General features: G+C 43.5%; 1 protein-coding gene across 3 annotated transcripts; it reads left to right on the forward strand.

The window, feature by feature from the left end:
* The first annotated feature begins 5,012 nt into the window (after nucleotides 1–5,012).
* LOC122052358 (ABC transporter C family member 3-like) lies at nucleotides 5,013–53,060 on the forward strand. Of its 3 annotated transcripts, XM_042613841.1 has the most exons (13): nucleotides 5,013–7,531; nucleotides 9,005–9,091; nucleotides 9,164–9,802; nucleotides 9,886–9,901; nucleotides 9,980–10,050; nucleotides 29,586–29,880; nucleotides 29,979–30,193; nucleotides 30,266–30,571; nucleotides 51,980–52,043; nucleotides 52,132–52,371; nucleotides 52,457–52,544; nucleotides 52,626–52,673; nucleotides 52,760–53,059. In XM_042613841.1, exons 1-12 carry the CDS (start codon nucleotides 5,189–5,191, stop codon nucleotides 52,645–52,647), a joined length of 4,386 nt encoding a protein of 1,461 aa, XP_042469775.1. In that variant the 5' UTR covers nucleotides 5,013–5,188; the 3' UTR covers nucleotides 52,648–52,673; nucleotides 52,760–53,059. The 3 variants fall into 3 exon arrangements, with proteins under 3 accessions (XP_042469775.1, XP_042469774.1, XP_042469773.1); XM_042613840.1 differs by having other exon boundaries at nucleotides 9,886–10,050; XM_042613839.1 differs by having other exon boundaries at nucleotides 9,886–10,050; nucleotides 29,979–30,571; nucleotides 52,760–53,060.
* The last annotated feature ends 19,029 nt before the right edge of the window (nucleotides 53,061–72,089 follow it).

The raw sequence follows: 72,089 nt of genomic DNA on the forward strand, positions 1-72,089 counted from the left end.
GTGGACGGTGGATAAAATTGGCTAGGGTTGAATAGGTTGTGTGTTCTTGCTCTGGTTTGTTTCATGAAGATTGTCGTTGAAACATTGGTAAAATTTTTGGTGGATTTGAATGGTATCATTTTTGGGTGAATCGAGATTCATAGTTGGATTAGGGTTTTTCCCTAATTAGGTTGGGTTGGGTTGGGTTTAGCTAGTTGTTGTTTATAAAATTAGCTAAATTATACAGTATATGACTTGCAGGACGTTATTTCGAGAAGAGCACTTCGACGCGGAGATTCTTTGACATGATCTTCTATTAAAGGCGGGTACTTCTTACTTTATTTCTTTAGTTCTCTGAACTTAGTGCATGAGCTATTTTTTGATAAGGACTATTTTACCTTGACTCCACTCTTATTTACTTGCGCTTGATACTTCCACTCAAACCTTTGAGTTATTCGTTTCTATATCCATACAGTCTCTTATTGTCATCTATGATATTTAGCAGATACTAGATACCATGTTTGTATATTTTGATTGTTGTTAGTTATGTTTTGTATTAAACATGCTGGTTTCCTGTATCATACCTGATTATTGTTTATATAGATATAGATGATGACTGCTGCATTTGGTGCATCATATCATGTCAACGACCAATTCTCTCTTGCGGTCGAGAGAGTCGTTGACCAGGGCCGCATCCTCAGCCACTCGACAGAGTGGTAGCTGGAGTTGATGTCGCTTGTCCTGTTGTGCTGCACTCGGACACTTGCAGTTGGTGGTAGCTGGAGTTGCGAGCAGCAGGGACCCCCTTCACTTTGTAGCTAGTTAGCTACTTAGCACCTGTCCACTCGGTCACTTGATAGGAGTGGCGACCTTTGAGTGGTACAGTTGTCATCGATCCGGCCTCTCGACCATACAGGGGTCGTAGTGCAGTGAGGTGGGCGGGGTGACCATCCGTGCATATGCTGTTATTATATTTGCTTTGGCTGCTGCTGTTTACATATGCTGTTATTGCTTACTTATGTTGCTGTGGTATATTTATGCTGTCGTTGCTTATTGTTGTTGTTCACTTATGCTGATATGCTGCCTTATGTTGAGGTATACTCTCATTGTAGATGGTTAGACCTTGGGTTATTTATTGGAAATGTTTATATACCTTACGCATTACCTCTGTAGTTATGAGCAGTACTGTAGCAGATTAGTTCTACTCCTGACCTTCTATTACCTAACCTAGGATATGGTTTCAGGTATGAGCATTGATTATGGTTTTATTTTGTATCTGCTACTTCCCTTATGAGACTATTCCTTTTGGCATTCTTTATTTGTTTATATATGTTCATGCACTATCTTTTCTTACCCGCTGAGTTCCAATACTCACCACCTCACAAATTGGTTTTCTTTCGCTAGGTAGCAGTAGATGATTCATGGATGCTTGGAGAGATGTCGACTGCCAGTCCTGGGTCTTGCGTTATATCAGTTTTACTTTCGCTTTACTTGTATTTTTAGTATATTGGTCTGTGTTTGGAGTTTGATTCGTAGTGTTTTGTTTTCGTGATCTTGTAGTTGTATAAGCCTAATTGGCTAGTAAACTTTAGTTGTGGATTGTGAGTTTTCTCTTCATTTTTTTTCCATTGTGCTTATTTCCAGCCGTGTGGGCTGTTATTTAACTATGTGGTTGTGTTTACTTTATTGTTGTCCAGCCGGGTAGGCTGAGTATATTAAATTACGTGGTTATGTTGTTTTTATTGTGTATATATTTCAGCCGAGTGTGACTGATGTATATTTTGTATGTAGTAATGCTTTAGATTGTCATCTGTACAGGGGAGATGTTGTCGGATTTTTGTCTAGCGGGGACTTCTCTGGGGCGTGACAGGTAGCATCCTGTTACGTATTGTGGCAAAAAGGCTAATATGCTCGCCCCCAGCGCCCCCGCCAATCTGTTCCAAGGCCAACACGTAGGAGGTAAATCACGGACGGCTACTAGCCTTTGGAATAGTGACTAGCACATAAGGGAGGTATTTACCTCGGCTTTGCTAAGATTCGAACCCCATACCTCATTGTGGCAACACCTCATGCGCTAGCCACTAGATCCATCTGAGGGGAAGCATCCTGTTATGTATGTTCGTACAATAAATGGTTTAGCTGAATCATTTATTAAATGCCTCCAGTTAATAGCTAGACTATTGATTATAAGAATTAAAATTCTTATATCCAGACTATTGATTATAAGAATTAAAATTCTTATCCATTTGGGGACATGCTATTTTGCATGCAACAACACTTATATGTATCAGTCCAACTAGTTATCATATATTCTCCCCTTTACAATTGACTTTTGGTCAAGAACTTAATGTTGGTGTAGTTTGCACTAACGGTCCAACTCAAGTTTTGATGAATGACAAATAAGTTAAGTTAGTTTTTGTTGTGATTTAACTACTTGATTAAGTGTACAGGAGAAGTCCAGATAGGTCGACGGGCTGACTGGATATTTGACAAGAAATTTGGCTAGGTCAACGGACTGATCGGATAGCTGGTACGAAGTCCAAATAGGTCAACAGGCTGATCAGATATTTGGTTAGAAGTCCAGCTAGGTCAACGGGCCGACTGGATAGCTGGCATGAAGTCCAGACAGGTTGACGGGCTGACCGAATGTCTGACAAAGTAGTAAGTAAAGGTAAGTCACTGGAGGAGAGTGACTAAGTGAGGACGCTGTTGGTGTAGCGGGGCCGGCAAGAAGGGAGGGGTGAATTGCCTGCAAAATAAGAACTACCTTCCTCGTACTTTCAACTCTAAAATAGCAACAACAAAAAATAACAGAAAGGAAAGAAAGAAGACTCAGAGATTTGACTTGGTTGCAACCTAGGTGGTTGTTAATCCAAGGCAGTTGAACAACACTACTAGAAACGTCTCATTCACTGTAGGCGGAGAAACCTTTTTACACACTAAGAAAATTTAGATGTTGGTAGGATTTGAATACAGAGTTGAATTAATAATTTCCTAACTTTAGGGGCCTTTATATAGCTCATGAAAATCCTATCTCGAGTCTTGAGGGTGCCTACAAAGGGGTTGCACTAGGGATGATAATTTTCCCCGCGGATTTGGGACCCCGCGGGGAAAACTCGAAATGGGGATGGGGATCCCCGATTTTTCGGGGATGGGGCGGGTTCGGGGCGGGTATGGGAATATTATCCCCATCCCCGAACCCGCCCGAATATTATTATTATTAATATTAATAAATAATAATAATATGATTTTTTTTAAAATATTAATAATAGTGTTAATATTAATATTAAAATTTTTTGAAAATATTAATAATAATAATATTATTATTATTAATATTAATATTAATATTATCATTAATAATAATTATTAAATAATAATAATAATAATATAAATTAAATTTGGGAATGAGGCGGGGATGGGGGTGGGGATGGGGATGGGGATTTGATCCCCGTGGGTTCAGGTTCGGGGAATCCCCGAATCCGAAAAAATGAGAACGGGGCGGGGATGTGAATGACAAATCCGCCCCCACCCCGCCCCATTGTCATCCCTAGGTTGCACGACCGGTGTTAAGTGGTCTTCTGCTTTTGCTCCGATGCGTCGACAATCACCATTTTCACTCCAAAAGTTATTCCCTGTCAACACAAAATCAAACAAAGAGCATATCTCCGACAAAAGAGTAATTAATACTGAATAAATAATAGGAGAGATGATAGTGCGAAGAATATATACAAATAAAGTAAGTGAATGCGCGTTAAAACATGCATAAACGATCATAATATCTATGCACATCACCAAGTAAATGCTATGCCGACCGGAGCGCATATACGGTTGGGCGAGAAATAATCTATTGACCTGAGGGACTGCGAAGAAGAGCAATTGAGATCGACCGGGCTGGGAATCCCGGCCGAGCGGCTCCCCTGCTTAGCTAAATAGTGAGACCCCTCCTATATCCTGTAATACCCCTCTAGGAGATGATGCCGTTGACAATAGGGCATGGTCAACAGGTAAATTATACGATAGAAGCTTCTACTGCCATGTCAGAGATTTGCACGCCTTATAAAGGTATGGTGTCAGAGATACTTTTTTGACATATTTTTTCATAAGACAGTTGGGAAAACGTGCCCGCGCCTTGAGAAGCATGCATGTCGCCCACTGGAGCACTATATAAAGGGGGTCCATGCACCGGTAGAGATATGTGTTATATGTTATAAGTGCTTGTGCTCTCATTGCTGCTACGTTGTTCTATCGTCCTCATATTATTCTGGTGACTGACTTAAGTGTCGGAGGACCAACGCCGGGGACCTCTTTCCTGACCCGGCACTGACGTTCTTTGTGTTGCAGAGCGGAACAGAGTTTTCACGCGGTCAACCGAGGAGTCACATCCCAGCCAACCATCTTCATCATTTTCGGATAGGATCACTAAAGTATTGTTAAGTTTTAATCAAAAATCAACAACATTCAAAGCAAAAGAACCCAACTCTATTTTATTAAAAAGTGGTTACATTCATTTCTGACATCCCTCAGAGTCCATTCTCAATTTATATAAAGAGCGGTAAATCACGAATTCAGCTTGAGTTGACTAGGAGGTGGAAGGAGTTTTTTTATCCGAGAGCATACGCTCATTAGAAATTGATCTCTTATCTCATTGTAATAAGTGCTACTCTCTAGTCAACTGGCATCCATGGAGACTAAAAAAACCCAACTCCAAACTAAATAAAAGTGAGAATGATGTACACCTTAAACTGCCATTGAAACATAGATGAAAGATACTTAATGTTTGTTTAAGCTTTCTTACCTCTTCTGGTTTGCAAATTGCAATTAAGCACAGGTCATTTATCATTAAAAAAGGAACAAGTCAACAGACCTATGAAACAAAGATATGGATTGTTTTTTGTAATCTCATTTGGTATTTTCTATTAATTTTTCACGGACTACATCAACTGAGATGAAATAATTCTAGTTTATTTGTTCAATCCAGTATAATATTAAGTACACCGACCTGATGTCACGAATGACACAAATGTGTTGCTTGCATTTTCTTTATGGTTTTTTCTAGCCTGCCGGGAAACTTCACGGTTGACTTGACTTCAACCGATTGGAGCACTAGTCAATCTTCTTCCATTCCACTGTGACATTAAACCAATTGACTGACATCCCATAAACCTTAAAAGAATTAAAACTTCCAAGTTTTTCATCAGAAGCTGAGTAAATGGATTTCTTTCTGGAAGAAACCACCGGTATGCCATCCAGCTTCCCAGGCAATCATCTGCTAATTTTCCATGGTATCTCTGCTTTATCCCACCTCTGTTTCTTGCTTGGCCTATCTGTTGTGTGGTATTTGGGGCATTTTATGAGTAGCAGAGATTCTGAGAGGCAGTTGGAGGCCAGTGGATTCTTGTTCTATAGATTAAGCATTTTCACTTCTATGAGCTTGGGTTTGCTTCATCTGCCTTTGAGTGTTTTAATATACTTATGGTATCGGCATGATTACATACTTTTCACCATCGAAGCGAGTTTGACAATCAGATCACTTGCATGGTTTGCTGCAACTGCCTACTTACTCGTTGAATTTGGTATCTCAAATGAGGAACGCTTTCCAACCTTCCTTAGGATTTGGTGGGGTCTCTTCTTACCAATGTCGTGTTCTTGTCTTGTGGTAGACATGCTTTATTTGAAGAGGCATGAAGCCATAAGGGCTTATCAATTGGTTTTTGATTCTAGTTCAATTATTGCTGGATTGATCCTTAATTATTCTGGATTCTTTGGTCAGAGGGTTTGGAGGACCAATCATGGGGAACCTCTTTTGGATGGAAGTAATAGAAATAGATCATCCACTGAGATTGGTTCTGGCCATTCTGCCAACTCACTATTCGAAAATGCTAGTATACTAAGCATTCTTTCTTTCTCTTGGATTGGCCCTTTGCTTTCTGTTGGTCATAAGAAGACATTAGAGCTTAATGACATTCCACAATTGGCTAGTAATGACAGTGTCCATACTGTTTTCCCAATTTTCAAAAGCATCCTTCAGTCTTATGCTCGTGCCACTGCACATTGCAGAATTACCTCATTCATGTTGGTTAAAGCATTAATCTTAACAGTTTGGGCCCAATACTTATTGGTAATATTCTATGCACTTTTATCTTCTGTGGCTTCATTCGTCGGTCCCTATCTACTAGATTACCTTGTTAGATATCTTAGTAGTGATCACAAATTGGCAAATCAAGGCTACATTATGGTTATGACATTCATTATGTCGAAGATCGTTGAGAGTCTTTGTGATAGGCATTTCTATTTCAGAATACTACAAATGAGAATCAGGGTCAGGAGCTCCCTTGTAGCTTTGATCTACCAAAAGGGTCTTATGCTTTCCAGTCACTCAAGACAGAGCGTTACTAGTGGGGAAATCTTAACCTACATGAGTACTGATGCTTCAAGGGTCGGTGATCTTAGTTGGTTCATTCTAGATCTGTTGTCAGTGCCAGTGCAAATTTTTCTATCATTGTTAATTTTGTATCCTAGAATTGGCGGTGCTTCACTAGTTTCCTTAATGGCCACCTTCTTGGTAATGTTACTTAATATTCCCTTAACTAAGTGCGAACAGAATTACACAGAAAAGCTTATGAAATCGAAAGATAATAGAATAAAAGCCACTACGGAGATCTTAAAGAATATGAGGATTCTAAAACTTCAAGCTTGGGAAATGAAGTTCTTATCCAAAGTAATGGAGCTGAGGAAAACTGAAACTAAATGGTTATGGAAATATGCGTGCACATCCGCTGCTGCAACATTTCTCTTCTCCTGCTCATCCATTTTTGTTGCAGTGGTGGCATTTGGGACTTGCATGCTTATGGGAATACCACTGGAGACAGGAAAAGTACTATCGGCACTAGCAACATTTAGATTGCTGCAAGACCCCATTTTTTCACTTCCAGATGTCATTTCAGGGCTAGTTCAGACCAAAGTTTCTGCCGACAGAATATCAACATTTCTCAATCTCGAGGACTTGCAGCACGTCGTGCAGAAACTACCAAGAGATAGTTGTGAACTTTCTATCGAAGTTAGTAATGGAAACTTCGCCTGGGATCCGTCCTCTCAAAATCTTACTCTCAAAGAGGTAAATTTGCAAGTGCTGAAAGGAAGGAAAGTTGCAGTTTGCGGTAGTGTCGGTTCTGGTAAGACCAGCTTACTCCATTGCATATTAGGAGAGGTACCAAAAATTTCTGGAGATGTTAAGTTGTATGGAACGACGTCTTATGTTTCTCAATCACCCTGGATACTGAGCGGTAGCATTCAGGACAACATACTATTCGGCAAGCAAATGGATAATGTCATTAAGTATGAAAGAGTGCTGGAAGCATGTTCTCTGAAGAAGGATTTGGAAATCATGCCTTTGGGTGATCAAACCATCATAGGAGAGAGAGGCATCAATTTGAGCGGAGGACAGAAACAGCGGGTCCAAATTGCGCGCGCATTATACCATGAGGCTGACATATATCTGTTTGACGACCCATTCAGTGCCGTTGATGCTCACACTGCATCCCATCTCTTCAAGGTAATACCTTCCTTCCACTTTGTTTATGAAAACAAGCTACGGATGGCTCATCGCTACTATTAAATATTAAATTAGAAGATACACTGTTCATCGGGTCGCAATTCAGGTCATCCAAATGCATAAATAGAGGTGTAAATAACAATATAACAAAGAAAACTACTAATTAATTAATATATAAAAATATTAATAGTTGTAATTTAGTTAGTTAGGATACCATCTTGCCAAACAATGCATACGCAATCTTTTTTTATCTCACCTATACCACAAAAAGCTTCTTCTCAGCTCAACAGTTTGCATGAATAACCCAACATGGAAGGTGGTATTCTTGGCCTTATACAAAATTAGTATCTCTGGGTGTGATGCAGTAATAAAACATTTAGAGAGTAATCAAGAGGACCATGATTCAAATTTCAAATGCATAAGTTGTACTCTAAATTTATTCGGCAGACAAACTAGAGAAAAGAAGGCCTACCTATAACAATAATCGGGCACTTACATTATAAAGAAAAAAAAAGCTAAGTGACTTAGTACACTATTGATTTAGGTCAGTTTACCTCCAATAGAAAGGAAATTCTTTTGCCAAGGTCCTCATTTTGTAGCAATTATTTGGAAGACAGACCGCCTTCAATATTCCCGGTCAGGTTTCGTGACAACTCTCAAGTTGAATCCAAGGCCTTTTAGTGGTAGTTCTTGGAACGTACACCCAAATTCAGCCGCAAGATTCTCCCCATTTTTATCTCTTCAGCCAATTAGTAAAGTCGATTCTCAGACAACTCAATTGAGAAAAACAAGCCAGTCCAATCATTGCATGTAGCAGCTGTTAAGTGCTTGCCTCTACAAGGATTAGGGTATCTTCAGCATATTGTGCTATTTCCTCACTTTTTTCACATGCCTCAAATTAATATGAGCTTTTTTTAGCTTCTGTGAAGTTTCTGTGCAAGAGGTCACTGAGGAGAATGAACAACAGTAGGGAGAGTAGATTTTCTTGCCTCAGTCCACATATATTTGGACCAAGCACTTGGAGTACCATTCAATAAGATTGTTTTTTGCCACTTTGATAATGAGTTCTACCCGTCTAATCCATCTCGGAGGAAAACCATGAAATTTGAGCACCCAAACCAAGCTAGTCCAGTTGACTTTGCCAAGAACTTTCTCAAGATCCAGTTTGATCATACTGATTTCTTTTTTTCTTTTATGGAATCAGTTAGCTACCTCATTTGCTTCAGAAATACAAACTGATTTTGAGCTTGATTTTGGTACTTTCTTGCATAGTGGTTACAATGTCAAGTTTAACCAAAACAGTTGAACTTTCTTAACATGAATAGGGTTAAACCTTGTTCTCCATTTTAGCTTATTCAAAAATTTAAATTAATAAAAAAAATCACAAACCAAAGTGATGATTAATTGATTGTCATCTTGCACGCTTTGGATAGGGTGATTTTGCATTACTTGATGCCATCATTTTTGAAGCAGGAATGTTTGCTTGGACTCTTATCTTCAAAAACAGTGGTCTATGTCACTCACCAGGTGGAGTTTTTGCCTTCAGCTGACCTTATTTTGGTGAGCACTGCCTCATTTTCTCCTTTTCCCACCTGCTTTATCCTATCAAGTCTCAAATTACTTCTCAAACAGGTCATAAGAGATGGAAGAGTTGCAGAAGCAGGCACATACACTGAGTTAGTTGACTCAGGGACAGAGTTCATGCAACTTGTTAATGCTCATAACCATGCACTGGTGTCAAATGACTTGCTTGATCTTGATCCTCAGGCTTCCAGTAACTCTACTCAAGTTGGTCATTCAGATTCTATGGTCCCTAAAGAGAAGGAATCAGTATGTGAAGAGACCAATAGTACGTCCAATGAAGATAGTAAGAAGGGACAACTTGTCCAAGAAGAAGAGAGGGAGAAAGGGAAAGTCGGGTTTCAGGTCTATTGGAGGTATATTACGATGGCATATAAGGGAACTCTTGTTCCATTCATAATATTGTCCCTAATTTTCTATCAAGTCCTTGAGATTTGTGGCAATTACTGGATGGCTTTGGAAGTTCCTCTATCAGACGACACAGAGCCTCGTGTCAGTGGCTCGACACTTATATCTGTTTATGTAGCATTAGCAGTTGGGAGCTCTGCTTGTATCCTTGTGAGAACTATGCTCACTATGACTGCTGGATTGAAGACAGCAACACTGCTATTTAATAGCATGCATACATGCATTTTTCGTGCACCCATCTCGTTCTTTGATTCCACCCCAACTGGGCGTATACTGAGTAGAGTATGATCTCATGATATTGATTGATCTAACTAGTTAAATATTTTCTTGTAGTACTGTCTAATTTTCCTTTTTTTCCGTTGTAGGTATCATCTGAACAAGGTGGAGTAGATATACAAATACCTTTTCTATTTTCATCATTTGCATTCCTAATCATACGATGCCTGGGGACTATTACAGTTATGTCACAGGTTGCATGGCCTGTTTTCATCGTCTTTATACCTGTGTTTTTTACCAGCTTTTGGTATCAGGTAAATGTCCTTAAACATTTCTACTCTAACAATGCTATATTTCATAAGTCAATAAGTTTGCCCCGCTATTACTTAGATTTGTGTTCATTCCCATCTGGAGATGAAAATTCTGAAGTCGGCAAGTTCTTATTTATTTCTGATCATTCATACATGATTTATCTTATTTTGATTATTTTAAAAAATGAAAAAGAAAATTTTAAAAAATGAAAAAGAAAGCAGTGCTCTAGTATGTTAATGTTCATAGGAACAGGATAAAGGAGAAGAGAAACAGAGAGGGCATAATTATTTTTTATTAAACTTTAATATTCTTGAAGTAAACACTGCAGTATATAGTTCATTCTTTTAATTTTGATAGAGCGGCAAAACTCTAAATCATTCAAAGATATGTTATTAATAAAAAGAGGGATAACACTAGAGGATTGAGTCCCTTTTGAAGATTTCCAACTAGACAAATTTGCATAAACTGGAATAAATTTGTAACCTAAAACTCGAAATCACCTACAAAAATGTTTTTAGTAAGAAGATGAGTTTACAATGAAGGCCCTTTTAAAGATTTCTAACTAAATAAATTTGCATAAACTAAAATAAAATCATAAACTAAAACTCAAAGTCACCTAGAAAAATGTTATTAATAAGAAGATGAGCAATGGAGGATTGAGTCCCTTATAAAAATTTCTAACTACACAAATTTGCATAATATGAAGATGAACAACAGAGGATTGATATCTAATAAATGGATGACCACTTCTTATTCTATGATAATAGTTTTGGAATTAGGATTTTCAACGCTTGATCATTATTATATATAAAATTCAGAAAAAATAAGACAATTAACATAAAGAAAAATTATATAAATTTAATGATATATTGGCCTGCCCGAGTGAGATCTGTCCTAGAACATGGCTTGCACAAGTGAGATGCCTTGAAGAAAGGTACGTTGAGGATTACACAAGACTCCAACCGTGTACTCACTTTGAGAATATCCCCGATTGGAAACATCCCTATAACCAATTACACAAGACTCCGACCGTGCACTACTTTGAGAACATCCTCGATCGGGAACATCCCTATAATAGGTTATATAAGACTCTGTGCACTCAATTTGGGAACATTTCGACCGAGAACATCCTCGTAATAGATTATACATGACTCCAGACGTGCACTCACTTTGGGAACATCCTCGACCAAAAACATCCCGTAACATTATAGGGCTCCAACCATGCACTCACTTTGAGAATATTCTCAACCGAGAACATTCTCGTAATAGGTTATACTCTAGGAGCATCCCCAACCCAGAAGATCCCCATAACAAGTTATACACTGAGAGCATCCTCGATCGGGAATGCCCCCTTAACATGTTATACTTTGGGAGTATTCCCGATTGAGAATATCCCCACTATAGTTCGCTCACATCATGGGAATATGTCGACCTATCGTTGTCGAGTTGAACCCCTCCGATATGGATCCTTGACCATTCTTGATAATTATGTCTCTGACACAAAGTTGTCAGTAACTACCACTAACAAGATAGACGGTAATATATGGGACTTACAGCGATCGTCCGGACATTGTCAGACGTATAGTGTCAGCGCTATGCCTCTAACACAACTTCATCCCATGGACTGGTCATAGGCTAATGTGGTGGTCCACGTGGATAGTCATTAGTATAAAAGGGTAGGTGAAGGTGGGTGAAGGTAAGCGGAGATGCGCACACAAAAACGCTTTTTCTCTCTCATTCTCATCTTGTAGCCTAGCGCTGACTTGACCATCAGAGGGGTCATATTGATCATCACCGATGCCCGCTAACTTGTGTTTACACACAGATTCCGGACCAGCTCGAGTAAGGGGAGGTGAAGGCTCTACTGGTCCAAACCCATGTGGAGGGGCGACATCATTTTTGGTGTCGTCTATGGGAAGGAGAGTGAGGATGAGGATGGTGAGTACGAGTTTAAGTTTTGATGTTTGGATAAAGAGTTTAAGTTGGAATTTGATAGAATCATGTTGGACTTAGTGGATATACACATGCAGATGACTTGACGTAACTAAGGTCGATGGTTACCCAATAGATCAAGGTCTAAAGAGAATGGAGAAGCATGACATGGGATATTTGAGGGATTCCACATGGCCAAGTGTGTAGTACGCCTCCATTCTATGGCTCAGTGGAGGCACACTACATAGGTGAAGCATGAAGGAAGGTACATGGAGCAAGCTAAAGGCTCAGTGTATCTGAGGCAAGTAATTTGATGGGAGACAACCTAGTGGAAAAACGATGGTAAGCTTTTCTAAGTTGTGAGTGTTGAGAGACTTATTCTTTGGGCAAGGGTCAACTTAGGTGATACTTGATCATTAGAATGATCATAATCAGGTTCCAATCAACTAGAACTAAATTTAATCAAATGGAGAGTTAAGTTGACTAAAAAGTTGACTCAGATTGAGCAACCAATGAACATAATGATTTTATTCATGGTTGGGCAATCAACTGAGCTAGAGTTCTTCAACTGATGCTATAATAGGAAATTAGCTGAAAGGAGTTGTTGATTTGACAAACATGAGTTGAAATGGTCGGTGGTGTGTGCAAATTGCAAGTACATTATTGTCGTCAAGTAATAAACTACCATCACTAGGACTATTAAATCGAATACTAATCCAAATTGAGAAGCAGGCTATCTAAATTAGTCGAAATCGAGAAAATCGTATGAGAAAGAAAATGAACTAAGAAAGCAAAAAAGAATTTGTGGGGAGAATCGATTTGAGAAAGCAATTCTAAGATTTCAATTTCATTACGATGGTCGTTGACACCCTAATTATTTTTTCATTCTTTTACCTCTATGTTCTATAGTATGAAGGTGGTCTATCCCGGATACTGATATCTCATTTCGAATAATATTAGTGTATTTATCCAAACGCGGTGCATAATTTAAGGGTAACCTTACTAGAACGGCTGCTTTATTAGAGAAGCTCTCACGATGCCCCATGGTCCCCTAGATGTTATCTCGTACTTTGTGACGTCAAATCGGAGTAGACCCATTAAGTTCTATGATAGTCAATAGTGCCCTCATGAGGTTTTGAAATACTTCATGAACAACCCCTTAAGTCTCAAACTTTAGGGGTCTAAGAATTGAATTCACCTTTCGGTCCTTCCTCGCATCCCGTGGGATATGAAAATTCATTCTAGTGTCATAGTCATATATGCATGCTAAAGTCGGATCATAAATTAAATACGTCATGCGATAAAAAGAGTTGAATTAAACAAAACAAGTGTCAAGGATTACATTGAGCCACTCCCTAATTCTAGAATTAAGAGATTACTCCATGGAAATGGAGGTACAAAAACAACATGAAGAAAAGTGTTTTACAACTCAAATCAAGGAAAAAAGAGAGAGAAAACTTAGTTGTGGTTGTCTTCGACATGATCTTCCAGCTTCTTGATGGACAGAATCTGGATGGCTCCTTGGAAAAGGCTCTCTCCTAGGGTTCCTTGTCACAAGGAAACCCTTGATAGGGAAGGGGAGAACCCCTTGATCCCTAGATGCCTCCAATAGATGCACCCTTGGTTCTTTTATAGCCTCCAAAGATACCAAGAATTAACAAACTTTCCTTAAAAATTAAAGGTACTTCCTAAAATACCAAATTTCCTTAAAAAAAGGGGGTTGCCGCCACATGGTCCATGACCGTGTTGGGATGCATGCCTAGCCGCGTGCTATGCTGGATGTCTCCGGTAACAGAGAAAAGCATTCTGGAAGTCCTTTTGCTGCTTTGTTTGCTTGTCTTACTTCATAGGTGGTGCACAGTCATGTCAGGGGATGACTGCACCATGCTAGAATGCACGCTCTGAGGCTATTTTGACTTCAATTAAGCCCTGAATTCACTTCCTATCAATAAAAATGCACAAAAAATAGTTCTTCAAACTAAAAGAGTAAAAACAATGCCAAAGAGATGAAAACATGCAAAATATGCTCATGTGATGAAACAAAATGCATGCAAAATAATATCGACAACTATGCACGAAACACACACACATTAGTGGGATAACTAAGGGTTACATAGCTCATTCGAATGATGGTGGATTCTAGTTGACTCAGGTAGTGATTGTTAGACTTAGGTTGAAGCAATCATAGGTACCATTGTGGATCAAGTCGATTGATTGATGATAGATCAGCTAACAATAATTGAAAAATGAAGAGGTGATGAAGGCTATAAAAGGGACCAAAGCAGAGGCTTGAAGGTTGGCAAAATACAATTGGTTAAATTCTATTAGAGCTTCTCCCATGCACTCATAAGCTTTCTCTGGGAATTCATCTTGTAAACTTGAATGTTGCAAGAGGTTTCTCCACCTCCGGTACTTCACCATGAAAAAAAAATGATAGTGACTTTTCGAGAGTGACTCGTCGATGATTCATAGGTTGTGGAGTATGAACAAGGGTTTTGAATCATGTAAAGGTTCGTGTTAGCGATTACGATATGATTACATTTATGTTTTTTTTTTAATTCCATTGCCTAACTCATGTGTGACCTTCCCAAGCATTAGCAACAGTAGTAAGAATTTGTATTTGCTGGTGCAATCACTATTCAGCCCTCAAGTGTATTTATCCATTCAACATAACTAATTCCAATAACATTTCCTTCACTAATTTGCAATGTACCAATGACTAGTCTTTTTAGACAACTCAATAGTTATTCATTTGACTAAATCCATATTAGTCAATTGAATTGGATAAGACATATCTATGTTAGTTATGACAATAAATTCATTCACCAACGAATACTTTTTGAAGCAACTCAAGTCGTCTTTAGTTGACTCAAATAAAATAAAAGCAAATTTTTTCTAGAAGTCAACTATCTAGTCGGCACAAGTCACTTAAGTTGATTGACATTGCTTTCTCTCAAATTAAGCTAAAATAGAACCTTTCTATCTATTAGCGGAATGCTTGCAGCCAAGTACCTAGTTGATGCAATTGTTTAGTAGACAGAATCATACTTTAATCGATTGAATCTACTTGAGTATCTCAACTTTACTTAAGATATAGTTGATATACGAAATCCGCAAGTGTACAACCATTGTCCAGTAATAAAATATCGTCTACTAAGACTATAGATTGAGTACTTATGTGAATCGCAAAACATGTTATCTAAATTAATCAAGATTGAGAAAATCGAGTAAAAAATAAATCGAACTAAGAAAGCAAGAAGAATTCGTGGGGAAAATCGATTTGAGGAAGTAATTTTAGAACTTCAGTTTCGCCACGATAATCATTGAGACCCTAAATGTTATTCACTCTTTTACCTCTGTGTTTGATAATTATAAAGGTGGCCTATCCCGAGGTACCCTCTATCTTCTTTTGGAATACTATTGGTGTGCCTACCCAAACGCGATGCCTACTTTCAAAGTAATCTTAATAAAACGGCTGCTTTCTTAAAGAGGCTTCTTTCACGATGCTCCATGGTCCTTTAGGTGATATCTCCTACTTCATGACATCGAATTAGGGTAAACTCATTATGCTCTGTGATAGCCAACGATGCCCTCGTGAGGTTTTGAACTACTTTCATGAACAACCCCTCAAATCTCAGTCTCTATGGGTCGGAGAATTAGGTTCATCTCTCAGTCCTCCCTCTGGTATGAAAATGCGCGCTAGTGTTGTAGGCATGTATACATAATAAAGTTAGATCATAAATCAAACAAGTCATGTGATAAGAAGACATGAATAAATATAAAATAAGTGTCAACGATTCATCGGGCTACTCCCTCTTCTTAGAATTAATTAAGAAAACTACTCTATGGAGATGATGAAGTTACAACCAAAAGACATAATAGAAAGCATTATACAACTCAAATCAAAGAGAAAGAGATAGAAAACTTAGTTTTTGATGTTGTAGTTGTTTGGAAAAACTCCAAACTCTTGGGATGATGAAATTTTAATGGCTCCTTGGAAATAACTCTCTCCTAGGGTTCCTTGTCACAAGGAAACCCCTCTGATCCTTCAACATGAGCCCCTTGGATTCTTTTAAAGCCTCCAAAACCTTTCAAATTTGTTGAAGCCTTTTAAAAATGCCGGGGCTCTGCCACTGTACCACGACCATGTGGAAAACACTACGGAGTCATGTCAGCTGCGAGAAGTCTCCTTGACGAGCAATAGTGAGCCTGACATGGCATGCCTGTGTTTTCCTCTAGAAGTCTGATCGTTAATCTATTTCGTGCCTAATTTTTCAAATGATGCACAGTTGTGTTAGGGGACATGGTCAGACCCTGCAACATGCTGGAAAATCATGTTCTAAGGCTCTTTGTCTCTATTTTAGCTTTGAATTCACGTTCTATTAATAAAAACATGTAAAGAGTTGATCTTCGAACAAAAGGATGCAAACAATGCAAAAGTAATTAATGTACGCCAAATATGCTCATGCAATGGAACAAATGCATGTAAAATAGTATCAAAACATATGTATAAAACACACACATCAAATACCTCCAGACTTAAACTTTTGTTTATCCTCAAACAAAGCCTGCAATCTAAACTTGTGTGTAAATGATACATCAAAATCCCTAGCGAATTTATCAAATCCTATCAAATAGTTTCATTAATGAGCAGAAGCATACAAACCATTTTAATGTGGCCTAACATGTGTTCTATGTGCGCAGCGCAATGTGACTTGACTTTCAAATATCTATAAGTACCCCGGATTAGTTTTGATGTGATCAACCGGATTAAGTTAGGTCCTACGATTTTAATACCTTGTGTCTGAGTGTGCAGGAACTTAGAAACACAAGAAATCAAGCGGAAGACGTAGCTAGTAAGAAGGATGGTACGAGAAACGAGTCGACGGGTTCGGTGCATCCGCTAGTGGACGAGAAGGATGTGTGCGACGTTTGAGGGACGAGAAGTCGGGGAGGAAGTCTGCTCGAGGAGAAGACCGGAGTTGGGTTTGAGAGAGCTCAATTACGGATGACTGGAGTGAGAAGGATCAAAGAAGATCAACTTGAAAGTTGATCTTGAAGATTGGAGGTGCCCCACTTATATGGAGGCATCTCCTGCAAAGGTGCCTTAGGTTCATGTGTAGGCGCCTCGAATGAAAAGGTGCGAAGACACCTCGAGCTAGCTTGGAGGTGCCTCAAGCAGAGGCACAGAGGTGCTTCCAATGACATTGAAGGCGCCTATGATCAATTAGAGTCATTGGCTAATCGTTGGAACGTGGATAAAACTTTATCCATGTTCGAGGCACCCTGGATGGCTTTGGAGGCGCCTCCAAGTAATGATAACTTTTTTCAAGAGGCTATAAAAAGCCCCCTGGAGCTAGGAATTATTTAACAATCACTGTATCCATCTTTCTAGTAATTCCTGAGTTTTTAAAGTGTGTAAGAGGCTTCTCCGCCTTCAATGAAGAGGATTTTTATTGAGCTTTCAACCGCCTTGGATTAGCAATCTTTCTGATTGTAAACCAAGTAAAATTCCTGTGCCTCTTTATTTTATGTTATTTATTTTAATTATTTAATTAATTTGATTATCCTTGCTAAGCAAAAGAAAGAGATTTGGCTAAATTTTTTTCAGGCTATTCACCTCCCTCTAGCCGGCTAAACGCGGTCTAACAATATCAACTACTAATCCTAGTCATTTCATCATGTCACTGTGTTCTCAAAGTCTCCGGCGCATGTTACTACTTCCTCAAGGACCGTCCCCAAACGGTTTGTATTCTCTATACAAGGTCTCAAAGGAGCCCTCGGCGTTGAGAGAAACTGACCATTATTTTCACATTAACCTCGGGATCCTAAAGGGTCACCTAACTTGTTTTTTCCCAAATCACTGTCTCAATGGGGTACCATGTTGTTTCCACTCATGAACAAACTCAAGTCTTTTCACCAATATTCTCTTTTTTTCCATCACACTTTAAAAGCATAAATATCTCTTTTTTATCAACTCTGTTTTTTAATGAGATCATGACTCGAGTATTTCTCCAGTGGCCAAATGTAGTGGGGTCCTTTAGGAAACCAAGGTACTAGTCCAATTGTATAATTCATACTATTTTTAGATAAACAACTATCAAAATCAAGTATAAGTGAAAATAAGATGCTAGTAAGTAGACCAACACCAAAATTATCCGACTCAACAATACTCATGTCATGCTACCATGGATAGGAAAAAAACATAAATCGCTAAAGATACGAGCATGCTTTTCACAAAAACATAGAGTTAATCATGTTAATGTCGTACTGTAAAGAACAAACAAATAATGAATGATGGCATGGTACATGTGACAATGTAACAAACAAACATGATGATGAGATGAAAACATGATGAAATAAGCAAACAAAACACACTAACAAAACCCTAATCCTAACTAAACTAACTAAACCCCCAGACTTGAATAAAGCATTGCCCTCAATGATAACAAAATCTATTGTTAAGGAAATGGAAAAAGAGGGAATTTAGAGAGGTTACAAATGATGAGTGTTAGGTGTACAAGTCATTCATCTGTTGGCTTTGATCTTCTTCCTGTTGATAATGATGTCAAGGGATGTGCAGATCTCTGAAAAGGTGTCCCCTTCTAGATGATGTACTCTTCCCCTTCGGTCACAAGCTTGAGTCTTTTCTACGTTGTTGCTTTGAAAACATTATACCTTGATTATAAAGTATGATCCTTCAAAAAATTTTAAATGATGTTTTTTAGGCATAAGACTCGGTTGTTATGAGTTCCACATTGTAGATCTCTAAACGATCTTCTATTTGATAGGTTGTAAGCCCTGGGGTTTATCCCCAGTCAAAAGTTATGACCTCTTAAAGTTGACCTCATCAAGTCAACACGGGTGTGCTTTTCCACACGACCGTACTTTTTCACATGACTAGGCTATGTTTCTTGCCAAAGCCTTTGAATTGCCATGATTGTTATGGGGTACAACCGTACTTTTCCACATGACTAGGCTGTGTTTCATTCTGGAATTCCTGCCAAGCTCGTAGTAGTTGCCACAACCCTGAAATAAATCAAAACAAAAAATAAGATGAAGAAATAAATGAAAAAGAGCTTGGGTTGCTTCTGAAGAAACGCTTGTTTTAGGTCATTATCTCGAACTTTGTCAGTTTTAACTTGGAGCTTTTGGCTTGAGGGGCTGTGTATGCCCCTCCCTTATGGAAATCTTCATCTAGAAGCCCAAGTTTCATCCTTGCTCGTGCCGGAATGATGTACTTGTTCATTTTTCTCATATCATCATTTGGTTTTTTTCACATGATCGCTTGACTTCAAAAGATCATCTAACGGTCATCCATAGGTTTCTTTGTCCACCTTCAACAAACTATCAACCCTGTAATAGATATTCTCAACATACGATCGATTAATGACCTTAAATAAATCGACTTGGTGGTACGGGTACAATCAGAAATGTCACTACAAGGCTGAGTGCCCAAACACAAAGGAGGTTAAAAAACAAAGAAAGAAGAAAGCCCTAAAGGCGACATGGGATGAGTTTTCATTAGAAGAAGCGGATGAGGAGGAACAAGCTCAAAAGCTTCTTGGCGCTAATGGAAAAAGAACAAATGGGCGAATCCGAGTCCTAGCCCGAGTTTGAGTTAAGCCATGAATCTGTATCCGATCCAAACGAACCAAACCACAAGGTAAACTCTACCTTAGATGAAAAATTGTATGCCATGCATGATTTCTTATTTAACTAGAAAATTAGCTAAGTCGAAATTCCGGGCCAAGTCACTCCTTAAGGAGATAAAAGTCCTTGAGGAGAAGACTAATCCTAGTCCTTCAAATGACCAAGTTTAGGATGGAACCTCAACTCAAGTTCAAAAATTTGAGAAAGAATTCCCTTCTGAAAAGTAAGTTGAAGAACTTAAGGGATCGTTGGAACAATTCACATCAGGTTCCAAGTACATGAACATGATACTTAGAACTTGAAGAGTCGTATACAACATATCTGGACTTGGATTCAAAGCTAAGACTCTATACAAGTCATATATGCCTTTACTTAATCGAAATGCTAGAAAACGAGTCTAAGCATGAGTTCCAAAATAGTTTAATTAATCAAGTATGCCAAAATCAATATTGAATCCTCAAGGATCAAATTCATTATTTGGATAGACCTTATCAAAGTTGTGATTCAAGGGAGCCAATAGAAAAACCTGTTTTCTCTATTATATAAATTGCATGCTTGATTGAATTAATTAGTTTTTCTGTTCTATGCATGTTAATGCTTAATCTAGGAAGATTAGATAGGAAAAATGATTACTTGATTTTTGACAACGTAATATCAAGTCACAGTGAGATGATAGTACATTAGGGAGACTTAGTCTAAGTGTGTCCGGGTTAGATAAGGAGCATCTAACTTAGTTCACTCAGTTAAAAGAAACTAATTGAAGCTACCTCACTACATTCTTAACTAGTTAAACCAGAGTTTTTCATTAAATTGGCTAAGTGTACAATTCTGGAGCTGACTTTGTCTTAAGAAGTGGTCGTTGATCCAATTAAGAAGACCTCTGTGACTCGTCACGACCTGGAAGCCAACTTTAAAAATGTTCACTTAATTGACTTAAGGTTAAACTTGAATCTAACCCAAGATCAAATAATCTTCAAAATTCAAATTAATTTTAAATCAAGTAAAATTGAAAACCATCTCATAGAACTCATAGGACTAACTTGTTTGATAATTTAGAATGAGTGAGATGTTAAGTTAAAATCAACAAACTATTCATTACTTGCATGTGATTACTCAATTTATAGGAATAAGGATCTGGCTAGATAGATAGAATAGAAATATTTTATACTGTTATATTATTTTCATTTTTTTTGGGAACTAGTTGAGGTCTTACCTTAGAAATCATGAACTTATAAACTTAAGCAACCATCAACATCTCCCAAACACCTTAGGTTAGCTTGTTTGTGTACTAAGTCATATAGATCGGTGTGAGATGCATAGGTCCAAGTCCAGATTTCAGATGCTTATGTTAGTGCATCAATATAAATCATGGCTAAAAATATCAAATTGATCAAGTTAAGTGATCCCTCAAATTCACAATGGATATTTTAGTACTTAACTTGACTAACCTATTAAAGGTTTCTATCTTATGGATGGCCAAGCTAGAAACAAGGGGTTAGACATTCTTTTTAGGACAACTTTTAGATGAAATAATACTTTATTAGATTAAAATTTATTAACTTTTGGTCCACCAAAAAGTCATTTCGGGCTACCTATTAACCATATGAAGACCACCTAAAGACCACATGTCAAAAAAGACAAAACAAGACCTATCGATAGACTGATAACCCTTATCAGTAAACCGAACCTAGTTAAAAAGTTGACTGTCAAATTGCCAATTTGACCATTTGATTTAACCTATCGGTAAACTAATAACCTATAATTGGTAGACTGAACTGCATCGGTACCCTAAAAAGCTACAAGATGACCTTGACCATTCACCCATAGGTAGTCCAATCTACACGAATCGGTCGACCTAATGACCTCAAGAATCCAAAAAGTTTCATTGGAAATTGATCAGTTGACTAAACATTTATGCGTTCGATCTACTAAACCTCTCATCGGTAGACTGATCCCGCCCTATAAAAATAGTGGTCGGTTAAGGTCGACCTCATCCCAAAAACTCTTTCTTTCCTCGTTTCTTAAGTTGTCGACCCAAAACCTCAAGCCTCAAAGCTTCCGAATCTTCTGAATTTTTCACCTTGGTAACGATCCCTATACCTTCTCTTTCCAAGTTCAAGCGTATTTATTTCATTTAATATCTTATTGTAGCCAAAAATGCCGAGTTGACCAAGGCCCCGCTTACCCTAGCCAAGACCCCAAGTTTCTGTTTGAAGAACTTAGGTTGTCCTTCGAGTCTAGAACCCATACTGTCATTAACACATGGTACTTAGATAGTGCCTTTTCCATGCATATTGCCTCGACATAGATGAGATAATCAACTATTACGCCCTCACACAATTGGTTTGCTATAGCCATCATATCAACCTTGATGTGTGCGGAGTTTTACCACAACCTTGCTTCTATAGATGATCTGCACTATAGGACTAGGGTTGTTACCCAGGACATCTTTATTGATGTTGAGACCATTAGAAACTTTTTGAACCTTAGAGGGTACAACAACATGTTTCACTGTTTCCCCAACTACTCTAACCCTTCACCTGAACCATACTCATGTATCACGTTAGACATGATGCATCAGGAGTTCTTCCATGCCTCCTATCATAAACATGTATATGCAGTCAAGCTAAACATTCAGGACAACTTACTATACAAGTTTATTGTAAATTATGTCCTACCATTATCCACTAGAGACCCGCCAGTGATTCGACTCTTCCATTTGTTTCTTATGTATGCATTTAGAGCCATCATATATTACTCCGGATATAGCACCTTCTGAAGGGTGCATATGGCATCTTGACACATCATCATTAGGCTCATAGCATCCTTAGGAGTAAACACTGCATTAGGAAGAGTCAAGTATTTATCTGAAGACTTTGACAAAGTATGACTTAGGCAACTCTCCCTAGCTGGCATAGGACAAAGGAGTGATGAGACCTTCTATTATAAACCTTGACATCGACCTAGACAGCTAGAGGAGCTTGAGGAGGACAAGTTTGAAGGAGTTGAGCCAGATAGTTCCTTACTAGTGTTGCCTCCACCTGACTACACCAAGCTAGAGCCTTCATTTACTCATGCAAGCCCCTTAGCCCGACGATCCATATGCTTGCTTCCGAGAGGATGTCTATGTGGTTTTGATTCATTGAAGTAGCGAATTGATCAACGAACCAACCAACGATCACCCTCACTTGCTCACACTGCAGCGTCAACAGTAGCACGAGTAGATGATGGATATGATGCGAGCCTGACATTTCAGCCAGCAACCTCCTCCTTTTTCCGATTAGAGTTAGCTTAGTTGACTAGGTCTATTTTGTGATCATGCTTGACTTAATTAAATCTAAACTTACTTAGTAGTGTTGCTTAACTTAAGCTAGTACATGGCTTGTAGAACCTATGTTTGATTTCAAATTATCAGCATTTCACGTATCTTTTTAAATATGTTTGGTCAAAATGGGATGCATACTTGGACTCTAAGGACCCACTCAACCTTGCTTAGCTTAATTCTGTTCGTTTAATTGCTTAATTTCAATTACGTTTAGCTTGAAAGCACTGATATTTTTTATAAGTATTCAAGTTTCATGAGCTTTAATATTGTTTAGAATTTCAAAATATTTTTTAAAATCTTATTACTTGAAAAATCTTGTTTGGATTTGAAAATATTTTTTTTGAAAATCTTCTTACTTGAAAAATATTGTTTATAATTTCAAAATATTTTTTGAAAAATCTTTTTATTTGAAAAATCATGTTAAGAATTTCAAAATATTTTTGAAAATATTGTTTAGAATTTGAAAAATTTTGTTTTGAAATTTAAAATATTTTTGAAAAACTTATTTTCTAAACTTCAAAATATTTTTGAAAAATTTATTTTTAAAACTTCAAATATTTTTGAAAAACTTATTTTCTAAAACTTCAAAATATTTTTGAAAATCTTTTTTGAAAAACTTATTTTCTAAACTTCAAAATAGTTTTGAAAAATAGCATCTTTGTTAAAATCTTTAAGAACTTAGCAGAATTTTGAAAAATCTTTTGAGTACTTGAATAATACCAATTATTAAAACTTAATTGTGAAAATTTAAAAACATTTTGGAAACATTTTTAATGCCTTAAAAATATTCTAAATGTTTCCAAAGTTTTCTTTTAAGTATTAATTGCTTTAAAAAACTATTGCATAATGTGTCTTAAATCTTTCTTTCAAAAATTTTCATACACTTTATTGGTTATTTAATGAGGAATATATTTTTGAAATTTTTAAAAAAGTATTGATTTTTTAAGTCTATATAGTCTCACAATTATCTTTTATGTATGTCAAAGATAGAGAAAATGAGGTTAAAATTTAAAAAGTTTTTTAAGTGTTGAAAAAATTTAAGTATTTTCAAAATCTTAGGGATGTTAAATTCAAGGGGAGAGTTTAATTTGAGATAGAGTTTTTTGAAAATTAAGTTGAATTTTCATAACTTAGAATCAGATTGTCATAAATCAAAATGGGAAGATTGTTAGTGCAGGAAGCACCATATAATCGAACCTGAGTTTTGATGTTGACAAAAGTTTAAAGTTAAGTGTTATTGTAATCTCATGGCTATGCTAAGTGTGCAAGTAGCTTAATAAGAAAAGTCCTAGTAGGTCAAATTGACTGAATATTAGGCAAGTGAAAGTCCTAGTAGGTCAGGTGGACCTAATACTAGGCAGTGAAAGTCTTAGCAGATCAAAAACACTAGGCACGGAAGTCTAGATGGGTTAGACCGGACATCTAGCAAGATGGACTTGATGGGACAACGAGGATCGAACATCAAGTTAGAAGAAAGTCTTGACGGGTCAAGTGATTGGATGTTGAGCAAAGGAAGCTCAAACAAGTCTAGAGGAAGTTCAAAGTTACCAGCAGTGTTAATCGAAGGTTTTGCGATGCTTGATATTAGTCCTTTTACACTCGGTGCGATAGTCTTTTAGAGGTGTATTCTTAGTGTTGACTATGATTGAGGTTGATTGGTCTTGCTCTGCCACTATTTACCTTTGTAGGTTTATTCTTTTATGGTAAGTCCTTTCAATTTCGGAATATGCTAGAAGAAGAATCTATGCCTTATTAGACTTGTGAATAAAAGAAACCTGTTCACCTAGAAAAGGAAAGGTCAGAAAAGGCAATAAAGGAGAGAAAAAGGAAAAATAGCAAATAAAGAAAGAAATCTAGATTAACAAATCGCAATCGCACTAATATTGATTTGAAATCGTTCCCGACAACGACGCCAAAAACTTGATGTGCAAAATGCGTAAGTGTATGATTTTCGTCAAGTAATAAAATATCATCCACTGGCACCGTAAATCAAGTAATAATGTGAATTGCGAAGCATGCTATCTAAATAGATTGAGAAAATTGAGTGAGAAAGAAATCAAACTAAGAAAGTAAGAAGAATTCGTGGGGAAAATCGATTTGAGGAAGTAATCATAGGACTTCGGCTTTGCCATGATGATCATTAACACCTTAAATGCTCTTTTACCTCTATGTTTGATAATTATAAAGGTGATCTATCCCGAGGTACCCAATATCTTCTTTTGGAATAATACCGGTGTGCCTAGCCAAACACGACTTCTACTTTCAAGGTAACCTTACTAATGCAACCACTTTCTCTAGGAGGCTCCTGTCACGATGTCCCACAGTCCTCTAGGTGCTATCCTTTACTTCATGAATTCAAATTGAGGTAAACCTATTAAGCTCTGTGGTAGCCAATGGTGCCATCTTGGGGTTTTGAACTACTTTCGTGAACCACTCAAGTCTCAGCCTTTATGGGTCCAAGAATTAGGTTCACCTCTCGGTTCTTCCTCACATCCCTGTGGTATAAAAACACACACTAGTGTTGTAGTCATTATGCATAATAAAGTCAGATCATAAATCAAACATGTCATTCAATAAAAAGACATGAATAAATATAAAACAAGTGTCAACAATTCATCGGGATACTCCCTCATCCTAGAATTACGAGAACTACTCCATTGAGATGGAATTACAACCAAAAGATATAATAGAAAGCATTCTACAAATCAAATCAAGGAGAAAAAAGAGATAAAGATTAGTCTTCGATGTCGTAGTTATCTTTGGAAAAGCTCCATGCACTTGGGAGGACGAGAAACAACTCCCTCCTAGAGTTCTTTGTCACAAGGAAACCTCTTTGATCCTTTAACATGAGCCCCTTGGTCCTTTTAAAGTCTCCAAAGCCTTCCAAATTCGTTGAAGCCTTTCAAAAATATCGGGGCACCACCATCATACTACAGTCGTGTGGAAAAACATGGTCGGGCTGTGTCGGTTGCTAGAAGTCTCCTCAGCGAGCAACAGTGAGGAACATAGTCGTGCCCTCGGCACAGCTTGGCCATGTTTTCCTCCAGAAGTCTAATCGTTGATCTTTCATGTATAACTCTTCAAATGATGCACGATCGTGTCAACGGACATGGCCAGACCGTACCAGGGGACATGGCCAGACTGTGCATCATGTTAAAAAATCACATTCCAAGGCTCATTGTCCTCATTTTAGCTCTAAATTTGTGTCCTGTCAATAAAAACGTGCAAAGAGTATATCTCCAAACAAAAAAGATAAAAAAAAATACAAAGGTAATGAATGTATACCAAATATGGTCATGCAATGGAACAAATGCATGCAAAATAGTATCGAAAACATATGCATGAAACACACATCAATAGCTGATTTGTCAAGTACCATCCAATACACTTGTTTCTTGGTTGAATGCAAGCGTTGGTAGACTTCCATCCAAAAATAAATCCAAATTACATTCCCTTATAAACTCTCATGCTTATGTTTCTTCAAGTCTTCAAAGTTGTTTCTTTGAGTCTTCAATGCCATTAATGCTTCTTGCCCTCAAGTCCACCTTGCTCTGAGCCTCTAAACTATTGAACAACATCTTACTTGTCTTAGTGAGCACAACTCAACACCTATTGAGTCAAGAGCTTTCCATCTCCACAACACAACACTTGACAAGCCCCTGGTCAACCTTGACCTTACAAGCAACTGATATAGTCCCGAGTATAGGATCGAGTCACAGGTCGAAATCCAGATCCGTACTTGGTCATGCAACACGTAAGGGGGGAAGGGAGGAGGAAAAATACTCGTTCTAGACAGAGTCCAAATCACTCAAGGGGGAAGACTCGTCCTAGACAGAGTCCTAATTGCTCAATTTTTTCTCCCCTCCTTTATTAATAATGACACTCCTTATATAAGGAGTCAGACCAACCATAAAGGAAAACAAGGAATCAAAAATAGAAAAACTAGTTAGGCCATTATTTGTTTTCTACTATAGCAGTAGTTAAATTAGGCCATTATTTATTTTCAACTAATTAGGCAATAGCTAATTTATTTCTAATAGCTAATTAGGTAGTAATTAATTTGCATCCAACTATAGCGATGTTCAACAAAGGCGTCCACCTCGGCGTCCACATCATCACTCCCCTCCTCGATACTGAGCTTGTCCTCAAGCTCGAAAGCGGGGTATAACGCCACTAATAGCATGAAGGGAAATTTCTGAATTCACTTCCCCCTCTTCCTCACCTTCCCTGTCATCATCAGGCACTTCAATCCAAAACAGGCGTTTACACTTGTGACCCGTGGAGTAGGATTCATCACAGTTAAAACAAAGGCCCTTGGCTCTCCGTTCTGCCATCTCGGCGCGAGTCAGATGCTTGAAAAATGAAACTGGTGGAGTCTCCTTGCCGATGTCCGGGGTCCTGGTCTTCGCCAAAGGAGGGCCTCCACTGCTGGTGTTGAGCTTGGTTGTGGTCTCGTCCCAATTCGTGCGTAGCAGCCCCCCACCTTGATGGAAGCACTGCTTCCGTTCTAGTGCTCTGGCCATATTCATTGCAATGCCTAGGTTTTCAGGCTTCTGTAGTTCGATGTTGATACGGAGATCTTCGACTAGCCCTGCAATGAATAAGTCAACTTGTTGTTGTGGTCGGAGGCCCGAGGTCTGAGCGAGATGAGATTGAAATTGGCGCTGGTTGTCTTCTACAGAGCCTGTCTGCTTCAGATTTGATAGCTCTCCCAAAGGATTGTTGCTTAGGGGTGGGCCAAAGTGGATATGACAGTGGCCTCTGAACTGCTTCCAAGTCATCTCTAGCTCTTCTTGCTTTACTTGATCAAACCAAAGTTGGGTTTCCCCTACCAAGTGGAAGGCAGCAAGGCCAACCTTGTTAGCCTTTGTGGTTCTTTGGTTGGTAAAGAATTTGTCGCACCTTTTAACCCAGCTCAGCGGATCCCCTTCTCCAGAATAGGTGCGGAACTCCATCTTTGAGTATCGCGGAGCCATGGTGCCGCTGGTTGGCAGTTCAGGTCTGACCTCTGAGCCTCTAGAAGGGTCATACTCTGTGCTGGTAGGGATGTCTGCAGTGTGCAAAGGTCGTCGTCTAGCATCTTGAACAGTACGGGAAATCTCGGCAATCTGCTCCTCTAGTCCTTGTTGGCGGGAAGTGATCTGCTCCACGAAAGCTTGTTGTTGTGACATCAATCTTTCTATGCAGGCCTCGAGTTTGGATGTGATAGGATCTGTGTCACCCATAACCGGCTCTGATACCAAGTTGATATGGTCCCGAGTATAGGATCGAGTCACAGGTCGAGATCCGGATCCGTACTTGGTCATGCAACACGTAAGGGGGGAAAGGAGGAGGAAAAAAACTCGTCCTAGACAGAGTTCAAATCACTCAAGGGGGAAGACTCGTCCTAGACAGAGTCTTAATTGCTCAATTTTTTCTCCCCTCCTTTATTAATAATGACACTCCTTATATAAGGAGTCAAACATGACAACATTAGGAAAGACCAACCATAAAGAAAAATAAGGAATCAAAAATAGAAAAGCTAATTAGACCATTATTTGTTTTCTACTATAGCGGTAGTTAAATTAGACCATTATTTATTTTTTACTAATTAGGCAATAACTAATTTATTTCTAATAGCTAATTAGGTAGTAATTAATTTTCTTCCAACTATAGCGATGTTCAACAAAGGCGTCCACCTCGGCGTCCACATCAGCAACCTGCCAAGCATTTGATCAAGTTTGGCCTCCTTAGACTTCTACTAAGACCTCTTGTACTTCCCTATCTTCCTAGCATCTTGTAACCTTGGCCTCCTTTCACTTCTACCAAGATCTCTTGAACTTTTCCATCCACCAAGGCCTTTTGAATTTTTCTTTTCATCAACCAAGTCAACACTTATTGAGTCATCAATCTCCTACTACTAGTCAACCTCGACCTTTTGGTTCATCATTGCACTTGCAATTATATGTTATGCTCTGCACCTGCACATTAGACATATCCATCAGAATCATAAATAAATCCTAACTTAAATACTTTATCAACCACATTAAAAGAAGTTGGTTGGACTCAATCATTGGGGCATGATTGTACCAAAAGTATAATGATAATGACAGAAAAGACATGAACAAGAAATGGAGTTACGCCTTGGTAGTAAAACTTTACTTTATTGCATTGATTAATTCCTTTTTTTTAGTTGGACACTCCACTCTATGCATCATAAACCATTCAAGAATCCTAGAGAACACAAATGGACTCAGTAAATTTTTATATTTTACAAGGCATTACTTAAGAAAATATACATAGGCCTAATGGTTGCTTTGGTTAAAATAACCATTGATTTGATATCCGTAGTAATTTCATGGGTTGCTTTGGTTTAAATAACCATTATCTCTTTGGTAATTACATGTGCTACTTTGTCTAAGCAACGAATTATTGAATAAAATGTATTGCAAATTACTCTTGTGAATGTACTCTTTTTGCTCTGAACTTTGGTAGTCTAGATCTTTTCCATCTCGATCAGGCAAAAACAAGAAAAGAAGATCAATTAAGAAGTCATTAGAGTTACAAATTTAAAATATTTTCATGGTCTCACTTGGGAATGATTCATTACTTTGTTGTCTTATTGGTGCTATAATTCTTGTGTCTCAGCAATACTACATATCCACTTCTAGAGAACTATCAAGGTTGCTTGGGGTATGTAGGGCTCCTGTAATCCAGCATTTTGCAGAATCACTGTCAGGATCAGTGTCAGTTCGGAGCTTTGACCAAGAAAATGAGTTTGTTAACACTAACTATAACCTGTCAAATGATTTCTCTCGAATACAGTTCCATATTGCAGGGGCAATGGAATGGCTTTCTTTTCGTCTTGATATTCTGTCGATACTTACATTTGCCTTTTCTCTGATATTTCTAATCTGCATGCCATATGGCATAATAAATCCTGGTACTTTCTTTGCATAAGTTCCTATTAATTTGGTTTTATGGAAACCAAAGGAGTCAGTTTAACTGTCACTTCTCACTTTGTTTGTCCTTTTTATCTAGGTATTGCTGGTCTTGCAGTGACATATGGGCTTAAGTTCGATGGCATACAAACTTCATTTATCTGGATTCTCTGTAATCTCGAGAATAAAATTATCTCTGTGGAAAGAATTCTACAGTATAGTAGCATTCCAAGTGAGCCACCTCTGATAGTAGAAGATAACAGACCTGATCATAGCTGGCCATCAAAGGGTGAAATAGACATTGTCAATATACAGGTACTTTTTTCTGAGCATATACTTATCATTCTGATAAGGTCCAAAATTGGAATGATGTTTATATCTTTGCAGGTTCGCTATGGCCTCACCATGCCTTTTATCTTAAGGGGACTCACTTGCACTTTTCCTGGAGGAAAGAAGACTGGAATTGTTGGCAGAACAGGAAGTGGCAAATCCACCCTTATTCAGACTATATTTCGCATCATTGATCCTGCTGTTGGTCATATTTTTATTGATGGCACTGATATTTCAACGATTGGGCTGCATGACCTCAGGTCCCGATTAGGCATTATCCCACAAGAACCAATTATGTTCCAAGGAACTCTGCGCAACAATTTAGACCCGCTCGATGAACACACCGACGAAGAGATATGGGAGGTACTTCACCTTACCAATCCATCCTCGGACTCAGTTACTTTTTTCATAGTATTAAAGGAATATTTCATTGATTAATTCATGCAATAATATCCTCAATTTCTTTCTTTGTATCTATGTAAATCAATTATATTGGAATCAATTAGTCTTAATTTTCCATAGATAGAATCAATTATAATCATAGGATGATTGCTTTGTAATAGGTCTATATATATATACTTTGAAAACTCTCGATTATAGAGATATATACAATTCTCAAAGCTTTTCTCCCTTATATTTAAGAATTTTACATGGTATTAGAGCATCATAGGTTCTGAGAAATTATTTCCACTGCAATGGCAGATGAAAGCAAGAAATTGGAGAATGGAACAAACCAATTGGATGCACTCACTTTACAACAATCCGATCATTCTGGTTTGGTTCTTGTCTCCAAATTACTCAATGGGAATAACTATGGGAAATGGAGTCGTGCAATGTGAATAGCATTGAAAAATAAAACTGGATTCGTCAATGGGACAATCGAAGCACCGACAGCAAAAGACAGCAAGTTTCTAGCATGGGAACGTTGCAATCATATGGTATTGCCATGTGATCCCGTCCGGAAGCTGAGTTGGACGAAGGCCGGTCGCGGTGGACTGGACGTTGACGGAAAGTCGCGGGCGGCGCAGGCTCCCCACGGGTGGCTGATGCGGCTGCAGGACCCTGCACACACTCAGACGATCTCCCACTTCCACGTTAGAGACCGAAACCCAGGGAAAAAGTCCCCGGATCAGGCCCTCCGACGCTCAAGTCAGGTCCTTTTTCCCCAGAAAAAACAGAGAGACGCAGAAAGAAAAAACAGTTGTGGGAAAAAGTGACGAGAGAGTGTGTGCGCGTACCTGCGTACGAGGGATTTCTCCCCTTTTATCCATCCTCCTGCTAGAACCTGCCCTCCTGTCAGAAAACGTTGGACGCCCGGCTTTGTCCTCTAGTCAGGGACACCTGTCGCGCTCCTATTTGTTGTGAAAGCATCTTTCTGTTTAGGAACCTCCGCCTTCGCACTTGGGTTTTGTCCTGTAGTGAGAGACAGCTGGCAGGCTACTACTGGCTACCAAGGCATCTTTTCGTTTCAGGAACCTTCGCCTTCGCTCGCATTGTTGGTATGTAATGATTACCCCGGACGGACCGTTGAGATTCTCCGCTCCCGTATTACTTAGCTCCCCCGATTCATTGTGCCTCCGCACCAGCCTGCACCTGTGGTTCGCATTTCCAGGCCTCCCACTCGCAGACCTGCAGCCCTAACTGTTTAGACATAGCTACGCTGATCTTCAACCTGCATCCTGTGCTTTGTACTTCCTGGTCCTCAACCGCAAGTCTGTAGCTCGGGCTGCTTCTGATCAGCTCTGCCGCTTCCGACCCAATGACCTATACTTCCAGTTCTTGGCCTCTGTTTAGCTCTGCCGATACCGACTTGCATCCCGCACTTTGTACTTCCTGGCCCTCAACCGCAGGTCTGTGGTTCGGGTTGCTTCTGATCAGCTCTGCCGCTTCCGACCCATTGGCCTATACTTCCAGTTCTTGGCCTCTGCTTAGCTCTGCCGATACCGACTTGCATCCTGCACTTTGTACTTCTGGCCCTCAACCGCAGTCTGTGGTTGGCTGCCCGATCAGCTCTGCCGCTTGACCCATTGGCCTATACTTCCGGTTCTTGGCCTCTGCTTAGCTCTGCCGTCTGAGCTTGCATCACTTTGTACTTCCGGCCCTCAACCGCAGTCTGTGGTTGGTGCCCGATCAGGCTCTCGCTTGACCCAATGGCCTATACTTCGGTTCTTGGCCTCGCTTAGCTCTGCCGTCTGAGCTTGCATCCGCACTTTGTACTTCACGGCCTCAGGCGGTCTGTGGATCGGTGACTCCTCTCGGCTCTGCTCACCAACCCGCATCTTTGAGCCACAGCGCCTGTCGACTGCCTTTTGTGAAGTCACCATGACTATTGACCGCCACCTCCTCGAGACTTTTGACCGCCACATAGACTGGACTTTTCTAATCCTTTCCTCTTGGGCCCTTCCATCACTAACCGTATCACAAGCCTCCCCCACAAGTCTAGTCGAAGGAGGACGACAGTGACTAGACCTCTGCACATTTCTGTGACTTCGGCCTATCTTTGTGACTTCAGCAGATCTCTGTGTATCTACCTCAGCGTATCTCTATGATCTCAGCATATCTCTGCGCACCTTGCTTCCTGCGTCACGCATCAGCTTTTGTGTCACGTTGCTTGGGATATCATGCCTCCTTTACTGTGTCGCCAGCCGCTTGGGGCGCCGCGCCCACTTAGTTGCTTGGATTCAGCTGCCATTCCTCTTTATAAGGAGCCTTAAGGTTGCTTCTCCGTGCTATCGCTTCTTTTTTACGCTGTCTTTCCTGCGTTCCGCCAACCGCTCCTCCACACGATGCATTCTCCTCCTCCTTCTCAGGAAGTTGACCAACCACCCTCCCGAGTGATGGTAAACGAACTCACCACGCTACTTGTCTCAAAAGAGCGTGAGCTGAATCGCGTGTCTCAGGATCGAGATCGCCAGGTAGCTGCTCTGCGTTCCATGGAAGACCAGTACCGCCTTGCGAAGTACTGCGTGGATGTGGAGAGGACGAGGAAGGAGCAGTGCCAGGCTAGCCTGCAGCGTCAACTCGGTATCCAGGAACAGTTGCGTCAAGAGCATGAACAAGCGCTCTCCCTCCTCCGCGCAGGCCTTGAGGATAAGCAACGTACTATCACTCAGCAGCAAGCGGTCATCAGATCTTTGCGCGCGGAGCTGGCTCAAGCTGTGAACGCTCCCGAATCCCCCGACAGGTCTTCCCGCGGAAGTGTTCATTCCCCCGGGCCAATTCTTTCCACGAGTAAAAGCTGGCCTGGGGAATAGTTGTCTCAGTGGCTCCTTTGCCAAACGACGCTTCTGCTTGTGGCCTAGGCTGTATCCCTCCCTTGCTGAACGGCGTTGCTACGCTCGTCGATCCGTCCCCTTTTGGCCCAGCTTCTCCTGCTCAATTTTCATCTAGCAAACATATTTTTAGAAATTGGCCCTTGGGTAAGAGCCTAGAGTCGCTTCATGATTTCTTTTCATGCATGTATTTCGGATAATAAAGTCAATGTAGTGCTTGAAAACTGCAACTAAGATGAACGTGTAAAACCTGATTTTGTAGTTAATATTGGCGTTGTAGGAGTAGGGTAGATGGCCTTTCACACCCCTTGCCCTGCGTGTTTGCTGCATATTTGCAATTTGCATAAAATAAATCCAAATATAGCTGACCTGATTATGGAAAACGCTCTGCTCAAGGTGAGGCACATCTCTCGGAAAGGTAGTTAGGCATATGCACCGAGTTCGCTTATGATTTTCGCAGAGGGGCTGATTTTTGATTCCCGCATGGGAGCCGACCTAAGAAGGTCGTTGGGCGTGAGGACAGAGCTCACTTTTGATTCTCGCATGGGAGCCGACCTAAGAAGGTCGTTGGGCGTGAGGACAGAGCTCACTTATAACTCGCACTGGGACGAGAGTCTGGAACTACCGACCTAAAAGGTCGTTGGGCGTGAGCGCGGGGCTCACTTTTAATTCTCGCATGGGAGCCGACCTAAAAAGGTCGTTGGGCGTGAGGACAGTGCTCACTTATAACTCGTACTGGGGCTAGAGTCTGGGACTACCGACCTAAAAGGTCGTTGGGCGTGAGCGCGGGGCTCACTTTTAATTCTCGCATGGGAGCCGACCTAAAAAGGTCGTTGGGCGTGAGGACAGAGCTCACTTATAACGGAGGCGAGAGTCTGGGACTACCGACCTAAAGGTCGTTGGGCGTGAGCCGGGGCTCACTTTTAATTCTCGCATGGGGCCGACCTAAAAGGTCGTTGGGCGTGAGGACGAGCTCACTTATAACTTCGCCTTTGAGAGTGCAGGACCACCGACCTAAAGGTGGTTGGGCGTGTTGGGCTCACTTTTAATTCTCGCATGGGCCGACCTAAAGGTCGTTGGGCGTGAGGACAGAGCTCACTCGCACTGGGGCGAGAGTCTGGGACTACCGACCTAAAAGGTCGTTGGGCGTGAGCGCGGGGCTCACTTTTAATTCTCGCATGGGAGCCGACCTAAAAAGGTCGTTGGGCGTGAGGGCAGAGCTCACTTATAACTCGCACTGGGGCGAGAGTCTGGGCTACCGACCTAAAAGGTCGTTGGGCGCGGGGCTCACTTTTAATTCTCGCATGGGAGCCGACCTAAAGGTCGTTGGGCGTGAGGATAGAGCTCACTTATAACTCGCCTTGGGCGAGTGCAGGTTACTCGGTGGGACCGGTGGCGACCGGTAATGATACTCCGGTCCGAGACCGGTGGCGATGGCGCTGGTCCGAGACCAGTAATGATACTCCGGTCCGAGACCGGTGGCGATGGCGCTGGTCCGAGACCAGTAATGATATTCCGGTCCGAGACCGGTGGCGATGGCGCTGGTCCGAGACCAGTAATGATACTCCGGTCCGAGACCGGTGGCGATGGCGCTGGTCCGAGACCTGCTGGACCCTCCTCGCTAGTAGCACAAATGTGATGCTCTCTTCAACCTCCATCTGCCTCATCTGCACCGCCTTAATTACTTCTACCGGGCTGGGCGTTATTCGCCAGTTTTGCGCTCGTTCTGCCGCATCCCTCGTCTTCCTGCAAGCATATCATGCATAGTATAGGATGTGGGCGGGAGAGAGGGAACATGAACCTTATTCGGCCCTGGGCATGCAACGCTCTTCTAGCTTGTGGGAGCTTCGCGTGCCTTTGCATGCTGGTGTGGTTAACGAACCGGCCTGGGGGCTGTCTCCACCGAGATGCTTGCCTAGCTATTCCGAGTAAGCAGCTCCCCTGGCCGCCCACCCGTGCCTTCCTAACCTCCACTGATCAGCCCTGTTTCTTGCGCGATCCCTACTGAATCGCCTGGCCTTTGCAGCTCTGTAAAATCTCCCGCTTGACCTTACCGAGGGATGCCTCTTTTTTAGAGCCACACCTTGTCATGATTAACCCGCCGCGCCTATCTTTAATAGGTTTATTCTTATGCTGACACCTGTCCGTTGCATTTATGGCCCACGCTTCCTGACGTCAGTTTCCATACCTTTTTCGTGACGCCTCCGTGCTTACTTCCCTTTAGACGGTGCGAGGCGGGTTACCCAAAAAGATACTCGGCCCGATTCTCGATGCTTCCTAGGCCTGAATGGGCTTTATAAACCCTAAAGGTCATCTGCCGCTTCCTTTCCAACGCTTCGTTCTCCTCCTCTCCTCCTCCGTGCTCGTCCTTGTCAGTGCAACTTGCCATCTTCCGGCCTGAGCTCGCGACCCCTCTGCCCTTCTGATCGTTCCTGGCCTGTGATCCTTCTCGCCTCAACCCTTCTTGCTTGCTTCTTCCCCGTGACGATGGATGGTAAGGACCTCCCCTGGTATTCATGCTATCTTTCGGATTTGGACCATCGTGACCTGTCGGTATTACAATCCCTTCTGCAATTGGATTCCTCCTATGAGCTTCGACTCCCATCACCTAATGAACATCCTTCGTCCCCTCCTGAAGGCTGTATCACTGTCTTTAGAGATCAGATTATGGGCGGTCTTCGCTTTCCTTTGCACCCCTTTATTTCAGACTTGTGCCAATATTGCGGCATCGGCGTCTCCCAGTTTGCTCCCAATGTATTTCGGGCTATCTGTGGAACCGTCATCTTATGCCGTATCTATCGAATTTCCTTGACGCCTCACCTATTCCAGCACTTCTTGCGAGCCGAGGCGGGGATATTCAACGTTCAGGCCAAGCCAGGCTTTAAGTTCTTTGACGGCCTACCTTCTTCCAATAAGGGCTGGAGGTCCCGCTTTTTCTTTCTTAAACCGCCTTCCCCCTTAGCCGGGTCTTCTCAGTGGCGCCCCCTCCCGGCTTCGGCTTTTCCCCCACATGTTCATGAATCTACCTGCTTTGCAGCTGCGGACAAGTTGACCGGTGTTATTGTTCGCTTGTCTGTGTTGATGCTGGAAGGCATTTTATACACCTTCGGTCTTAGTCCCGTCCCTGCAGAAATCAGAGCTCCCTTTGGTAAGTTGTCTGTTCTTGCACGCCGTTCTTCGCTAACTGAGGTGCCTTTTCTTTTTTATTCTTGTAGCGGCCGCTATCCTCCGTTCCTTCGCCTGTCAAGAGACGCCCGCAGTTGCTGTCCTTGAAGCCCTGCATCAGGAGCTGACACCAGGCCTACCTTCTGATCCAGCTGCCTCGGTCCAGTACCCCCGACCTCTGATGTTGTGATTGCCCCGCCGCTCTCAGTGCTACCTTCCCCCAGCGCTGCAGACCCAGCATTGTCTCACACCTCCGATCAACCGGCGACTGCTTCCTCGCCCACTAGACAGGCTCCTCCTCTCCGTCCTACTCTGCGGCTGCGTGTGACGCGCAATAGCAAACGGACGGTCCCGGTCACCGCCACTTCTCCTCCACCTTCACAGCGCCAACGCGTGGTGATTCTTTCTTCCCCCTCCAAGTCTTCGGGCACGAGCTCGGCTCAGGAGACAAGTTTGGGCCAGGAACAGGCCTATGACCTGGAGGTGGCAAGCCCGCCGTTAGACCGACTTACCACGGCGCCACTCCAGAGCGTGCTACCCGCCCCGCCTTCATCTTCTAGTGGCCAACCCTTGGATTCGTTGACTCCTCCAGCCTCCTCCCCTCTGATGCCAACGAGCTCGGCCGTGCCTATTTCGGAACCGCCCTCCTCGGACTGGGCCTTTAGGTCCCTCTGGAGGCTTCCTTCGGAGACTGACCCGGCCAACGTGCCGGCTGCCAACCCCTCCCCTTTTTTCGGCAGGGTCGACTTCCACGGGGCCTTGGCCAACTCTTGGTAATCGGCTAATCGGCAGTTCTGGGAAAGCGACTGCCCTCTGGAAGAGTTCGATCAGATTGCTTGTTCTCTGGTCGCGGTGAGTCTCTTCTTTCCTTTTTTCCTTCTTTTGGGCATGCGTGTGTTTCCATAACCTCATTTCCCTTCCTATGGGCACTTGCAGACCTGCTCGGCGAGTCTGAGTGTAGTTCAGCGAGCGGCCGAGCTAGAGCGGGAGAATGCGGCACTCAAGGCCCGTCTCCGGGAACTGGAACCCCCTTCATTTTTCACAGCTCCTTATGAGCCCTCCCTGGGAGGCCTGGACTCGTATCTGCGCCGCTGGGGAATCACGGCCTCTGCCCGGGCCCTTTCTCACGCCGCATCCAACAAGCTGCGGGCATTGGAGGCGGCCTTAAAGGCGAGTGAGTCCTCTCTGGCCTCTAGCGACCTCTGAACTGGCGGGCGGGCTTGCCTCCGGGGTGGCTCTCTGAAGCAGGTCGGGAGCTCCTCGAGTGGGCTGGTGTCGGCTTTGTGGGTGGGAAACCACCTGCGAGCTCGGTGGGAAGCTTGCGAGCGGCTTCAATCTTTGCAGACGGAGCTTTCGCGGGCCCAGGAGGCAGTGTCTCAGGGTCAGAGTGACCTGGCTGCAGCTCGCGCGGAGGCTACCCAGGACAAAGACGCCATGGCAGAGTACCTGGCGGGAGAGCTCGGGCGGTTGAAGGCCTACCGCTTGGCCTATGTTCGTTCTTCCTTCTTCCTTCAGAAGCTGGGGCGCTGGATGGTCCTGCTGCTGAGTTACGGGGCTGCTGGCGGGGTGAGACAAGCTTTCGAGCAAGGTTATTTGCGTGCAGCGCCCCCCGCCACTTTCTTGGACACTGCTCGCCTGGCCCGGGAATTGCCGCAGGACACGTTCCCCTCCTTCGAGGCGGATGACGGGCTCTTCTTCCAGGCTGTTCCTCCTCCTGCGGCCGATCCAACCCCCATAGAGGTGTCTCCCCAGGATCTTCCTGTCGCCGTCCCCGAAGCTTCTGATGCCCTTGCCCCTCCTCCTGCTGAGCCGGCCGACCCGGCACCCCCTCTGTCGGCTTTTGATGACCCGTCTCCTCCTTCTCCGAATGTAGTGTAATTAGAACTATGTTATGCTGCTTACTTTTTGATGCGTTGATACCGGCTTTTCTTCGGTGGTATTTGTGTAATGGTACTGACCTCGGCCCGTTTGTCTTCGATTTCCCCTGCGATCCTACAACTGTGCCGCGTCCCCTTCGCGTACTTATAGCTTGCTTTCTTCGGCAAGTTGCTCGTTGGTTTTGGCCGAGCTCCGATGATCAGATTTCCCTTATCTACTCTCCTTCGCTACGTAGCCTTTCCTCCCATCGCCGCCCTTCTAATGAGCTTGCCTGGGCTAAAGGTTACCTCGCGTGTCCGTGCAGCCCGCTGATTTGACTTATCCGCCTTCTGGTGACCCCTCCGTACACTTCTGTCCTGTTTGGAACAACTTCCTAGGGAGGCGCTTCGTATATCGAGCCCTTGTCGTTCCCTTAATACCCCCTGGTTACCTTCTCGAAGCTCATCACAGAGCGTTCCTCGTCTACTCCAAACCCTGCATCTATCGTCGGTTGCTAACTTACGAAAATGTCCTGCACCCACCATACCTATAAGTATCATCTGACTCTTTCTTTCATCATCACAGTAGAGCACTCAAACGTCGCCGCCGCCGACTAATTTCCTCCGAGACATTGCCGTGATCCGTCCCTTCTCCTTTGGCGTTCCTTTGCGATTGTCCTTTCCACCCTCTAAGGTGTTATCTTCCTCCATGGCCTCTCCTTCCTGGGCCTCTCTGTTGGCGGAGCATTTCCCAGGCGTTTCGAACTTCGCCGAGTTAGATTGGGATGACCTACGGTACACTTATGAAATCCCTGCTAGCTTCCGCCCTATCATCCCTACTAGTGCAAACCTTTACTTCGATCCTCCGCCGGGTTCGTGTACTTTTTTCACTGAGCAATTTGTGTCTGGCCTTCGTCTACCTCCACATCCTTTCCTATCTGGAGTGTGCCGCTACTTCCACATCCCCTTGGGTCAGTTAACTCCCAACTCCATAAAGATTTTATGTGGCTTCGTGATACTCTGTGAGGTTTGCGAAGTTTCCTGGTCTGCTCCTCTCTTTCACTGCTCTTTCGCTCTCGCTCGGCGTGCCGATGGTCTTTTTGACTTTCAAGCTCGCAATCAAACTGCCTTTTTCTCCCGTCTTCCTCCTCCTCACGCCAACTGGAGGAAAAAATTCTTTTTTCTCCGGTTTCCTGAAGAGACAGGCTGGCCCCTCTCCTATGCTGCAGCCGCGACAAGAATGGAGCATTGGCGCTTGGATCTAACGAGACTGTTATCTGAAGACATGCTTTCTTTCTTCCGGCTGAATCCCTCCTTCTCCGGGGCTCCGCGCTCCTTAGGTAAATCCACGCTTAGCTCTCCTCTCCTACTTAAGCTTGTTTTCTCTGTAAGGGTAACCTTCCGTGTCAACGCCTACAGCGGAGGCCTTGTATCGTGCCTCAGAAGTTCTGCCCCTGCCCTTAGATGATCTGGAAATAATGCAACGTGGTCGAGTAATCTTGGAGAGGAGGCTACTCCCTCATCCCGGCTCCGTTTCCTTTCCGACCCCACTGCGCATGAAGCTCCTCCTCCACAAGTCGCCCAGCGGGGATCGGGGTCACGCTCGGACCGGCCATCGAGCTAGGCGGGTCTTCGAGGCCCGGGCCTCCCGAAGGGCGGCTCTTCGTTGTTAATGTCGCGGCTGCGGGTGGCAATGCCGGCCCCTCCAGTGCGCTGGTCGGCGATCGGCTCGATGGTCAGCCCAACTAGATGGCGCCAAGACCGGTCGACTTCGCGGACTCGATCTGCTCCTTTACCACCGCGATGCTCCTGCCGTCCTCTGGTGGCTCTAGCATTTCCTCTTGTTATTGTGCGTTATTTCCTGGCGGCCTCCCCAGCCCCTCGGAAGACCCTCTGCATCGTTCTACCCCATTCCTCGGAGGAGGCAGTCCGGTGAGAGGCGTGGCGGCATGAGCGAGCCACTCCAGTCACCTCCAGCTCGGGCGGCCCTTCTCAACCCATGGCCCTTCTCAACCTGCCTGCCATTGTTATAGGACCACTATCCCCTCTGAAGCAGCTCAGGCTCGACGACATGATGTCTCTACTAGCGTCTTGGCAATGAAGGGCTGCCTTGGCGACTTGTGGGCAGAGAGCATGAATCAAATGGGTAGCTTGTCGCCCTTAGCTCAAATGGATAGGTTTTCGAAGTCTTGGGCTAAAGTAAGTACCCCGTTCCTTCTCCTGAATGCGAGTTTGTTTTAACTGAGGGCTGTTATTCTTGCTCCAGACTCACGCAGAGTCCCTGGTGCTGAACCAATCCTTCCACACCCTCCATCATGAAAGCAAAGACCTCCGGGACAAAGTCTCTGAACTAGAGCTACAACTGAATGATCCCGATCAAGCCAGCCACGCTTTGCGAGCCGAGATTCGAGCTTTAACCAACGGTGGCGACAAAAGGTCTACGGCGGGTGGAGATGAGCTCCGGTATGCGTGAAGAAAGGTTGGCGGGACATCGGTGACCTCGCCCATCGGGTTGGGGAGACTCGGTCCAGAGATGCCTGCTGGAGAAGGACACTAAGGTGGAGGTTCGAGGCTAAATTGGCGACCAGTAAGTGCGGGCCTTGAGGAGGCTGTCTCGGTCTCGGCGGCTCTCTGATGGGGTGTCTGACCTTGTCGACCTATCAAGAGGGAAGAAGCTCGTTACTGAAGCCGAATGTAAATGTCGACTTCCCACGAATTTCTATCAGTAGGCGCTATATGCCATATATGGCGGAGTTATCGAGCAACTAAGAGGGCTTCTTGAGCTCCATCCCCGCAGCAGACTTCTTGAATCACAACCTAATCATTCAAGGCTTTCTGGATGAGATTTTTGCTCCTTTCAAATGATCTGTACTAGCCACTTAAACTGGGAAATCGTTACATGTACATATGTCTTTTCGAGTTTTCACTTGACTATCCTACTGTTTCCACGCCCCTCGTCTGATCCAGCCTACGTCCACAGAGCCAACCCCCTCAAACTCGATAGGGCCGCAAGTAGTTGGCACTCCAAGGTCGATCCAACTTCCTTCCTTGAGCGTCTTGTAAATAGTAGGCTCCCGATGCCAATCTCTTGATAACCTTGTACGGCCCATCCCATTGAGGAGCTAACTTCGTCACTTCCCCTAAGGGCTTTATCTGCTTCCAGACCAGGTCACCTTCTCCGAAGAACCGAGGGATCACCTTCCTATTATAGTTCTGTCTCATCCTCTGTCTGTAGGCTTCTAACCTGGCAGCTGTTTGCTCACGAATTTCGCTGATGAAATCCAGTTCAGCCAGCCGCCGCTCGGTGTTCTCTTCGTCGTACATCATCCTTCTTACAGAAGGTATCCCGACCTCCAGAGGAACCACCGCTTCATTACCATAGACCAGATGGAAGGGTGTCAGACCTGTGCTCTCTCGGGGCGTCGTTCGGTAGGCCCACAAAATGCCTGGGAGCTCGTCCACCCAGCTGCCTCCCATGTGATCCAGCTTGACTTTAAGCCCGCGTACTATCTCCCTATTGACCACCTCGGTCTGACCATTACTTTGAGGATGAGCCACTGAGGTGAAGGCCTGAGTTATGCTGAACCCCTTGCACCAATTCTGTATCCTGTGCCCCTGGAATTGTCTGCCATTGTCCGACACTAACTTATGGGGTAAGCCAAATCTGCAAAGATCACCGCATCTTGAGTGATTACGGCTGGGGCTTCTACTTCTACCCACTTGGAGAAGTAGTCTACGACTACCAACAAGAAGCGCCTCTGCCCGGTAGCCATCGGGAAAGGCCCCACGATATCCATACCCCATTGGTCAAAAGTAGAAGTTCTCAGCAGCTCTGTAGGTCTGTGCGTCAGGCTCTGGTACTTCTGGCATGATAGACAAGTATTCACCAACCTCTGTGCGTCCTTCTGCAAGGTAGGCCAGAAATAACTAGCCAGCAATACCTTCCGAGCCAGCGTTCTTCCCCCAGCGTGATTACCACAGCACCCCGAATGTATCTCTCGCAAGGCCTGGTCTGCTTCCTTCATATTTAGGCACTTGAGTAGAGGTCTAGAGAAAGACCTTTTGTACAACTGATCCCCAATCATTGCATAAGAGTGGGCTTGCCTCCTGATCATGCGCGCTTCCTCGGGGTTGGTGGATATGGGTCCTTGCTGAAGAAAGCTCATTATGGGCGCTCTCCAATCAATTACCTCTCCCGCGTTATTCTGTAAATCTATCTGGGCTACAAGGAAGGTCTGCGCTATAGATCGGTCGAGCGTCCATGTACTCAGGGAACTAGCCATTTTAGCCAACTCATCCGCTCTTTCATTTTCAGCTCTAGGAATCTTCGTGACTGTGACCTCCTTGAATTCTCCCTTCATCTTTTCATAAGCCTCCTTATAAACTTGCATCCTCTCGCTATTCACCCCAAATTGCCCGGTTGCCTGCTGTGTTGGTGGGAATCGGAATATATGATGACTCGGCTCGCCCCACATGGAGCTACTTGCGAACTGTTAGTAGAGCTTATATTATCGCCTCATTGTTGGTGGCTCGAAATTTAATCGCGACCATGCATGATATCTCCTGTGGGGATGACGAGCTCTATGCCACTCCCAGATGGGTAGCCGTCCGTCCACGTAGATTTTCCGGACCTCTTGAGTCCAGGGTATACTTACGGAAATGCGCGACATGCTTTGATTGCGGTTCGGTGCGTGATGTATGTCATACTCCCTAGCTCGATTGCCCACTTGATAAGACCCCGCCACTTCCACCTTGGTGAGCTCGGCCCATTGTCCGTCAAGGCGGTAATGGGTGCGCTAAGAAATCTGATCGGGAGCCGCCATGAGAACAAGTCCATAGACTTTTCGGTCGTATCACTGAGACTCGGCCCCCTTCAATAAATGGTGAAAAAATACACCGAGCCGTTGTACATTATCACCGCTCCTTAACTACGGCCCCCACGCCTCGGGGTGGGTGACAAATAGACAGGCTCTCCTAGAGCTTGACGGTGATGGCAAAGACTCCAGTCTTGCTTGCTCTTGAAGGCTGTGTGCATTCTTCCATCCTGAAACTTGGCGCTTTTAGCACTTTGAAGAAGGCGCGCTCTCTATCTGATTTGGAGATAAATCGGGACAGCGGTTATCCTGCCGGCCAGCTCCTGCGTCTCCTTGATTCGAGGGATGCGCAAGTTCAGTGCTTGCACCTTCTCGGTTGGCCTCTATCCTCGTTCGGTCACCGGATAGCGAAACTTCCCTCCTTTGGCCCCGAACAGACATTTCAAGGGATTCACTTCACCCCATATTGCCTCGAGTCCCACAGGTTTCTTCTACATCTTTTATCGATGGGCGCCAGAGGGACTTGATCAGGATGTCATCAACATAAACCTCTACGTTCCGCCCGATCTGAGCCCTAAAGACTTTGTCCATCATCCTTTGGTAGGTAGCTCCAGTGCACGAGTCCGAATGGCATGACGGTATAGCGAGAAATAAGTCGGCCGTTATGGTGACCTTCTCACGGTCTTCACAGGCTAAGGGTATTTGATGATATCACGATAGCGTCCATCATGCATATCCTTTCACAACCGTAGTTGAGTCCACCACTGATCGTCACGGGAGAGGATAACGATCTTTGGGAGTGGCTTTGTTGAGGTCGCGAAGTCTATACACACCCTCCACTTGTTGTTTGGCTTCTTTACCAACACGGCGTTAGAGAGCCAAGGCAGAATTACCTCTCGGACGTGTCCGGCCTTGATGCTCTGCCCAGCTCGGATAATTTTATTACGCTCGGAAGTTTCTCTTCTTCTGCTGACTGGCTTAGCCTCGCGTATAATATGCAATTTGTGTTCGGCCACTTCTGGTCTGACCCCGGGGCAACTCCTCTGGCGACCAAGCAAAGACGTCTCGGTTGCGGCTCAGACACTGTATCAGCTCCGCTTTAAGCTCCGGAGGTAAGTCACTGGCGATGCGAGTGATGCTCTCTGATATGTCGGGGTGTAGCTGGACCTCCTCCCAAGAGATCGATTCTTCAGTAATAGATAGCGGTTCCTCTTGGATAGCGAGTACTCTCCCATCTTGCGTCCTCCGTCTTTTGCGCGCCTCTACTTGGACCATGTCTATGTAGCAGCTACGAGACGCTTTCTGCTCCCCCTTGACCTCTCAGGCACGCTCGTCGGCAGGAACTTGATCTTCGGTGAAGGTGGAAGCAGCGGCCGGAACTCATCTGGTGGCCTTCGGGATAACGTTGTAGGAGGAAGGTGAATCCACCACAATGAAAGTGCTCCACCAATGGCTCAGTGCCCATGGAAATGGCTAGCTTGATCGACCCATGGGCGACTTCATTACATAAATCCGTAAGGAAGTGGTTACGGTTGTAGCTCGGCCAGCGTCGATCGCATCTCCTCAAACCACGATACAGATAAAATGTTAGCGAGCTCCGGTATCCATAAAGACCGAGCCACTCGGCTATGTAATACTTGGCCACGATTATGAGGGCATCATCGTGGGCGACTCTAAACCCTCAAGTCTTGGGGCCGAAGGCGAGGCGGGGCGGATCTTACTCGTAGCTACATCCCGGCCCTCACATATAGTACCCGGCTATGTGCTACGTGCCGGCCGAGTCTCCGTCGGTGGGCCCTCACGAAATCATACCAATCTCGCCTGACGTTGCCCGATTATCGAGTTCTGGCGTCTCTTGGTCTTGGGGCCGGCTGGTTAGATGGGCGGCTAGGTGAATTTGGGCAGCCGTTCTTCCTCCATTCTACGTATTTGGGCGCCCGGTAGCAGGGGCAAACCTTGCTCCATGACTCGCCTTGGAATCCGGGCGGGTGGGCGATTCTTGAGATCGTGCGTCCTGGACCGATGATATGTGCAATATGGTGCTCCCCTTGGTCCAGGCCTGGGCGCTTGTATGGCGGCGACTCGCGGAGCTGGCCTGGCTCCCTGAGCGGGCTGGGGGGCAGGCCTGGGTTGAATGCGCTGGAAGGGCTGGGCTGGCTGTGGTGCTCTTCTTTCAGGTCGGTTGCCTGGTGCCACCGTCTTCTCGGCTTTCCGCCTGGCGGCCTGCGCTTCTTCCACTTTGATGTAGCACGAAGCTTTCTCTACCATATCGTCAAAACTCCGGGCGGGGTTTTTGATGAGATCCCTGAAGAATTCCCCTTCTCGCAATCCGTGGGAGAAGGCGCTCATCAGTATCTCAGAGGTGGCAGAGGGGACGTCGTTGGCTACCTGACTGAATCGATTGATGTAGCTTCGCAGGGGCTCAGTTGACTCCTGCTTGAGAGCAAAAAGACAGTGGTCGGTTTGATGGATTTGGGGGCAATCCATCGAACAACTTTTGCGCCGATCCAGACAGAGTGTGCAGGAAGACTCGGCATTTGACGGCATCGCTATATTGATACAATATAGCCGCGTTCTTGAACTTTCTCAAGTGCTCTTCTGGGTCCTTGCTCCCATCATATTCTCCAATGTTTGGGGCTCGGTAACCTCGCGGCAGGCTTTCTTTCAAGATCTGGGCAGAGAAAGGTACCTTATCGTCAGGATCTTCGGGCAGATCTTCAGCCATGATCACGGCCTTCCCCTTTCCTGAATCCCGAGGCGGGTGTAGAGAGCTTTCCGCCACTGAGGCTGGCGGCTCCTCCTTCTCGGGACTACGCCCGCGAGGTCCGGCCCGATGATAATCGCGGCGAGGCTCTCGGAATGAAGCACGCGGAAGTTCTTCCAGCTGCTTCCTCTTTGAGCTCCTGTCGGAAGCGGGAGCTAGTTCTTTGGATACCTCGAGGGCTGGGCGAGGTCGTGAAACTGTGCCTTGTCTTTCGGAGGCGGCACCTTCTAACCTCCTTGAAACTCGTACTCCCCATGATCATAGTTACGTTGATCCTCGGCTAGAGCTTGACCGAGTCCTCCATCTTCATTGTCGGAGCAGGTTGTGGTGTTCCCAGGCAGGCGCGGTGATCCCGTCCGGGAGTCGGACGAAGGTTGGTCATGGTGGGCGGGCGTTGGCGGAAAGTCGCGCGCGCGAGCTCCCAGGTGGGTGATGTGTGGCTGAGGACCACGCACACTCGGGCGATCTCCCCTTCCACGTTAGGGCGAAAACCGGAAAAAGTCCCGGATCGGGCCCTCGGCCTCAGTCGGTCCTTTTCCCCGGAGAAAAGAGCAGAGAAGCGAGAAGTTGTGGGAAAAAGTGGCGAGAGAGTATGTGCGGCGTACTGCGTCGAGTTTCTCCTTTATCCATCCTCTGCTAGAACACGCCCTCCTGTCGAGCGTTGGGCCTTGGCTTTGTCCTCTAGTCGAGGACACACATCGCTCTATTTGTTGTAAGCATCTTTACATTTAGGAACCTCCGCCTTCGCACTTGGGTTTTGTCCTGTAGTGAGAGACAGGTGGCAGGCTACTACCTATGAGGGCATCTTTCGTTTAGGAACCTTCGCCTTCGCTCGCATTGTTGGTATGTAATGATTACCGGACGGACCGTTGAGATTCTCGCTCCGTATTACTTAGCTCCCCGATTCATTGTGCCTCGCACCCTTTTGACTGTGGTTCACATTTCGGGCCTCCCACTCGCGACTGCGGCCCTATGTTTAGACATAGCTACCGATCTTGACTGCATCCTGCGCTTTGTACTTCCTGGTCCTCAACCGCAGGTCTGTAGCTCGGGCTGCCTCCGATCAGCTCTGCCAACCCAATGGCCTATACTTCCAGTTCTTGGCCTCTGTTTAGCTCTGCGATACTGACTTGCATCCACTTTGTACTTCCTGGCCCTTCATAGCTCTGCCGCTTCCGACCCATTGGCCTATACTTCCGGTTCTTTGCCTCACAGGCCGGTAGCTCAGCCTCCCTCTGTGCATCCCTGCCGATGCCGACCCGATCAGCTCTGCCGCTTCCGACCCATTGGCCTATACTTCCAGTTCTTGGCCTCTGCTTAGCTCTGCCGATACCGACTTGCATCCTGCACTTTGTACTTCCTGGCCCTCAACCGCAGGTCTGTGGTTCGGGCTGCTTCTGATCAGCTCTGCCGCTTCCGACCCAATGGCCTATACTTCCAGTTCTTGGCCTCTGCTTAGCTCTGCCGATACCGACTTGCATCCCGCACTTTGTACTTCCTGGCTCTCAACCGCAGGTCTGTGGATCGAGCTGACTCCTCTCAGCTCTGCCGCTCCCAACCCGCTTCTGCCTATGCTGAGCCCTGACTGCCCTGTCAGCCTGCCTTTTTGACCGCCAAGTCGCCATGACTATTGACCGCCACCTCCTCGTGACTTTTGACCGCCACATAGCCTGGGCTTTTCTAATCCTTTCCTCTTGGGCCCCTCCATCACTAACCGTATCACCATGGATCCTCAACGTTGTTCAGCCCGATATTGCCGAGAGTATTATTTATGCGGAATTTGCATTCGATGTTTGGAATGATCTACATGATAGATTTTCACAAGAGAATGATGCCTGTATTTTGAAATTCATCGCGAATTGTGGAGCACCGACAAGGACATCAACTTGTGTCTATTTACTACACCAAATTGAAGGCTCTATGCGATGAGTTAGCTTCTTATCATGATCCAGTTGCTTGTAATCGAAGGTGTTAAGGGCCTTGCCAGAAGAGAAGAGGAGAAGGAAAGAGTCATGCAATTCCTCATGGGATTAAATGATTCTTTTTCCATCATCCATGGTTCAATACTCTTGATGAATCCCCTACCTGACACTCGTAAGGTCCATGCCCTTGTACAGCAACACAAGAGACAAAATGAGGTTGCCGCTAATTGATTGTAAATTTTTCCTAGCAAAAGGTGCATAATCGGAGTTGACAAGTCAAAGAAGTTGAGCCCCATCAATCGATCATTAGCAACAAACAACTTCAATGTTCTCACTGCGATAAGGATGGCCACACTATTGATCGATGTTTCTACATTCATGGGTTCCCTCCCGGACACTGCTATCATGGCAAAGATGTCAAATCGAAGGTAAAGAAAGATATCAACTCCCCATCCACCTCCAACATGGAAACCAAACAACTCACTGCCAAGTAGTATGATCAAATCATGGCACTTCTTCGCAAAGAAGATGGTAACAATGAATCCACTATCAACACCTCCGGTAACGACTCCATCTTGACCAATAGCATATGGATACTAGACCGTGGCACCATTGACCATGCGTCAAAGAATCGGCCAATTGCAAATGAAATGGCTACTAAATATCCCACCGTGCAATTACCAAATGGAGGACATGCACAAATTAAATCTATTGGATCTATGGAATTATGCAATAATTTAACTATTGACAATGTGATTTATGTCCCGAATTTCAAAATTAATTTGCTTTTCCATCAACAAACTCACACAATCCTTAGATTGTAGTATGCCGTTTTATCATGATTTTTGTGTGTTGCAAGATTCAACTATGAAGAAGACAATTGGACTGGGCAAGTAGAGTACTGGCCTCTATCATCTTACCCTAGATCGGAGCCCACACTTATCAAATGCAGTCCACCACACAACTGACCTTTGGCATAGATGACTCGGGCACCCTTCCATTGTCTCAAACTATTCCAAAAATTTCCTTTGATACCAATAATATTTGTGATGTTTGCCACCTAGCAAAACAATCATGTTTACCATTTTCTTGTAGTAGTATTTCTACAAGTAAGCTTTTTGATTTAATACATTATGACATTTGAGGACCGCATACGATTTATTCTTATTCTGGTGCACGTTATTTTTTAACTATTGTGGCTGATTTTTCTCATTACACTTGGGTTTATCTTATGTGTCATAAATCTGAAACCCAATCCCTCATCAAAAATTTCTTTTCCAACACAATTGTTCAATTAAAGGCATAAGGTCTGACAATAGACAAGAATTTCTCTCTTTGGAAACCTTTTCTAATGAATGTGGTACAAATTTTCACCAATCTTGTATTTATATGCCACAACAAAATGGGGTAGTTGAACACAAGCACCGTCATATTTTAACTGTTGCTTGTGCTTTACACTTTCAAGCAAACCTTCCCTTAAAATTTTGGGGAGAACATGTAGAGACGGCTTGTTATCTCATTAATCGCTTGTCTACACCACTTTTATCCAACAAAACACTATATGAGCAACTATACAAAAAGATTCCCTTTTACTTTCATTTGCGTACCTATGGGTGCCTATCGTTTTGCCACAAATCTCCAACCTACTCACAAATTTGATGCTCGATCACGACGATGTGCTTTTCTTGGGTATCCATCGGGGAATAGGGGTATCTTGTCTATGATTTGGGAGATAGGAAATTAATCACCCCACGAGATGGTATTTTTCATGAAAGCATCTTTCCATACTCCACCATACCTAATGACGGCCAAAACAACACATTAATCTTGCCAAAATCAATAGAAATAAACCAAGAGACTGCCTTAACTACTCTAGCCACACAAAATAACCATACCCCTCCTAATAACACCCTTATTTTCAAACCTAACCCAACCCCAATGCACCATCTCAAACCATAATATCAACCACAGCTAGCAACAGAAACTTATTGAGCGATCAAACACAAAACAACCCGAGAATCAACACTTCGACAATCCACCCGTCTAAGTCGTGCACCAGCTCACCTCTAGGACTATTAGATAAATCATACTCTTCCTGCTACATACTCGTCTCTTCCCGTTGCATCTAGCACCAAACACCCAATCTCAAGGTATGTGTCATATTCCAATCTCTCTCATGCTCATCGTGTTTTAACTCATAATGTTTCACGCATATTGGAACTAGAAACATATGAGCAGGCTTGTAAGGATCCAAAGTGGATTAAAGCAATGAAGGGCACTAGAGGCAAACAAGACCTAGTCTCTCGTCCCTCTTCCCTCAAGGCACCATCCCATTGGATGAAAATGGGTGTTCAAGATCAAATATAATTCCAATGGCACCATCAAACAATACAAAGCTCATCTTATTGCTGAAGGATTCACTCAACGAGAATGTATTGATTACAATGAAACCTTTGCTCATGTTGCAAAACTCACCACATTTCGTTGTTTCCTCGCTCTTGCCTCAATTCATGGTTGGAAACTCCACTAGATGGATCTGTCCAAACTGCTTGTTTACATGGAGATCTCACCAAGGAAGTCTACATGCATCCTCCTCCGGGTTTTCGTTGACAGGGAGAGTCACTCGTATGCCGACTTCATAAATCCTTATATGGCTTAAAACAAGCCTCACGATCGTGGTTTCATAGGTTTTTGTCTGCCATCACAAATTTTGGCTTCCAACAATCACAAGATGATCAGTCACTTTTCACCAAGGTGCATGGAGGCTCGTTTATAGCCATTTTATTTTATGTTATGATATGGTTATAACAGGGACAATCAAAAGACTATCAATAATGTGAAATCCTTTCTTGCATCCTGTTTCAAGCTTAAAGACCTTGGTTTGCTAAATTATTTTCTTGGGGTTAAAATAACTTGTTCTAAGATGGGAATTTCGATCCAGGGTTACTTGGTGCAAAACCAGCAAACTTTCCCATGGAACAATCCTTGAAGCTCACCCCCATCAAGGGTGATTTACTCAAAAATCTGATGCATTATCAATGACTCATGGGGAAGCTAATTTATTTGACAATCACAAGGCCAAAAATGTTTCAGTTAACACACTTAGCCAATTTATGCAACAACCTAGACAACCCCATCTTGATGCAGTTCATCGTTTACTCTGATACTTAGAGAGTTCACATGGACAAGGACTATCTTTTCCTTCTAAAAATGACTTGAATTTAGTTGGCTTTTGTGACGCAGATTGGGCCGGAGATGTTACTACACGTCGATCGATGACTGCTTATTATGTTTTTCTTGGAAAAGCCCTTATTTTTTGGAAAAGTAAGAAACAAACAACAGTATCTAGATCTTCAGCCGAAGCAGAGTATAGATCTATGACATCTGTTGCTTGTGAGATAACTTGGCTAAAATATTTATTACGAGATTTGCATATTATTCATCCTCAGCCAATGACTCTATACTGTGGCAATCAGGCAGCCATGCAATTATGAAAGAACAAAGCATATCGAGATTGACTGTCATTTAATCTGCGAACATATTGACAAAGGAGAGATCAAAACGGCTAACATATCAAGTGAACATCAAGTTGCGGATATATTTAACAAGGGATTGTGGCAAGTTACGTTTCACACATTTGTTCGCAAGTTAGGCATTCTTGGCATTCACTTTCTGACTTGAGGGGGAGTATTAAAGGAATATTTCATTGATTGATTCATGCAATAATATCCTTGATTTCTTTCTTTGTATCTATGTAAATCAATTATATTGGAATCAATTAGTCTTAATTTTCCATAGAATCAATTATAATCATAAGATGATTGTTTTGTAATAGGTCTATATATATACTTTCTAAACTCTCGATTATAGAGATATATAAAATTCTCAGAGCTTTTCTCCCTTATATTTAAAAATTTTACACATAGCAAGTCTACTTATTACCCAAAGTATGCACTTTTTTTTTTCTTCCTGTTTTAGACACTGGATTGCTGTCAACTTGGAGAAGAGATAAGAAAAAAAGAACTGAAGCTGGACTCTGGAGGTATTATAACTTACAATGTGCTGAAAACAGAAGTTTTCCTCACTAAAAGTTTCTGTGATAGGATTTTCCTGATTTATTTGAGTTGCAGTGGCAGAAAATGGTGAGAACTGGAGTGTTGGACAGCGCCAGCTTGTGTGTTTAGGTAGGGTGATTTTGAAAAAAAGCAAGATACTGGTTCTTGATGAAGCAACTGCCTCAGTGGATACTTCTACAGACATTATAATTCAGAATACCTTGAGGCAGCAGTTCTCTGAGTCAACTGTTATTACCGTAGCCCACCGGATAACTTCTGTTATTGGTAGTGATCTTGTCTTGGTACTTGAGAATGGTTAGTAAGATTAAAAAGGTTGAACTTTCTTTTATTTTCTCTCTCCCTTTAGTTACTATATTTCAGTTGAATTTGTGCCGAGCAGGAGTTATAGTTGAACTTGGCAGTCCTAAAAATTTATTGGCGAACAAGTCGTCCTTATTTGCGAAGCTTGTATCTGAATACACTACGAGGTCCGTTTCAGTTTTATACAAAACTAAAGAAGTTGTAAACTGCCTTAGTAAGATAACTTATATTAATATGATCATTTGCAGATTTTATGATGCATCTAAATAATGTGGTCATGAAGTTTCTTTCTCAAGGTTTTATTTTCTCATCTCTCTTTTTCCCATCTGAACAAAATTGGAGGTATTGTGGCCATGTTACTTCTTTTGATTTATGAATTCAGGGTTTAAATCAATGCTAAGAGGCAAACCATCTTCAAATTCAGTGATTTGAATAATCCATGGAACAGGAGGAATCATCAGTAGCTGATTAGATTTGAATAATATTTGACTGTATATGAATGATGGTCCTGTAGAATCTTTTTATTTGTCTATCTGGTACGAGTTCAAGACATACAAACATATGCTCAAAAGATTTATTGAATGCATATCCTGCTACAATGTTATTTAAAAAATATGCAACTCAAAGCTTATAATGTTATTGATAGAGGTGATTTATTACTGAAATAAGTATTCCCAATGTTGAATGATTTGAGGTTTCTCTAAATCATATGTAAACATATAATGTTGAGCAATCTAATATGCTCATAATTTATCTACATCTGTTATTTCAAACGTTATGAAAGATATGTCTAATGGGCATTTTGGAAAATTACTCTGCTCGACTTCTCTAGCGATTTATTTAGTGAACTAAAATAGATGCTTTCTTAACTAGTAGGGCATGCTTTTACTAAGCAGTTTACTCTTGGAATTGGATTTTTATTATAAATTTAGCTTGTAGATGTGCTATATAGCACGTCAATAATTCATTCAATTGATGAAAAAAGAAAACACAAGAAAAAATTAATTTTTATCATAACACATACAAACAAAATACGCATATGTAAATCGATGATCACATAATAATCAAGGTAACTGATGCTCAGACAAGAATGGATGCTTCCAGTAGCAGCTTCCAGTAGCAGATTAAAAAAAAAATATAAAGTGCCACGATTTCTTCCAGACGAACCAAAATAATAAAGCCAAGTGTCGTAATCCCAATAAATGTTCACCTATTTATGAGAGAGAGATCGACGAAGAGCGAAGGAAACGAAAAGAGAGCACGTGATTAGCAAATGGAGCTTGAATTCAATGGTAGAGGAGGTCAATCTAGGAGCAAAGAAGAGGTAGAACCGTGGAGAAAGGGAAAAGAGAAACGACGATGGTCAAAAAGAGAGACGTGTTGGGTTACAAGTTCATAGGCATCTCAAGGATGAATAGATAACTTCTTCTTTTATTTTTTAAATTTTACCAAAAGTTTAAAATTTGTACCCAAAGAATTTTAAAAGTATCCATGAAAATATATTGAAAGTTTAGATAAAAAAAATTTTCATAAAGTTTTTAAAAATCATGTTTTAATATCACGCAACTTTTTAAAACTTTATAAATATCTAATTTAGATGTCATTAAATTTTAATGAAATTTATAAAAGTTTAGATTGAATTCACTTATATATAAAATACATTATATTGAAAGTAATAAAAAATTTAAATAAAATCTAAGATTTAAATTTCCACACCAGAATAATTATGTTAAACGAGCTCTGATATTGAACAATTCTATATGTAACTTCTTAGTTTTATTTTTATATTTTTATTGAAATTATTTACAGAAAATTAACATTGCGGTTGGCATTATTTGACAAGCCGTGTTCTTTGGTCTAACTTAATAAAAACGCTACACTACTTTTGTTATTTTCTTTTTTCACTTTTAAAACAAAATACAGGAGTTCGGCACAAAACTTGCATTATATTTGTAATACTCTTCAGTGACTTTCGACACTTCTAGCTTAGTACGTATCGTATTGTCTTCGTGAGGCTCTTCTATCACTTGTTTGTTTGAATTTGTAATTACAAGAATTTATGTTAAACAATCTGATGGAGATATTGAGGAATTTTAATTGAATTGAAATTATATAAAATCAATTTCAATTCAAATAATCTCCGTTTGTCAATCTTAAAAGTTACATTGAACTGTTAGGTTGTTATATTATTTTGTATCGCTGAGTCTAAGTCCCAATCGAATTTGAGTTGCAAGTCGAGTCAAGATGCAAGTCGTCCGAGTGAATGTGGAGTGCAGTCGAGTCAAGAAAGGAAGCCACCAAGTGGTTTGTTTAGTTGGGAAGTGAGGAAGTCGAATGCTCCTCTCAGTCGGGAATCAGAGTCGTCGAGTCGGGAAAGGAAGAGTCGCCGTTTCGCCGAGTCGAGACTAGAAAGGAAGAGTCACCGAGTCTAGAAAGGAAGAGTCACTGAGTCGAGTCTAGAAAGGAAGAGTCGCCGAGTCTAGAAAGGAAGAGTCATTGAGGCCTATGCTTAACGCAGTTTCATTGAAGCAGATTCGCCTCACCTCCAACTGTATTTCTAGGTTGTCACGGGTCGTATATTTTCCAAGATACAATAACAGACTTGTTGGCGCTACTCGAAATTCCGTTCTGTTTCCCCTGTACAAAAATTTGTACAAGCACAGAACTTTTCCTAGCAACTCATGTACTTTTTAGAAGTTAAACTTGGATTGCAAACGAAACTTAACATTATTAATCCAAGTTCAACCCATGTGTGTTAGGATCTTCGGATGCAGCTAGAGAGGGGGGATGTGAATAGCCGACCCCAAATTCTCGTTTCTTCCTACAATTTGAGTTAGCGCAGTGGAAATAAAAGATAGAAGCGAAAATGGAGAAGATCAAACCTTAAACGCGACGATATAACGAGGTTCGGAGATGATACTCCTACTCCTCGGCGTGTCCGTAAGGTGGACGAATCCTATCAATCCATCGGTGGATGAGACCCCGGAAAACCGGCTAATGAAAACTCCTTCTGGGTGGAGAAACCTCGCCACAATCTCTCTTGCAACAGCAAGATCAGAGTACAAGAAATACAGCAAGAAGTCAAGAACAATATGAATGTAAAACACTAGTTTGCTTGCCTTCTCGTCGACTGTTGATGGAGCAGCAACTTCACGGATGCCAACCAAGCTGTTCGGTTGGAAAACCCGTAGAGGAAGCTCACACGAAGCTTGATGTGGAGAGCTCACCAAAGCTCGATCGCAAGGAACAAGCGGCCTATCAGTGAAGCCCTCTTATGAACTGCGAAGAAGCGAGAGAAATCTGGCGTTGTGACTCAGCGGCTGGGCACAGGCGTCGGGCTTCACCGATCGGTCCGGGGCTGATCTGATCGGTCGGGGACCGATCATGCCTATCTTGATCGGTCCCTGGGCCGATCCCAACTCTCACGAGAGAGTTGGTTGCGATCTCGATCGATGCGTGGATCGATCGGGCCCTAGGCTGATCGGTCCCAGGACGATCCCTCTCCTTTCTCAACGCTCATTGTTTGGTTCTGATCGGTCACGGGCCGATCGAACGGCAAAGTATCCTTGGATCGGTCAGCGACCGATCCAACGCCTGTTGGTTTAGAGCTTCGGCCCTAAACCCTAACGTCTTCTCGGGAGAACGAGCTACCAAGCCCTCTCGACCTAGTCAGGAGAACGAGCTCAGAGCCCTCTCCAACTTCCACATCCGGTCCGGAGAACGAGCTCAGAGCCCTCTCGACCTAGTCAGGAGAGCGAGCTCACGAGCCTCTCGGCTCCCGTCCGGTCGAGCGAGCTCGGCCCTCTCGACTTCGTCGGTCGAGCGAGCTCAGAGCCCTCTCGGCCTAGTCAGGAGAGCGAGCTCCGAGCCCTCTCAGACTCCATCGATCCAGAGCGAGCTCAGGCCTCTCGACCTAGTCCAGAGAGCAGCTACAGGCCCTCTCCGACTCTATCCAGTCCAGAGAACGAGCTACCGAGCCCTCTCCGACCTCCCATGCCAAGCTTCCATACTTGGACTTTTCCCATGCCAAGCTCCCTGCTTAGACTTTTCCCGTGATCAGGTCAACTTAAGTCGGGTCAACCAGGTCAACCTTGACCAAAGGTTGCACCCACAATCTCCCAAGTTTCTATTCTTGTCAAACATCAAAATATAACTTCTCTATTATTGTCAAACATCAAAATATACCTCGAGTCAGGTCAACTCGAGTCGGGTCACTCAGGTCAACCTTGACCTAAGGTTGCACCAACAATCTCCCCCTTTTTGATGTTTGACAAAAACCATAATCAAGTTAGGTTAACCCGATAACCTAACTTAGGTTTTCCAATAGTTCTCCAATGTTCTTCCTTGAACATTCTCTGAACATTCTCCCCCTTTTTGACACACATCAAAAAGGAGTGAATCAAGGTCAAGAGTTTTTTTCTAATGAAAGTCCCATACCTTTCATTGAAACACTTAATTTTCCCCTTGATACTAAAATCAACAATTAACTCAGTGATAATCCCATATCACTCATCCTCAAAAATCTTGACGAGTAAAAACTCCCCCTAAAAGTCAACTCCTCCTTGACCATTGCACCAACAATGTCTTGGAGAGTTTCAACCCTTTAGAAATCTAAAACACCAACTTCCACAGCTGAAATTTCAGACAACAGTCGAAACTTAGCATTTTGGCACGCTCTGATCGGTCACCAGACCAATCAGAGCTCCACTGGATCGGTCACCAGACCGATCCACACTGCCCTGGATCGGTCCAGTGACCGATCCAGACTTCCCTGGACCGATCAAAATTCTCTCTGATCGGTCCACAATTCTCCGATAAGAATTTCTGATTTTTCTCCCGAAATTTAGAAACCCCTAAAAAATTACAGAAAATTCCAAAAGTTGTAAAATTTTGAGGATACATTTCTCATAACATATATTATCATGGAAAAATAGTTTTCTATGAAAATAACTCCCATTTTTTAATCTTGATACAAAGTTCGAAAGACTTTGAAATAGCTCAAGGTTAATCCATCTTTGTATCAACTTGCTCAATGATGAATGCTATCACTATAAAAGCTTCATCAAGGTTTTTCAAATCAATTTTGAAATGATCTTAAACCATTCAATTTAGGACCACAATCTTAGGGCTAAATGTACATGACTTGTACACAAGTTTTCCCTATGATCCTCAAATTCGAATTAGGCTCATCTAGGTACAAGAACTATGCACCTTGATCCTAACTCATAATCCTAATATCTCACACACATCTAAGGTGTATCAAACACATCCAAGTCAATTTTGATGTGAGATATGGGTTTAGGTCATCTTGAGCTAAGTTCTCATGCATTTTCTAAACAACAATTTGATCTCCATATCAAATTGTGTTTCTATCATTAAATCAAATTAATTGATCATAAATGCAAGAGATGATGACATGGCATAAAATAATATCATAAGTGGAAACATGTGCCAATGTCATGATGTCATGTCATCAAGTATGAAACTTAAATAAGGCATGACATATAACTAATCTAAGCATTATCATGACATTTCAAATGATAAGAAAATAAATATGATGACATGGCATATGACAAACAATGTATGGCAAATAACATATAAAGGTATAGAAAATACCTAATTCTAGCCTTAGTTGTCATTTTTGATAATTTTGATAATTTTACCATAAATTCTATATTCCTAAGTGTAATAGACCTAAAATCATATACTAAAGATTTTTAAATCACTATGTGCCAATTAGATTGATCCTAGGAAACTCCTCAAATGTGGTTGACACATCCTAATCACCTTAGGAATAATTTTTAATTTCATTTTCAAGGCTTGATTACACCTTGAAAATTCCTAAAATGCCACCTTTTGCCATGAGTAGGTTAACTACCTATCCAATTAAGGTTGGCACACCCTAAACCATCTAGCGTGAAGGAATCACGCTCCTAGGAACCCAATACCTATTTAAGCTCATTGGGTTCACTAAATATTCACTAGGGATGACTTCCCTAGCAACCCTCCTAATGACCCTCCTAGGCTTTAAAGCCTTGGTCATTTGGGACTCATCAAGATCAACTCTAGGGGTGACTCCCCTTGTGACCTTGGTGATGGTCTTCTTAGCCCTAGGTCTTGTTCCATAATCGAATGGAACATTATGATAAGAGGGCTTGACCACTTGAGACTTAGGTTTGTGACCCAAACCTCTCATGTCCTTGGGCTTTGATTTTTGACCCTCAGACCCTAGAGTTGACTTCTCCAAATTCTTAAGAGCCTTTTCTAAAGTGTCAAGTCTTGACCTCAAGACTTGATTTTCTTTCTTTAATACCTCAAGCTTTAATTTTCCATTTTTCTTTGAGGTATTCCTAGGCATATGCCTAGTTATTTTGGGATTCCTATCTAGGTTTTCCTTAACCTTAGATGAGTTAACTCTAGGGTTGGCATTTCTAGCATTGTCCTTATCTAGGCTAACATGTTTGGCACTTAAGGACATGTATCAGTTTCTATAGTTATCATGCTTATCACTATTGACAATTGCAATAAAACTACTAGCATGTGTCTTATTAGTATTGCAAGAATGTGCCTTAAAGGATACCTTAGGGTTTGCCTTAGCTCCCCCTATAGATGTGCTTGGTCTCTTGTCCTTGTGAGGTTGCCTCCCCCTTGGACATTGACTCCTATAATGTCCCCTTTGCTTGCATTGGAAGTGTCACGCCCCGGAGGAGTCTTTGTCCGAAGAAATTTCGGCAGCATCTCCACTGTACGGCGGACAATCTGAAACTTTTCTACAAGCACTATACACCTCAGCCACAAGCGGCTGGAATGATAACTAAAATAAAAAACAAATACCACGCAGTTTATAAAGATATTCAGCCTCTGGCTGTCACATCCACGCAGTTAATAATAGTAATCAATAACAATAGGACTCTGACTCGAAATCCACCCTACTCCACTACACTCATAAAGCTCAAATCCAACGAACTTACCTCTTCTGCCGTCCAGGCAGGCACGTAGTAGAATGAAATCCAATATCATATCAAAAAAAAAAAATCCATCAAAAAGGTATCACTCCATACAATATCCATAGGAAAAATCCAAAGACAATACTAAAACAAAGTCTGATATAGAAAAAGGCCAAAATAAAACAAATAACGAACTAGTAGAGAACTGGCTCTACGTGCAGATGGGGGGCCAGCGACTGGAACTGCTCCGGACAGCCTCAACCTGAAAATATCAACAATGGAGGCGGGGTGAGTCCAACACTCAGCAGGTACAACTGATATGCATAATAAAACAAATAACAGACAACACTAATCATGCGTACAGTCTCCTGAATACGAGAAGGAATAAATGCAACTGAAACGAAATCAGGAGATAACTGTACTAACCGGAATCAAGGTACAAAGGTAACAGGTCGTCAGACCGAAGAAATCATAATCCTGTATGCATGTCAATCAAATGCATCCATACAAATGCAGCATATAAGTGCAGCAATCACAAACAATAAAATGCAATAAATGCATATGGTGACCGTGCACTCGAACATCACTGCTCCTGACAGTGACTGAGTGGACGGAATGCTGTCGGAGTACTCCTGTCCTCTGTCCCCAAATCATAAATGGGGGAGCTCAATGCTCTCATCTCCCGGTACACAATGACGGGGAGTATATCTCTGCCGGCTACCACGCTGAGTCACCTGACCAACGGAGCCAAACAAAGTCCACCATCTGCCGGCTACTACGCTGCTACACTAAATGCCAGCAGAGCCAAATAGAGCGGAACTGGCTGCCGGCTACCACGCTGAGTCCTCAGAACCGCCACACACCTGCCTGATATACCACTAATCCATGGGTGGTGGTGGTGTGTGCAGTACATGTAACTGGCGATGGGCTCAACCATAGTGGAGCCGACAATCGCACATCATGCAAACATGATGCATGACACTAAGCATGGCAATCTCATGAATAGCATAGCAAGATCCATACATAAATAAAAGGTGTACCACAAGTCAATGTATTGGATGGAAGGTACACAAACAGATAGGGTATCATATAAACCCTAGGTCCTGAACATGATGTATCATATGGTTGGGTCACTACCGAAAGCATGTATGGTCAGATAAATAATAACATGCAGTGCATAATAAATAAACAAACAACATGTAACAGATCATGTAGTGACCAACCGAATCAAATGGAAACACAATTCTTGCTATATGTTAAACACTTTATCATGCATATCAAAAGACATAAGTCAAAGTACCCGCCTCCAATAAAGTGGTCCAATCTGTCCAAATCCGGACGTCGAGATACTCGTCTCGCGTCAAGGTCCTGTGATACCAACAGAGATATATTTTATTTAGCTAAAATTCCATTAAATTGCTAAATAAAATCCTTAAAACTATCTAGGCAAAACCCTAAATCATAAATCATCAACATATCCGAATTTAGCTAATTACTATATGTATTCACTAGCTAAATCAAATTCCTATTAAATCAAGAACCCTAATCAACTAATTCCAATTACTCAAGCCCGAAGAGATTTTCTAACACAAAATCCACATTTAACCTCATCATTAAACCAACCAAATCCAATAATGAACCCACTCCAAAACTTACCCAAACTCAAGTAGGTGGTCAAGGGTACAATCCGGCCACAGAGGTTTTACAATTGCTTCCTCCCTGTTTCCACTTCCTCTTCTTCAGTGATGGTAGTACAATACAAAATCTACTGCTGGTGGTAGTGAAACCGGCTGCCGGAGGAATGGAGAGTGAAAGACAATGGTGTCGGGCAGCAGATTGGGATCACCAAGAGGCTAGTCTCGGATTGCTTTGCCTCTGTCCACAACCCGGAGAGACAACTAAAGCACAGAGAAAACAAAGCAAAGATTAGGGCAAAGGAGCATCCGAGAAGAATTGGCCGGGAATATTCGAGATGAAAGCAGAGAGGAGAAAAACCGGCACTGCTTGGCGTCGGCGGAGACGCTAGGGCACAGATGACAGCGCCGACACTGGAGTTTGTCTAGGGCAGAGGAAGGGTCGCCGACACTGCTCGTGCGTCGGTGGAGATGCTCGGCTCGGCGGCGGCACAGCCTAATTAGAGCACGGCGTCGCTGTGGTGGCGGCAGAGGAGAGGAGAAGAAACGTCGGCACGACTTTGGTGCACTCGGGGAAGAAGGAAGGAGGCGGCTAGGGTCGGCGCAGAGGAGATTAGGGCAAGGAGAGGCGCGGCGGTTTCGTGGAGAAGAAATGGAGGAAAACGGCGGAAGATAAAGAAAAATAATAAGAAAAAGAAAAGAAAAAAGGAAAAGAAAAATAAATCTTTTCCTCATCAAAACAGGGTAACCTAAACAGGCTTTTTCCAGACCCCGTTTTTATCCCCGTCAACTCGTCCGTACGAGCTCCGAAAAATTCCCGAAAAATCTCCAAAAATTCCGAAAAATTCCCTTATTAATATTCGCCTATTTTCCGGTATTTTACATTCTCCCCCACTAATAAAAATTTGGTCCCCAAATTTCGTTATCTACCATCAGCAAGTACTAACAACAGATATAAAGTATAAATGCTGAACGGTAAATTAAATCACATACCTCAAGTAAAAAGATGGGGATATCGAGCTCGGATGGTATCCTCGAGCTCCCAAGTAGCCTCCTCGTCCGTATGATGCTGCCATCCGACTTTAACCAGTCGGATAGTCTTGTTCCGCAACTGACGTCGTATCGGAATCTCCTCATAAGTAATGTCGGTCTGCCAGTACATCCGTCGGGTCAGGTACGTATCTCCTCAGCATAGATACGTGAAATACATCGTGGACGCCTGACAGGGACGGTGGTAGTGTCAATCGATAAGCTACTGCTCCGATCCTCTCCAAGATCTCGAAAGGACCAATATACCGCGGAGCTAGCTTACCTCTAATGCCAAATCTCTTCACCCCTTTCGTGGGTGAAACTCGTAGAAATACATGGTGTGAGAACTCTAGTGGTGCGTCTCGTCGAACTCTTACGGCGATCCTGCGCCTCGACATCCTCCGTCGATAATACGGACCAACTCGCATCTGCTGAACTCTATGAGGTCCCAACAATTGGGCCTTCCAACCTCATCACCGACAAGGTCTACCATACAACGCTTCAAACGGTGCCGAATGAAAGCCGTTGTTGTAAGCAAACTCTACCAACGGCAGGTCCTCCCAACCGCCTCCAAAATCCATAACACATGATATCAAGAAGTCCTCAAGAGTGAATAGTCGCTCATTTGTCCATCATCTATGGATGGAAAGGTACTAAGTCGGGCTGTGCCCAAGGCCTCTGCGGACTACGCGGAAGCGTAAACCGTGGATCTCTATCCAAATGATACTCAACGGAACACCATGTAGTCGATGATCTCCGACAATACAGATCCGCCAATTGATCCGGGATCAGTCCTCGGATCGCTAAAATGCGGATTTGGTTAATCGATCAACGATTACCCAAATCGCGTCATGACCACGTCGTGTCCTCGGCAATCCTACCACAAAGTCCATGGTAATGTGATCCCACTTCCACTCGGGAATAGGAATCCACTGAAGTAATCCTGCAGGTCTTTGATGCTCGGCCTTCACCTGCTGGCAGACAAGACATCTAGCTACGAAATCGCGATGTCTTTCTTCATGTCGTTCCACGAAGAGAACGTCTCAAGTCTCGATACATACGGTCCCTTTGGATGGATCGCAAATCGAAAACGGTGAGCCTCCTGAAGTAGCTCTGTAAGACCGGATGAGAGGTACGCATAATCTGCCTCGGAAATATATAACACCCTCCTCGTCTCGTGTAAACTCGATTCTGCTTCTCGGAAGCTATCATTGCTAATGAGCGCAAATCGATCACCACTGTGCCTCTCGGATCTTCAATCACGACGGAGCAACCATAGTAACTAGAATACCCTGCTCTGTAGATCCCTGCTCCTCAAGGTCTAACTCGGAAAAACTCGAATCAAATCCGTGATGAAGTCCGGTGGCAAGCCAAGGTCGCTCTGGACTTCCTGCCGAGTGCATCGGCAACCACATTAGCTTTCCCGGTGGTAGCTAATGGTACAATCGTAGTCCTTCGAACTCCATCCATCTCCTCCGTCGAAGCTCCTTCTCGGTGAAAATATATTTGAGACTCTTATGATCGGTGAGAATCTCAAATGTGATACCGTATAAATGATGTCGCCATAGCTTTAGAGCAAAATGATGGCGGCTAACTCCAAGTCATGAAGCGGTAGTTCTTCTCATGCTCCTTCATCGCGAAGCATAAGAGACTACTCTGTAGTGTTGCATCGAGCAGCGCCCAAACCACGAAGAGGCAGCGTCGGTGTGAGTACAAATCCATCCTCTCCGGTAAAACCAAAACTAGAGCCGACACTAATTTCCGCTTCACTCAAGCTGGTCTCGCAATCCTCGGTCCACGTAAACTTCACGCCTTTCCCGGTAAGGCGGCATAGTAATACGCGAGAAACCCTCGACAAAGCGTCGGTAATATCCAGCCAATCGAAAACTACGGATCTCCGACTTGGTGCTCCCAACGGTGACCTCGATCTTCGAGGATCAATGAAATACCTCTACTAGAAACCACGTGTCCCGGAAAACCGACTGAGGATAGCCAGAATGCACTTCGCATATAGCCGATGTCGTCGAAGAATCTCCAAGACTATGATGCTGTGCGTGCTCCTCCTCGGAATGAGAGTAGACCAATATGTCATCAATGAAGACGATAACAAACTGATCCAAATACTCCAAAAAAATGCGGTTCATCAAGTCCATAAACACCGCTGGAGCATTGGTAAGCCCAAATGGAATTACCAAAAACTCATAATGACCGTATCGAGTACGGAAAGCTGTCTTCTGAATATCTGAGTCTCCGGATCGCAGATCAATCTTAGAATACACTGATGTACCTCTGAGCTGATCAAACAAATCCTCGATCCGTGGTAAGGGATATTTATTTCTAACGGTCACTGCATTCAGCTGTCTGTAGTCAATACATAACCTCATAGTGCCGTCCTTTTTCTTGACAAATAATACCGGAGAACCCCATGGGGAAACACTAGGGCGAATGAATCTCCTATCTAAAAGCTCCTGAAGTTGAACCTTCAGCTCGTTCAACTCTTTTGGTGTCATACGATAAAGAGCTTTCGATGCCAGTGCGGTTCCCGGAATCAACTCAATAGCGAACTCCACTGGCCTTCTGGGAGGCAAACCTGGCAGCTCCTCTGGAAATACATCTGGGTACTCCCGGACTACAGGAACGTCGGAGAGCTGCGAACTGCTGCTGTCCTCAGTACTGATCAAAGATAACAGAAAACCCTGATAGCCATGTGACAGCAACCTCTGAGCCTGTATCGCCGAAATGATCGATAAGCCGTCGTCTCTGATGCCAGTGAAATCCCACGAGGGTTGGTTCGGAGGCCGGAATGTGACCACCCTCGTTTGACAATCAACTGTGACATGATATGCTGACAAACAGTCCATGCCAAGAATAATATCAAAATCGACCATTTCTAATACTAAAAGATCCACTGTAAGTATTAGGTTGCCAAAATCTAACGGGCAACCTCTGACCTCCTGGGTGACGTCCAATGAATCACCGGACGGTAGGGAGACGGTCAATCGCTGGGGTCTGAGAGTGGGTAATCTACCAACCTCCCGCATAAAAGTGCGAGATATAAATGAATGTGAGCTACCAGTATCTATCAGTATATCTGCAGATAAGGCATAAATAGAAATCATACCGCGGAAAACGGATCCGTCGGCTCGCTGCGCATCCTCTCTGGTCATCGCATGAACACGTCCAGTCTCTGGCGGAGGAGGAGGAGGTAACGCTGCCAGCGGCTGCTGCGGCTGGGCAGAAGCCTGCCACTGAGGCGGTACTGGCCTAAACAGAACTCTGGGTGCTATGGAAGCACTGGAGTACTCCTGTCCAAGCATGCCAAATGCCACTGCTGCAGGTGAAGCACTCGGCTGCTGGCCAGGCAAAGGTTGGGCTCTACGCCCTCCTCGATAAGTACCGGACTGTCCTCCATGATCCTGTTAGGATCGATGATCGCGGCGTTTGCAATGAAAGCAAACTGACTGTCCCAGAGAACAGGCTGAAGTGTCATAATCTCTGGATCCACATCTGAAACAGCGAATGTCGCTGGCGGGTTGTTTCCGGTTCTGCTGAGAAGACCGGAAACGTCCTGAAGAAGACTGCCCTGATTTCTGAGGTTTACGTGATACCCCAGATGTACCCTGATCTGATCGACTACGCCTACTCTGCTGTGGTGTAGTCTGAGGCTGCTGGCTCTGTCCAGATGTCTGACTCGGCTGCTTCCTTTTCCTATCCGGAAAAACTCTCTGCTGAGCTGACTCAATAATGAGGGCTCTGCCCAACATCTCCGCATAAGATGTGATACCAAGACCGACAAGTCTTAGTTGCAAATGTCCATCCAGCCCCTGAATGAACTGCTGCATACGTGAACTGTCAATCTGGCCAATCTGTCAAACTCTGCATTATACTCAGTCACTATCCGATTATTCTGTCGCAAACTCAGGAAATCCTGCCGGCGAGCCATCTGATAAGCTCGTGGAAAGAAACGGCTCTCAAAAGCCTCTCTGAATCTGGCCCAAGTGATGTTCTGCTCACCGATGATAGAACACTGGGTAAGCCACCAAGTGTCGGCCGCGTCCCGTAAATGAAAAGCAGCCAGCTCTGCTTTCTCCCACTCGGAGCAAGTAATATAAAAGAAAGTCCGCTCCATAGTCTCAATCCAAGACAAAGCCACACTCGGATCTCTGTCTCCTCGGAAGAGTGTGAATCGACTCTTCATCGATTCTGCCAATACTGGAATCCTGGCTCGTGCCGCGGCAATATCAGTGAGTAGGTGGCCGCGGCTGGAGATACAGTAGGCACTGGTACCGGTTGTGAAGCAACCGGTATCCCTAATGCCGGAGCTGCTGGGTACACGATAGGTACTGGGGGCACAGGCGCCGCTGATGCCGGGTACACTGTAGGCCCAGGTGGCGGTGGTGCCGAGTACACAATAGACTGAGCTGGAGCTGGTGTCGGATATGCTAATGGTAACCCTGGTGGTACCGAAAATACAGGAGCAGTGGATACTGTCGGTGCCGCTGAGGTAGGCACCTCTAAGGAAGCCATCGGAGTCTGAAGGGCCGCCGCACTTGCAGTATGCTGAGTCTGTCCCTGACCGACAGGCTCAGCCTCGGTAGGCATCTCTGGTATATCCAGAGATCCTGCAGTCCTCGCACGTGCTCGTCCAGCACCATGTCTCGCAGCAATACGCGTAGATCGCCTCATATCTGTTAAATTATATTACAGATATTACTACAGGTATAAACAATTACCAAAATGATACCATACCTAATTGCTGTCTGGAGATGTTCCGTCGCTGTCCAATGAATTCCGTACGAGAAAAACAACACTGGAAATCCATATAAATCAATAACGGAAGTCCATAACAAAATCAAAACGGAAAATCCGTGCAACCCAAAATAACTGCCCAGACTAATCTGTCTCGCAACTAGGGCTAGTATAAAAATGTCCACAATACCAAACACAGGTATCACACCCTGCTCTGATACCAATGAATTGGTATCATATAAATCCCGAAAATCCAACATACGGAAATCAAATAAATATCGCCAAACTTTGGCGCGCTGATACCCAATAAACTGATATCAGATTATTTAAAGTACCCATAATACGAAAACAAAGATCGTATAAATCCAGAACACACAGCAAGTATCGTAACCTGCTCTAATACCACTAAATTGTCACGCCCCGGAGGAGTCTCTGTCCGAAGAAATTTCGGCAGCATCTCCCCTGTATGGAGGACAATCTGAAACTTTTCTACAAGCACTATACACCTCAGCCACAAGCGGCTGGAATGATAACTAAAATAAAAAACAAACACCACGCAGTTTATAAAGATATTCAGCCTCTGGCTGTCACATCCACGCAGTTAATAATAGTAATCAATAACAATAGGACTCTGACTCAAAATCCACCCTACTCCACTACACTCGTAAAGCTCAAATCCAACGAACTTACCTCTTCTGCCGTCCAGGCAGGCACGTAGTAGAATGAAATCCAATATCATATCAAAAAAAAAATCCATCAAAAAGGTATCACTCCATACAATATCCATAGGAAAAATCCAAAGACAATACTAAAACAAAGTCTGATATAGAAAAAGGCCAAAATAAAACAAATAACGAACTAGTAGAGAACTGGCTCTACGTGCAGATGGGGGGCCAGCGACTAGAACTGCTCTGAACAGCTTCAACCTGAAAATATCAACATTGGAGGCGGGGTGAGTCCAACACTCAGCAGGTACAACTGATATGCAAAATAAAACAAATAACAGACAACACTGATCATGCGTACAGTCTCCTGAATACGAGAAGGAATAAATGCAACTGGAACGAAATCAGGAGATAACTGTACTAACCGGGATCAAGGTACAAAGGTAACAGGTCGTCAGACCGAAGAAATCATAATCCTGTATGCATGTTAATCAAATGCATCCATACAAATGCAGCATATAAGTGCAGCAATCACAAACAATAAAATGCAATAAATGCATATGGTGACCGTGCACTCGAACATAATCGCTCAGCGGTGGTCGAGTGGACGGAATCTTTGTCAGTACTCATCCTCCGTCCCCAAATCATAAATGGGGAGCTCAATGCTCTCATCTCCGGTACAATGACGGGAGGATATCTCTGCCGGCTACCACGCAGACGGAGCCAAACAGAGTCCACCATCTGCCGGCTACTACACTGCTACACTAAATGCCAACGGAGCCAAACAGGCTGCCGGCTACCACGCTGAGTCCTCGGACCAACGGAGCCAAACAGAACCGCCACACACCGCTGATATACCACTAATCCATGGGTGGTGGTGGTGTGTGCAGTACATGTAACTGGCGATGGGCTCAACCATAGTGGAGCTGACAATCGCACAGCATGCAAACATGATGCATGATACTAAGCATGGCAATCTCATGAATAACATAGCAAGATCCATACATAAATAAAAGGCGTACCACAAGTCAATGTATCGGATGGAAGGTACACAAACAGATAGGGTATCATATAAACCCTAGGTCCTGAACATGATGTATCATATGGTTGGGTCACTACCGAAAGCATGTATGGTCAGATAAATAATAACATGCAGTGCATAATAAATAAACAAACAACATGTAACAGATCATGTAGTGACCAACCGAATCAAATGGAAACACAATTCTTGCTATATGTTAAACACTTTATCATGCATATCAAAAGACATAAGTCAAAGTACCCGCCTCCAATAAAGTGGTCCAATCCGTCCAAATCCGGACGTCGAGATACTCGTCTCGCGTCAAGGTCCTGTGATACCAACAGAGATATATTTTATTTAGCTAAAATTCCATTAAATTGCTAAATAAAATCCTTAAAACTATCTAGGCAAAACCCTAAATCATAAATCATCAACATATCCGAATTTAGCTAATTACTATATGTATTCACTAGCTAAATCAAATTCCTATTAAATCAAGAACCCTAATCAACTAATTCCAATTACTCAAGCCAGAAGAGATTTTCTAACACAAAATCCACATTTAACCTCATCATTAAACCAACCAAATCCAATAATGAACCCACTCCAAAACTTACCCAAACTCAAGTAGGTGGTCAAGGGTACAATCCGGCCACAGAGGTTTTACAATTGCTTCCTCCCTGTTTCCACTTCCTCTTCTTCAGTGATGGTAGTACAATACAAAATCTACTGCTGGTGGTAGTGAAACCGGCTGCCGGAGGAATGGAGAGTGAAAGACAATGGTGTCGGGCAGCAGATTGGGATCACCAAGAGGCTAGTCTCGGATTGCTTTGCCTCTGTCCACAACCCGGAGAGACAACTAAAGCACAGAGAAAACAAAGCAAAGATTAGGGCAAAGGAGCATCCGAGAAGAATTGGCCGGGAATATTCGAGATGAAAGCAGAGAGGAGTAAAACCGGCACTGCTTGGCGTCGGCGGAGACGCTAGGGCACAGATGACAGCGCCGGCACTGGAGTTTGTCTAGGGCAGAGGAAGGGTCGCCGGCACTGCTCGTGCGTCGGTGGAGATGCTCGGCTCGGCGGCGGCACAGCCCAATTAGAGCACGGCGTCGCTGTGGTGGTGGCAGAGGAGAGGAGAAGAAACGTCGGCACGACTTTGGTGCACTCGGGGAAGAAGGAAGGAGGCGGCTAGGGTCGGCGCAGAGGAGATTAGGGCAAGGAGAGGCGCGGCGGTTTCGTGGAGAAGAAATGGAGGAAAACGGCGGAAGATAAAGAAAAATAATAAGAAAAAGAAAAGGAAAAAGGAAAAGAAAAATAAATCTTTTCCTCATTAAAACAGGGTAATCTAAACAGGCTTTTTCCAGACCCCGTTTTTATCCCCGTCAACTCGTCCGTACGAGCTCCGAAAAATTCCTGAAAAATCTCCAAAAATTCTGAAAAATTCCCTTATTAATATTCGCCTATTTTCCGGTGTTTTACAGGAAGCACACCACGTGCTCCTTGCCCTTGCGTATCGGGAATCCGACTTCCTTGACTTTTGGTGCCGATGGAGTCTTCCTAATCCTCTTTGGACATTTACTTTTGTAATGCCTATATTCCCTACACTCAAAGCACATTATATGTAATTTACTTGAAATTAAGTTGCTTGAGTTACCTAGGGTTGAGGATGGATATAAGCTCTCTCCTTCATCCCTTCCGGAGGTAGAGACTTCTTCTTCTTGCTCCAGTCTTGAAGAAGAACTCTCCTCCTCTTCTTTCTTAGATGTTGAGTAGCCCTCAACTTCTAATTCCATACCTCCATGATGTGAGCTACTTGGCTCACTTGACTCCTCTTCATGACTTGAATTGGATCTCTCCTCATGGAACTTAGCCAAGTTGTTCCACAACTCCTTGGCATTGTTGTATCTACCTATCTTACACAAGATATCATTAGGTAATGAAAATTCAAAGATTTTCGTTACCTCGTCGTTGATTATGGATTGGTGGATTTGTTCCTTCGTCCACTTCTTCTTCTCAAAAGGTTCTCCTTCTTTATCCACCGGAGGAATAAAATCTACTTGTACGCAATTCCAATTTACTAGGTTAGTCATAAGAAAATACTTCATTCTTACCTTCTAATACGCGAAGTCGTCGCGATCGTAGAAGGGTGGAATCGTGACGTCTTCTCCAAGTTGATCCATTCTCTAGCTTGTGCTCCCCCGGGTGTTAATCCGACGAAGAGCAACCTCGCTCTGATACCACTTGTTAGGATCTTCGGATGCGACTAGAGAGGGGGGGTGTGAATAGCCGACCCCAAATTCTCGTTTCTTCCTACAATTTGAGTTAGCGCAGCGGAAATAAAAGATAGAAACGAAAATGGAGAAGATCAAACCTCAAACGCGACGATATAACGAGGTTCGGAGATGATACTCCTACTCCTCGGCGTGTCCGTAAGGTGGACGAATCCTATCAATCCGTCAATGGATGAGACCCCGGAAAACCGGCTAATGAAAACTCCTTCTGGGTGGAGAAACCTCGCCACAATCTCTCTTGCAACAGCAAGATCAGAGTACAAGAAATACAGCAAGAAGTCAAGAATAATATGAATGTAAAACACTAGTTTGCTTGCCTTCTCGTCGACTGTTGATGGAGCAGCAACTTCACGGATGCCAACCACTGCAGCAACTGTTCAGTTGGAAAACCCAGCCGAGGGAAGCTCACACGAAGCTTCAGTAATGGAGAGCTCACCAAAGCTCTGATCGCAAGGAACAAGAAGCAGCAGCCTATCTGTAGAAGCCCTCTTATATGAACCTGCGAAGAAGAAGCAGAAAGAAATCTAGCCGTTGTGACTCAACGGCTAGGCCTGGACCGATCAGGCTCCACCCTGATCGGTCCAGGGCTGATCTGATCGGTCAGGGGACCGATCATACCCTATGCTGATCGGTCCCTAGACCGATCCCAACTCTCACAGAGAGTTGGTTGCGATCTCTGATCGGTCCACAGACCGATCCCCTCTCCTTTCTCAACGCTACTGTTTGGTTACTGATCGGTCACCAGACCGATCAGATAACCCACAGAGAGCTACTGTGTGGTTACTGATCGGTCACCAGACCGATCCAGACAGCCAAAGTATCACTAGATCGGTCAACATACCGATCCAACGCCTCTGTTGGTTTTAGAGCTTCCCAGCCCTAAACCCTAACGTCTTCCTAGTCCAGAGAACGAGCTACCAAGCCCTCTCTGACCTAGTCCAGAGAACGAGCTACCGAGCCCTCTCCAACTTCCACATCCGGTCCAGAGAACGAGCTACCGAGCCCTCTCTGACCTAGTCCGGAGAACGAGCTACCGAGCCCTCTCCGACTCCCACGTCCGGTCCAGAGAACGAGCTACCGAGCCCTCTCTGACCTAGTCCAGAGAACGAGCTACCGAGCCCTCTCTGACTTCGTCCGGTCCAGAGAACGAGCTACCGAGCCCTCTCTGACTTCGTCCGGTCTAGAGAACGAGCTACCGAGCCCTCTCCGACTCCATCCAGTCTAGAGAATGAGCTACCGAGCCCTCTCTGACCTAGTCCAGAGAACGAGCTACCGAGCCCTCTCCGACTCTATCCAGTCCAGAGAACGAGCTACCGAGCCCTATCTGACCTAGTCCGGAGAACGAGCTACCGATCCCTCTCCGACCTCCCATGCCAA

The sequence above is a fragment of the Zingiber officinale genome, chromosome 3A (genome assembly GCF_018446385.1).
Source record: "Zingiber officinale cultivar Zhangliang chromosome 3A, Zo_v1.1, whole genome shotgun sequence".
Classification (NCBI taxonomy): domain Eukaryota; kingdom Viridiplantae; phylum Streptophyta; class Magnoliopsida; order Zingiberales; family Zingiberaceae; genus Zingiber; species Zingiber officinale.

What these genes read in the sequence shown, in the direction of transcription:
- LOC122052358 (XM_042613839.1), top strand. Translation starts at nt 5,189, where the DNA reads ATGGATTTCTTTCTGGAAGAAACCACCGGTATGCCATCCAGCTTCCCA. An exon ending in CTGCATCCCATCTCTTCAAG is followed by an intron (nt 7,532 to 9,004) that starts GTAATACCTTCC and finishes TTTTTGAAGCAG; the next exon opens with GAATGTTTGCTTGGACTCTT. An exon ending in ATATGGCATAATAAATCCTG is followed by an intron (nt 29,881 to 29,978) that starts GTACTTTCTTTG and finishes CTTTTTATCTAG; the next exon opens with GTATTGCTGGTCTTGCAGTG.